This window comes from Electrophorus electricus, chromosome 3, assembly GCF_041902795.1.
Source record: "Electrophorus electricus isolate QZ-2024a chromosome 3, ASM4190279v1, whole genome shotgun sequence".
Classification (NCBI taxonomy): domain Eukaryota; kingdom Metazoa; phylum Chordata; class Actinopteri; order Gymnotiformes; family Gymnotidae; genus Electrophorus; species Electrophorus electricus.
This window is the reverse complement of record NC_137499.1, coordinates 39,442,656-39,502,834: the sequence shown is the minus strand read 5'-3', so window position 1 is coordinate 39,502,834 and position 60,179 is coordinate 39,442,656. Positions and strand designations below refer to the sequence as shown.

Here is a 60,179-nt window from a genome sequence, read left to right as displayed (position 1 = left end):
AACAAAGAGTGGAAACAGCAGCAACTCGAGTCACTATGACTGCAACCCTGTGTCAACTGCAGTAAGTCTCTCGCATGCACAGAAACGAATGATGCATCCTGTATGTGTCCCATACCCTGATAGTTTTATCAACACACTGTCATTACATGTGCTAGTTATTTTCTTTTTTTGAACTGTGCCATGATGCAAGTTAATTGGCTTATTGTAAAGATGTGTTGGTATGCTTACAGACCTATTATTGTGTCTGTTCTGTCATATGCTATAATTCTTCTCTCTGTCTTCAGGCGGTCCTTCTGGCTGACATCATACCCACTCTACTAATCAAGCTAACAGCACTGTGTTTCTTACAAAAATGGTTTATGGGTACTGGCTACAAATATGTAGTATGAAAGGTCACAGTTTGAATTAGGAACACAAGTCTGACTGCCTAACATCAGTACCAGGGTGTAGATTTTCAGGGCCAAAAATGGGCCAAAAAAGATTTAACTGACTCTGAAAAGTCAAAAATTGCAAAAAGTGTTTCAGAGGGATGTAGCACTCTTAAAATTGCTAAGCTGTTGGGGCGTGATCACAGAACCCTCAAAGGTTTTGTTGCAAATAGTCAACAGGGTCGCAAGAAACGTGTTGAGAAAAAAAGACGGAAATTAACTGCCAAAGATTTGAGAAGAATCAAAAGTGCAGCGACCAGGAACCAATTATCCTCCAGTGCTGTCATATTCCAGAACTGCAACCTATCTGGAGTGCCCAGAAGTACAAGGTGTTCAGTACTCAGAGATATGGCCAAAGTAAGGAAGGCTGAAACCTGACCACCACTGAACAAGACATATAAGGTGAAATGTTCTTGTCATCACTGACAACCAGTTCTTGTCATCACTGACACATTTAAGAAGGCTAAATTAAAAGTCGTGGTGTTGTTCCAAATGCATAACTGCTTCCATACAGCAGAAACCACACATGCACATGCACCCCTGTAACTAGTCATTAGTAAATCATGACTCTTGTAGCACTGAAGAAGCATAAAGGCGGTCAATTAATTAAAAAAACAAACAAACAAACAAAAAAAACCATATATTTAATATGACGTGAGCTTCACATATACTGCTGCTGAGTATATGTGAAGAGAGGCAGGATTGGCGGGTGGGGATTGCCGGGTGGGGCTTGTCATAAATGATTTTGAGCTGTTTCATTCTAAATAGTTTAGAAGAGTGCAGATCTGCAAACTCCATCAGTTTGGGCATCTGAAAATTACATGGACCATAAATATTTTTTATATTGTAAATCTGTGTAGTTTTATCCATCTTGCAACTTTTATTTCACTGTTTATATTGTACTCAATTTGATCAGGTTTTATGTTCTATGATTTTATTATCCACTGCATTACCATTATGTTTGTACTGTTTTTTATCTTGTGTGTACTATTTTGTTCTGAAGTTTTGAAAAGCCCTATACAACTAAAGTTTACTTATTATTATTATTATTATTAGTAGTAGTAGTACTAGTAGTAGTAGTAGTACAATCAAACGGTTTAGTTTAATGGTTTAGTTGGCTTTATTGAAGCTTCATGTTTTAATTCAGGCCACATGATCATAGTGATCTGAGTGTAGTCCTCTTCCTCCTCTTCATCTGTGATGGGCACAGTGATGCCAATCTGTCCATCCTCATCTAATATGGATGAAAGTAGAGGATGGTTGCACAGTGTCCATTTTCATTTAGTCAAAGAAATAACCTGATAAGCTTGCCTGCATGGCATTAATGTTACTCTAATGCAGCATATTTACCTGGGGAACAGGACATCCTGCGTGACTGAGCTCAGCGATGGCAGGCTTGGGAGTTCCGCATGCAGGCAGGCAAGGAGGGAGAGAGGCTGGGGAGACAGGCAGGCAGGCAAGGAGGAAGGCTGGGGAGGCAGACAGACAGGCATGCAGGGAAAGAGGGAGGGAGGTAGGAATGGAGGGAGGAAGGCTGCAGAGGCAGGCAGGCATGCAAGCGGGGAGGGAGGGAGGGAGGGAGGGAAGCTGGGGAGGCAGGTAGGCAGGAACTGAGGGAGGCCGAGGAGGCACAGAGGGAGGCTAAAGAGGCATACAGGCAAGCAAGCAGGGGGGGGGAGGCCATCAGGGAGAGAGGGAGGGAAGCTGGGGAGGGAGGAAGGCTGGGAGGCAAGCATGTAGGGAGGGAGTGAGAGAGGCTGGGGTGGGAGTGCGGCAGGCAGGGAGGCCAGCAGGGAGAGAGGGAGGGAGACTGGGAAGCTGGCAGGGATAGAGGGAGGAAGGCTAGGGAGGCAGGGGAGGAAGGGAGGCCAGCAGGCAGGCAAGAAGGCAAGCAGGTAGGGAGGGAGTGAGAGAGGCTGGGGTGGGAGTGCGGCAGGCAGGCAGACAGGGTGGGAGGGAAGGCTGGGGTGGTAGGAAGAGAAGGATGCTGGGGATACATGCAGCCAGACAAGCAACATGTGACCCGTACTCCAGGGGAAGGCTGGGAATACATGCGGCTGGACAATTAGAATGGAGACCCAGACTCCGGGTGGAGGCCGGGTATAACCAGAGCTGGACGATTTGAATAGAGACCCAGACTCCAGGGAGAGACTGGGGATACATGCAGCTGGACAAGCAGCATGGAGTCCCAGACTCTGGGTGGAGGCTGGGGATACATACGGCCAGAAGGTTTGAATGGAGACCCAGACTCCAAGGAGACCCTGGGGATGCATGCGGCTGGATGAGCAGCATGGAGACCCATATTCCAGATGGAGGCTGGGGATACATACAGCCAGAGGATTTGAATTGAGACCCAGACTCCTGGTGGAGGCTGGGGACACCCGGAGCTGGAAGATTTGAATAGAGACCCAGACTCCAGGGAGACAGTGTCAATACATGCGACTGGACAAGCAGCATGGAGACACCGACTCCGCATGGAGCCTGGGGATACATATGGCCAGAGTATTTGAATAGACACACAGACTCTGGGGAGACTCTGTGGATACATGTGGCTGGACGAGCAGCATGGAGACCCAGACTCCGCGCGGAGGTTCATGATACATGCTGTTCATTTGGCCAAATCTAACCCCAGTCTTCCTCCCTTGCTCTTTCCCTACCCTCCCTCCCTCACTGCCTGCCTTTCTCCTTCACTCCCCAGCTCCCCTCCCTCCTTGCCTATCTGTCTGTATGCCTGCCTCCCCATACTTCCTCCCTCCCTCCCTTCCTGTCTCCTGCCTCCTTCCCTCCCTTTCTTTCTCTCTGCCTGCCTCCCTCCCTGCCTGCCTGACACAGTGAAGCATTCACCCTTGCCACGCTCACTCTCCATCGTTCTGCAGAAAACATGAGACGGAGCTTTCAGCTGGGGGCTGACGATGAGTCTTGAAGCTGGCTGGAGCAACAGTCTGTCCATCCTTGTCTAATATGGATGAAAGTAGAGGATGTTTGCACGGTGTTCATTTTCGTTTAGTCAGAGAAATAAGTTGATAAGCCTGCCTACATTGTGTTAATGTTACTCTAATGCAGCATATTTACCTGGGGAACGGGACGTCCTGCTTGACTGAGCTCAGCGATGGCAGGGTTTGGAGGTCCGTAACCAGGCAGGCAAGGAGGGAGAGAGGCTGGGGAGACAGGCAGGCAGGGAAGGAGGAAGGCGGGTGAGGCAGGCAGGCATGCATGCATGCATGGAGGGAGGGAGGGAGGCTGGGGAGGCAAGCAGGCAGGCAGGCAGGAAGTAAGTAAGGAAGGCCGAGGAGGCAGGGCAAGAGGGAGGGACGCAAGCAAGCAGGGATGGAGTGAGGGAGGCTAGGGACGAAGAGAGGCCAGCAGCGAGAGAGGGAGGGAGGCTGGGGACGCAAGCAGGCAGGCAAGAAGGCAAGCAGGTAGGGAGGGAGTGAGAGAGGCTGGGGCGGGAGTGAGGCAGGCAGGCAGACAGGGTGGGAGGGAAGGCTGGGGTGGTAGGAAGAGAGGGAGGCTGGGGATACATGCAGCCAGAGAAGCAACATGTGACCTATACTCCAGCGGATGGCTGGGAATACATGCGGCCAGACAATTGGAATGGAAACCCAGACTCCAGGGAGAGGCTGTGGATACATACAGCCAGAGGATTGGAATGGAGACCCAGACTCCAGGGAGACCCTGGTGATGCATGCGGCTGGATGAGCAGCATGGAGACGCAGACTCCAGATGGAGGCTGGGGATACATATGGCCAGAGGATATGAATGGAGACCCAGACTCCTGGTGGAGGCTGGGGACATGCGGAGCTGGAGGATTTCAATAGAGACCCAGACTCCAGGGAGACAGTGTCGATACATGCGGCTGGACAAGCAGCATGGAGACCCAGACTCCGGATGGAGGCTGGGGATACATACAGCCAGAGGATTTGAATGGAGACCCAGACTCCTGGTGGAGGCTGGGGACACCTGGAGCTGGAAGATTTGAATAGAGACCCAGACTCCAGGGAGACAGTGTCAATACATGTGACTGGACAAGTAGCATGGAGACCCAGACTCCGCGCGGAGGTTCATGATACATGCTGTTCATTTGGCCACATCTAACCCCAGTCTACCTCCCTTCCTCTTTCCCCACCCTCCCTCCCTCACTGCCTGCCTGCCTTTCTCCTTCACTCCCCAGCTCCCCTCCCTCCTTGCCTATCTGTCTGAATACCTGCCTCCCCATCCTTCCTCCCTCCATCCCTCCCTTCTTTCCTGTCTGCCTGCCTCCTTAGACTCCCTCCCTCATTTTCTGCCTGCCTCCCTCCCTGTCTGCCTGCCTGGCACATTGATGTGTTCGCCCTTGCCGCACGCTCACTCCCCGTTGTTGTGCAGCAAACATGAGACGGAGCTTTCAGCTTGGGGCTGACGATAAGTTTTGAAGCTGGCTGGAGCAACAGTCTGTCCATCTTCGTCTAATATGGATGAAAGTAAAGGATGTTTGACCCACTGTCAGAAAAGCATTGCTAAAAACAAGTGTTTATCTCGGCGTCGTATAATTGTGATGGATTGGACAATTTGGAACTGGTTCCCGATTCCCGTCACTTTGCTTCATGATTGAAAACGTTGATTGTGTGTTGAAAACAGATGGGGTTTTTTATATAAGTGGCTGTGAATAGATTTGCTTTTGCTATTAAAGTGTGTTCTTCCTAACATCATACCTTCTCAGATTCACTATTAATTTGAGTTGTCTCTTGTTTATAGTCTCAGACTGCTACTTATGTATCTTACACAAAATTGAATGTTTCCCATTGCAAAGCCAAGACTATTCTGACATATTAAAGGAAGCGTTATTAAAATGACTTCATTCTGGTTACCATGGTATTAAGACTGGAACGCTTTGAGAATACCAACTCCGGACAGATAAACAGAAAACCTATAGTAGAGATGATGCATAAAATGACTGCTTGATGAAAATAGATATTTACTCTCATGTGCAGGAGAAGCTGCCGCATCTCTCGCCTCCTTCAGTGTCTGCTGCTCCTCCCTCGTCTTCCTCGGCCACTTTCCCGGCGTCCCCTCATCCGCTGCCTTGTGGTGTCCCAGGTGGAAAAGGAATACTCACACTGCGATGTGGGGGGTTGGTGCCGATGTCTACTCTATACGTAAAAGGATGGATTCTGTTTCAACGAAAATCCGTGTCAGTTTAAAACCAGGGTAACATGGTAAACCACAAAGTTAGTTTTCAGCTCATGAGGCACAGCTTTGGAAATACCCGAGACAAATGCCAATAATTACCAATATCTGAGCTGCGTGATTTTATCCCCAACACTTCTTAAAATTGTATTAAGAAAATATAAGTATTTCCTTACAAGCTTGATTTCGCGTCAATTGTAACATATAATTCGATGAAGAAGTTGTTTTGGTCTATAAATCTAATCGCATTATCTTCTTAATGACAATCGGAACACGTTCGCGCTAATATTTTGTTGACACAATGACGAAATAATACACGCTTGTTTCACCAAGACCAGTCGCGATGCACGCGCCCATTTAACAGGCGTAATAATGACCGTTGCTAAGCAACCTGCGCTGCTACGTAGCAAAATTGCTACTCGTACTCACTGTGGCAAGATAGTTCGCTGTTTCCTACTAGATTACCAAGTATAGAGCAAAACAAAACCCACCGACAGTGAAATACATAAATCAATCGAATTACATAGTTCATATAAACCACACTGACCTCTAAACAAAGCAGTGTAACAACAACGGTTACCTCGGTTACCAATTTGCTCCTAAGTCTCTGAATCAGGCCTGCGTTGTTATAGCTAGACATCAGAAGAACTGCAACGATGTCTGCATCGCAGCCACCCTGCTATTGCAACGTTTAAAACTGTTCCCAAAGACGCTGCCTATGAAATCTGAACATACACCTGTTCCCGTCTAGGCGTAAATTTTACGGCCGGTCCTGTGGAAAATTTAGCTTGTGACCGGTGGATAAAACCTTACACTAGCAGTTAGCCAGTCGAAAAGATCAGATACGATCAGAACGGAGTCGGGCGGTTTGCCTTTATCGTGTGCTGTGTTGCTTTACGCCCTGTAATCTCCACCTCGCTGGGTGAACGGCTTATCCGTAAATAAGGTCAAGTAGCATACCGTCTATCCACAGATAAGAATTAATGGAAGAAATTAATTAGCTAACAGTATCTATGTAAATGTATGTATACACACCAACGGTGAAAGTTCCTGCCTCAAATCGGACACGTTTCAAAGCTTTAAAACTTGTCTCGTGAAATGACCGTATTTATACCTTTTTGTAGCCACATAGTGATGTCACAACGATGTGACGTCATAATGGACCGTGCCATTAGGCCTAGCGCTTTATTAGTAGGACTCTACTAATTTCAGAAGAAAATCAGTTAATTTCACTGACCTGTTTTATCAAAAATATTTCACGAATTTTAGGATACAAATTAATTTGCTACATTTCACGGAATGTATTAAATAACACTTCACAAGCTTCATGGTAGGATAGTCACTTAGTCTCACTAGGCCTGCCATCCTAAGATAATTGCCTTTGTCTGAGTGGTAAGCACTGAACATCAGGAGACGTTGTTGGGCTTCATTCCTTCTCACTGAGAATTCGTGGATAGGCAGCCCCGTACTGACTTTAGTTTAGCCTGGAACCGTAAATAACTTCCAAAACATAACAGCGATGTTTGTAAAGCAACGTTTTTTAAAACCAGAATCAGGAATGTTCATGAAAAAGAAACCCACATCAGCAATCAAAAGGAGAAATAGTGCAGGTCATTTCCCAGTTACTTTTGTTTTCTTTTACTCTGCTCTGTAGGCTTCAGCATAAATCCTTAGGAGGCCTCTTTGACAGGCCTCTAGGCGCCTCAGTCAAAGGCCTCTAGAGGACTCAGTCCTTGGTTCAAGGATGAACAGCCCGGCCAAGTGTTTGCTACCTGCTATTGTTGTTCTTGTGCCTTGGACTGTACTCGTGTTTTTTCACTTTTGACTCATACATTTGCCCCTGTTTCCTCTGCGTTCATTCTGGTTTTGACCCTGTTTTTGCCTTTGGACCTTGATTTTTGGCCGTACCCTGTTTTGTGCTCCTTTTGTTAAAACCCCTTACCTGCATATGGATCCTTCTCACCACTCTGAGCCTCATTTATTACATTAATATAAGCTGCTTGCTTTCATTTTAGTTGCTTTGTTTGATTTGCTAAGAACATGATGCTCAGATATCACCTCACATCACTTCTCTGTATGTTTTCTTAGACCTATTTAATTTCTGGCTTTTTTTGAACTATTTGTTTAGCATTGTCATTGTAGTGTTGAGTCTCCCAATACATGTAGGCTAGCTTACTAATACTAAGTTCCTCACTGCACCTAACACTTTCCTAATGATGATGAGACTAGAAAGAACTGAAATGGTCTTAGAATCATTAAGTCACATAGCCTATGTTTTGCTGTATACTAAAACATTTCTACTGACAATGAAGTATAATAGTTATTGTAACAGATCTTAGTGTAATAGTGTAACATTGGGTGCTAAGAGTTGTTTGTTGTTTGCATTATTCAAACAACTTGGCACACAAACATCTGGTGCATGCAAATGTCACCAACTGCTAGATGATTCCAGAAAGCACTAGAGAACAGTCTAATATACTGAGTGCTGTTCAAGAATCTGGAATGGCCGATGAACAGTTAATGGTTATAAAATGTTATAAACCCACTGATGAACAATTAATACTTATAAAATGTTATAAACCCACTGATGAACAATTAATGGTTATACATGTTATGTGTTCTGCAGATTAACAAAAAATGTCAAATGCTAATCAGAAATGCCTAGCACAACAAATTTCTATTATGAGAGAGACCAAAAGAGCATGTGGGCTCCCAGGAGACATAGTTCCTGTCTGAAAAGAGAATGAAGCCAATCTTCATGGACCCGGGGCCAGATCTTTAAAGGGAAGTCATCACCCCCCTTTTCCACAGTCTGCACCTGTGGACACAAACCCATGGGCACCCATGTGCTGGTACATGTAACAGCAAATGAAATCTAGAAATAACAACAAAATGTCTTACCCAAAAGAAGCCCCCAATGAAATATTTTTTGTTTAGGCATGCAGAATGTTCAGTGTAACCTATACCTGGTTTCTCTGACATAGGTTCCTTTTCCATCTTTTGTATGGTAAAGCATCAGTATCTCATCACTATTCACTGATCAAGCTCATCACTGCTGTCCTCCTCTTCATCTTCATCGGTGCCACCCCAACAGTCTCTCCTACTCAGAGCTCAAAGTAGGCCGGTACTCACTGGTACGCAGGACCGGCACGTCTACATTTTATTATTTGGCTTTTTTTTCTTTTTTTTGCGTAACAGCACTTCTCTAGCTGATGTTCATGTGTTCCTGTTCTCTCTACAATTCTATTACAGGACAAGTAACATTAATGCTGGACAAGAAACGGAACCTTAATGCTAGTCTACGTGATGTTAATGAGAAATAATGATGTTGGCTTGGCTCCAAAAGGGCACATACAGTCAGGCACTGACACAACAGAGCTTCAACCAGAACTAGTATTAAATATATGCGGGGACCTGGCCACCACCCTGGGCCAGCCAACCCACCCAGGCTCAGGCAAGGACCCAACCCAAACAAGGCCATTACTTTTTGGCTGTCTCTTCTTTTGTGTATCTCCACAGACTGCACACCAGTGTTGTTTATCTACAGTTCACATATCATCCCAGCCATTCAACAGATGATGCAATTGCTCCAACTCTTCCTCTGACCCTTATCCATCTGAACAAAAAGACACATACGTTAGAATGCTGTTCTGACTGGGAAATCCCCATCAGTCTGGATCAGGATCAATGTCTCCAGCACCACTACACTGAACACTGTTACCCATAGTGTTGTGTGCTCAGTCCACTGTTGTTCACTTTGCTGACCCAAAACTGCAGCGATGCACAGCTTGAACCACGTCATCAAGTTCACTGATGACAAGACTGTGGGGGGTCTCATCAGCGGGATGATGAGTCAGCATACAGAGAGGAAGTGCAGTGGCAAAGTCAAGAAACTGTCTCTGAATGTGGAAAAAACTAAAGAGATGGTGGATGACTTTAGGAAAGTACATGGTGATCAATCTCCAGTCAATATCAATATCCAGTCAATATCAATATCAGCTCCTTTGTGGAAATCATCACAAGCACCAAGTTCATTGGTGTCCACCTAGCAGAGAACCTCACCTGGACCCTCAAAACCAGCTCCATAGCCAAGAAAACCCAGCAGTAATTCCTACTTCTAGCTCATCCCCCTACCACTATCCTCACCATGTTCTACAATAGAGCGCATCCTGAGCAGCTGCTTCACTACCTGGTTTGGGAATTGCTCTGTCTCAGATGGCAAAACCCCGAGGAGAATAGAATGAACAGCCGAAAAGGTCCTCAGGGTCTCTCTCCCCTCCATCATGGACATTTACAACACACGCTGATTTCTCAATGCTACCAGCATTATAGATGAGCCCACACATCACTCATACAAACTCTGTTAGTCTCAGAATAGGTACAAAACATGTGGGTGTTTTCAGCCATACTGTGCAACAGTTTCTTCCCCCCTGCCATCAGAATTCTCAACTCCCAGAGACTTACAACAAATATTGGATTCCGTTTAACAATACTGTGTTCTGAAATGAGTGTATTGGCTGTTACCTCAGTGACTGCTGTATGCTGTACGCATATCTATTAAAATGCCATAGTATTGTGCACTGGTTGCTGTTGCCTATATGTTAACATTGGTATTGTATTTCATATTTATTGTTTACACTTATGTTCTCCTTTTGTACTGCACCACGGTCCTGGAAGAACATTATTTATATTTGTATGTTTATAGCTACTAAGACAATAAAAAGCGTCTTGACCTCTCTTTTGACCTCTTGATCTTTGTTTACCAGACTAGATCTTAAGTTATGGGCCACCCATTGTATTTCTTCTGTAACCAGGCCCCACCTTTGATCTTTATGCCCTTCTGAAGATCTGTCATTTTGCTGACTTCGAGTTGGCTTTATCTTGGTTTGAAGTTTCCGATTTCAAGGGGCACAGAGGAAGTGGCCTGTTGCTTGTATACTGTATCCTAGGATCTTGAGCATAACTATAGCAGTGGTATATACCAGTTTGTTGGTTTCAGTTATACAGGTTGTTGGTATTGTGCTTATTGCTGCATTTACATCTGCAAGCATACTGTCTGATGGTAGCTTACCACCAAGTTAGGTGAGCCTCAAGCAGTGGATGACAGTAGTTACCTTGGTCATGATCATCATCTGCATGGCCACAGTTGGACCACACAATGTCCACATTACAGTTTGGCTCTGGTGGATTCCAGGTGCAGTCTGCACTTTCTGTCTCAGATGCAATACGTGTTCTGTTTGGGCATCTTTACATTATTATTATACTTTACATACAAAATATAACAGAATCCAGTATTATTTATTATCTTTTATATACGGTGAATATAAAGTTTTTCCTTCTTTTTATATTGTATATTGTACAGCAGAAACCACACATACACATGCACCCCTGTAACTATAGTGATTAGTAAATCATGCCTTCTAGCACTGATGAAACAAAAAAGGGGTCAATTATGAAAAAAAAAAAAAGGTATATAATTTAATGTGATGTGAGCTTCACATATAGTGCTGCTGAGTATTTGTAGGACTAACACACCATTTCAGTTTAATTACATTTATTTAATTAGATTTCAGGAGCTCAAAAAGCTAAAAATGTTTTTTATGTTTCCTTAGTTTTTCTTCTTAATATATTTATTTTCATAAGAAAGATTACATTATGGACTGTCAAGACCACAAATTTAAGCCATTTTGTCCAGATCATTTTATTAACAATAAATATCAAAATATATTTAGATGAATATTTACAACACCGTAATATTTACCTTTTTGTAAAATGTTTCACTGGAAAAACATTGTAATGACAAATCTCACATATTGATAGTGTTACAAGGTTCTAAACGTTATTAATGCACTAGCAATGACAAAAGATGCTATTGTCCACATCAGCTAATTCTCCACATGCTGTGAAGCACAACTGAACAATACAGGCAACAACATTTTCTTCAGGAGAAACTAATTCAAAAAGAGCACTCTGAGTCCATACAAGAAGTTCACGTCCCTAATCGACCTCTTCAATAGTGGGCCCCTGGGTGCCGGCCCCTGAGCGGGCACGGGCCTGAGCTCCACAGCTTCCAGCTGGCATCCCTCCATGGTACAGTTTGGCGATGATGGGGTTGCACACCTTCTCCAGCTCCTTCAACTGATGTACGTACTCCTCCTTTTCAGCCAGCTGGTTGTTCTCCAGCCACATGATGGCTTGGTTGCACCTCTCAATGACTTTCTTCTTGTCATCCTCACTGATGTTGTTCTTCAAGTTCTCATCTTCCACACTGTTCTTCATGTTAAAGGCATAGGACTCCAGAGTGTTCTTAGCAGCAATCTTCTCTCTCTGCAGGTCATCCTCTGCCTTATATTTGTCTGCAACCTGCACCATCCTCTCAATCTCCTCCTTGCTCAGCCTGCCCTTATCGTTGGTGATGGTGATCTTGTTCACTTTGCCAGTGCTTTTGTCCACTGCCGACACATTCAAAATGCCATTGGCGTCAATGTCAAAGGTCACCTCAATCTGAGGGACTCCTCGAGGTGCAGGTGGGAGGCCCGTCAGCTCAAACTTCCCCAGCAGGTTGTTGTCTTTTGTCATGGCTCTTTCACCTTCGTAAACCTGGATCAGAACACCGGGCTGGTTGTCTGCATATGTGCTGAAGATCTGGGTCTGCTTGGTGGGGATGGTGGTGTTGCCATTGATGAGAGCGGTCATGACTCCACCTGCGGTCTCCATGCCCAGAGACAGCGGGGCCACATTCAGCAGCAACAGGTCCTGGACATTTCCAGATGTGTCGCCCATTAAGATGGCAGCCTGAACTGCGGCACCGGAAGCCACTGCCTCATCTGGATTGATGCTTTTGTTCAACTCTTTGCCGTTGAAGAAAGGCTGCAAAAGTTTCTGGATTTTGGGGATTCTCGTAGCACCTCCAACCAAGACAATGTCATGGATCTGGGATTTGTCCATTTTGGCATCTCTAAGGGCTTTCTCCACAGGATTCAGTGTTCCCCTGAACAGGTCAGAGCACAGCTCCTCAAAACGTGCTCTGGTAACAGAAGTGTAGAAGTCAATGCCCTCATACAGGGAGTCGATCTCGATGCTTGCCTGAGAGCTGGAGGACAGGGTTCTCTTGGCCCTCTCACAGGCTGTGCGCAATCTCCTCAGTGCACGCTTGTTCTGGCTGATGTCCTTCTTGCACTTCCTCTTAAACTCCTCCACAAAATGGTTGACCAGGCAGTTGTCAAAGTCCTCCCCACCCAGGTGTGTGTCTCCTGCTGTTGCTTTCACCTCAAAGATGCCATCTTCAATAGTCAGGATGGACACATCGAACGTACCCCCTCCTAAGTCAAAGATCAGCACATTGCGCTCTCCCTGCTTGCCTTTGTCCAGGCCGTAGGCGATCGCTGCAGCTGTGGGCTCATTGATTATCCTTAGGACGTTCAGCCCAGCAATCGCACCAGCAAATTTGGTTGCTTGCCTCTGAGAGTCATTGAAGTAGGCAGGTACAGTAATAACAGCGTTGGTTACCTTCTGACCCAGGTAGGCCTCTGCAGTTTCCTTCATTTTCACCAGGACCATGGAGGAGATCTCTTCAGGGTAAAAGGACTTCTTCTCTCCTTTGTACTCAACTTGCCCTGTTAAAGCCGTTGGTTTACTCCTCCTCGCTCGTGCGTTAGTTACCTGTCCGTGAACGCTGTGTCTTCCACGAGCTGCCGCTCGCGCTTTATATTCAAGCAGGTAACGCCCCCGTTCACCTCGCGACAGTTCTAGAGGTTTCTCCATTGCGCGAGCTCACCAACCGCGAGTCAGCCAGCGACGCCGCCAGTCCAACTGTAGACTACTGATGTCTCTGAGACCGAATTAGTCCGTAGAAATGAAACAAAGATCCAGGATGGTCTGAAAGGGGACAATACCAACAAATAACCAAACAAGTTGGAAAATGGGAAAGCGGAACCACATAGGCTATGTAAATGACTATAAATAAATGTTTTACTTTATCATAAAATTACTTCAGTCATTCCGGGCCAACGTAACGTTTCCTATTTCCCCACATTTAAGGACTGCTGTATATGTTATATTGTTCAATAAATCTGTATACAAAAGGTATTCATTAAACGTGTTTTTAATTAGATTAGTTTCAGTAGGACATTCGAGTAAAAGCAACAGAAAAAACGTGGTCCGTCCAGAACTTTCCCCCGCTGTGGTCTTGCGTCAGTGGTGGGCGTGGCCGCATCAGCTTGCTTTATTCTAATTGGTCTGATTCGCACGAGCGTTGGAGAAACAACGAGAAATGTCAGGAAGTGAAGGGAGAGCGGTGTGGCCGGGAAGTTCATAAAATCAGAGGATTAATAAAACTGCGAGAGGGAACATGTGGATGCAGTGATCGAATACTCTGGGTCATTAGAGAGGGAAACACATTCACATGGCAAGCAGGAGACAAAACCAAAACAAAGACACGTGGCCATGGCAACGCGAAGGGTTGGTCTTCAGCCCGCCCTTCGCCATGGCCCGCCACTCCCTACGCTGAAGATGGAAATCACTGGACTGTATAAATTCTTATTGATAAATATTTATTATTCAGTACAGACACTACCTGAGATTTTCAGATCATTCCAAGGGGTTCCTACTTTTGCTAGGCCACATGCGCTTGAATACCTGACATACGGAACTGTTATGAGTTGCTCATAACAGAAAGAGGAAGAATGAAAAGCAATTTTGCTTTTTGATTTTAAAGAAGCGAAACTATCCCTTAGCTTATTTTGACTCAGTAATATGCCATAATTACATATGTGAATTCGTCAAAGACGAATTATTTGGGTTTCTATGTGCTTATATAGTTGATATGCTCTGTACTTGTGAGGTAGACGGTGGGCAGTTTATCTCGTATGCTGATCCCGCTCTCGTTTTGGAACGGGAACAAGGCCCCTGAACGTCACTAACTTTGTGGACCTGGTGAGGAAAACAAATACTAATTGTGACTTTTTTCATTCCCAATTTTTGGGGAAAAAAGACCTAAAACACTGGCATACACCTACATGATCTTACCTGACCTCACTAACGAAACCTTTTCTCCTAAGGGGATTTGGCACGAAATGACCCAAAGTTACCTGCCTCAGATGTTGAAGGCTGCTCATTGTCCTCCTCGGGACTGCTTAGATATACATCTTCCGTCTCATGGAGCATGCCAGCATCTTACATATCTATGGCGTTAACCTTTACTGAATTCCTCAAAGAAATCAGAATTTCACATTAAGTAGCTTAGCTATTTCTTACCTATAACTAGGTTAGCTAGTTAGCAGTAGCTAGATATCAACACCGTCAGACGTGTCAGTTATCGGTTTTACAGCATTTGTCATGAACATATCAGAGAGTGTTGATGCTGATCCTGATACCGTTAGTGAGGGTAAGTAGCTAACATTAGCTATGTTTGGTAAGTTGATGTTTAGCCAAACAGTAGCAAGCTAGCTAACTGAACTGTCTGGTACGTGTCATGAGATTGATGATGTGTCCTTAGGTAGCAGATCTTGACACCGGTTGAGGAATCAAAGCCGATTTTGTTTAGTGTGTTCCACTAGTCAGATAACTAGCTAGCTAACTAAATGGATGAGGAAAGCAGTAATTTGTGTGAGGGAGTGTTGTTGGTTATGTGAACATTACTGATTATATTTGAGTAAACTCAACCCTTTACCTCTCTCTCTCTCTCTCTGTGTGTGTGTGTGTGTGTGTGTGTGTGGGCTACTGGGACTGTGTAATAACTTTGCCTACGTGGTTATGCTGAGTGCTGCCCAAGACATTTTAAAACAACAGGAATCTCAGAACACAACAGTGCGTGCAAATTATAGGTCTGTATATGCTTGTCTGCCTGTATTACAGTGTGCCTAGTTGCCTGCAGAAAAATGATCTTGTCACACAATTACAATAAATAATTTAATTTGCCAGAATAAAATTAATAAATGGCATCTAAAATTTCTCATACTGAATGCCTACCTCAGTGTGGCTATCTGTACAGGAAATGCACTGAAGCACTTTTGTAAGCTGTTCTGGAAAAGAGCCATCTGATAAATGCCATAAATGCTGATGAAGTTGCCTGGTAGCAGAGGGTACATGCTGAGTTGGCTGAGTGTGTTGCCCTGTGTATTTTGTAGACTCCAGCACCAGGTCTGCAGCAAACAAAGAGTGGAAACAGCAGCAACTCGAGTCGCTATGACTGCAACCCTGTGTCAACTGCAGTAAGTCTCTCGCATGCACAGAAACGAATGATGCATCCTGTATGTGTCCCATACCCTGATAGTTTTATCAACACACTGTCATTACATGTGCTAGTTATTTTCTTTTTTTGAACTGTGCCATGATGCAAGTTAATTGGCTTATTGTAAAGATGTGTTGGTATGCTTACAGACCTATTATTGTGTCTGTTCTGTCATATGCTATAATTCTTCTCTCTGTCTTCAGGCGGTCCTTCTGGCTGACATCATACCCACTCTACTAATCAAGCTAACAGCACTGTGTTTCTTACAAAAATGGTTTATGGGTACTGGCTACAAATATGTAGTATGAAAGGTCACAGTTTGAATTAGGAACACAAGTCTGACTGCCTAACATCAGTACCAGGGTGTAGATTTTCAGGGCCAAAAATGGGCCAAAAAAGATTTAACTGACTCTGAAAAGTCAAAAATTGCAAAAAGTGTTTCAGAGGGATGTAGCACTCTTAAAATTGCTAAGCTGTTGGGGCGTGATCACAGAACCCTCAAAGGTTTTGTTGCAAATAGTCAACAGGGTCGCAAGAAACGTGTTGAGAAAAAAAGACGGAAATTAACTGCCAAAGATTTGAGAAGAATCAAAAGTGCAGCGACCAGGAACCAATTATCCTCCAGTGCTGTCATATTCCAGAACTGCAACCTATCTGGAGTGCCCAGAAGTACAAGGTGTTCAGTACTCAGAGATATGGCCAAAGTAAGGAAGGCTGAAACCTGACCACCACTGAACAAGACATATAAGGTGAAATGTTCTTGTCATCACTGACAACCAGTTCTTGTCATCACTGACACATTTAAGAAGGCTAAATTAAAAGTCGTGGTGTTGTTCCAAATGCATAACTGCTTCCATACAGCAGAAACCACACATGCACATGCACCCCTGTAACTAGTCATTAGTAAATCATGACTCTTGTAGCACTGAAGAAGCATAAAGGCGGTCAATTAATTAAAAAAACAAACAAACAAACAAAAAAAAACATATATTTAATATGACGTGAGCTTCACATATACTGCTGCTGAGTATATGTGAAGAGAGGCAGGATTGGCGGGTGGGGATTGCCGGGTGGGGCTTGTCATAAATGATTTTGAGCTGTTTCATTCTAAATAGTTTAGAAGAGTGCAGATCTGCAAACTCCATCAGTTTGGGCATCTGAAAATTACATGGACCATAAATATTTTTTATATTGTAAATCTGTGTAGTTTTATCCATCTTGCAACTTTTATTTCACTGTTTATATTGTACTCAATTTGATCAGGTTTTATGTTCTATGATTTTATTATCCACTGCATTACCATTATGTTTGTACTGTTTTTTATCTTGTGTGTACTATTTTGTTCTGAAGTTTTGAAAAGCCCTATACAACTAAAGTTTACTTATTATTATTATTATTAGTAGTAGTAGTAGTACTAGTAGTAGTAGTAGTACAATCAAACGGTTTAGTTTAATGGTTTAGTTGGCTTTATTGAAGCTTCATGTTTTAATTCAGGCCACATGATCATAGTGATCTGAGTGTAGTCCTCTTCCTCCTCTTCATCTGTGATGGGCACAGTGATGCCAATCTGTCCATCCTCATCTAATATGGATGAAAGTAGAGGATGGTTGCACAGTGTCCATTTTCATTTAGTCAAAGAAATAACCTGATAAGCTTGCCTGCATGGCATTAATGTTACTCTAATGCAGCATATTTACCTGGGGAACAGGACATCCTGCGTGACTGAGCTCAGCGATGGCAGGCTTGGGAGTTCCGCATGCAGGCAGGCAAGGAGGGAGAGAGGCTGGGGAGACAGGCAGGCAGGCAAGGAGGAAGGCTGGGGAGGCAGACAGACAGGCATGCAGGGAAAGAGGGAGGGAGGTAGGAATGGAGGGAAGAAGGCTGCAGAGGCAGGCAGGCATGCAAGCGGGGAGGGAGGGAGGGAGGGAAGCTGGGGAGGCAGGTAGGCAGGAACTGAGGGAGGCCGAGGAGGCACAGAGGGAGGCTAAAGAGGCATACAGGCAAGCAAGCAGGGGGGGGGAGTGAGGGAGGCAGGGGAGGAAGGGAGGCCATCAGGGAGAGAGGGAGGGAAGCTGGGGAGGGAGGAAGGCTGGGAGGCAAGCATGTAGGGAGGGAGTGAGAGAGGCTGGGGTGGGAGTGCGGCAGGCAGGGAGGCCAGCAGGGAGAGAGGGAGGGAGACTGGGAAGCTGGCAGGGATAGAGGGAGGAAGGCTAGGGAGGCAGGGGAGGAAGGGAGGCCAGCAGGCAGGCAAGAAGGCAAGCAGGTAGGGAGGGAGTGAGAGAGGCTGGGGTGGGAGTGCGGCAGGCAGGCAGACAGGGTGGGAGGGAAGGCTGGGGTGGTAGGAAGAGAAGGATGCTGGGGATACATGCAGCCAGACAAGCAACATGTGACCCGTACTCCAGGGGAAGGCTGGGAATACATGCGGCTGGACAATTAGAATGGAGACCCAGACTCCGGGTGGAGGCCGGGTATAACCAGAGCTGGACGATTTGAATAGAGACCCAGACTCCAGGGAGAGACTGGGGATACATGCAGCTGGACAAGCAGCATGGAGTCCCAGACTCTGGGTGGAGGCTGGGGATACATACGGCCAGAAGGTTTGAATGGAGACCCAGACTCCAAGGAGACCCTGGGGATGCATGCGGCTGGATGAGCAGCATGGAGACCCATATTCCAGATGGAGGCTGGGGATACATACAGCCAGAGGATTTGAATTGAGACCCAGACTCCTGGTGGAGGCTGGGGACACCCGGAGCTGGAAGATTTGAATAGAGACCCAGACTCCAGGGAGACAGTGTCAATACATGCGACTGGACAAGCAGCATGGAGACACCGACTCCGCATGGAGCCTGGGGATACATATGGCCAGAGTATTTGAATAGACACACAGACTCTGGGGAGACTCTGTGGATACATGTGGCTGGACGAGCAGCATGGAGACCCAGACTCCGCGCGGAGGTTCATGATACATGCTGTTCATTTGGCCAAATCTAACCCCAGTCTTCCTCCCTTGCTCTTTCCCTACCCTCCCTCCCTCACTGCCTGCCTTTCTCCTTCACTCCCCAGCTCCCCTCCCTCCTTGCCTATCTGTCTGCATTCCTGCCTCCCCATACTTCCTCCCTCCCTCCCTTCCTGTCTCCTGCCTCCTTCCCTCCCTTTCTTTCTCTCTGCCTGCCTCCCTCCCTGCCTGCCTGACACAGTGAAGCATTCACCCTTGCCACGCTCACTCTCCATCGTTACGCAGAAAACATGACGAAGCTTTCAGCTGGGGGCTGACGATGAGTCTTGAAGCTGGCTGGAGCAACAGTCTGTCCATCCTTGTCTAAAATGGATGAAAGTAGAGGATGTTTGCACAATGTTTATTTTCATTTAGTCAGAGAAATAACTTGATAAGCCTGCCTACATTGTGTTAATGTTACTCTAATGCAGCATATTTACCTGGGGAACGGGACGTCCTGCGTGACTGAGCTCAGCGATGGCAGGCTTGGGAGGTCCGCATGCAGGCAGGCAAGGAGGGAGAGAGGCTGGGGAGGCAGGTAGGGATAGAGGGAGTGGGGCTGGGGAGGCAGACAGATAGGCAGGCAGGGAAAGAGGGAGGAAAGTTGGAATGGAGGGAGGAAGGCTGCAGAGGCAGGCAGGCATGCAAGCAGGCAGGTAGGCTGGAACTGAGGGAGGCCGAGGAGGCAGAGAGGGAGGCTAAAGAGGCATACAGGCAAGCAAGCAGGGGAGGAGTGAGGGAGGCAGGGGAGGAAGGGAGGCCATCAGAGAGAGAAGGAGGGAGGCTGGGGAGGCAAACAGGTAGGGAGGGAGGGAGAGAGGCTGGGGTGGGAGTGCGGCAAGCAGGGAGGACAGTAGGGAGAGAGGGAGGGAGGCTGAGGAGGGAGCAAGGGAGGCTGGGAAGCTGGCAGGGAAAGAGGGAGGAAGGCTGGGGAGGAAAGCAGGCAAGTAGGCAGGAACTGAGGGAGGCCGAGGAGGCAGAGAGGGAGGCTGGAGAGGCATACAGGCAAGCAAGCAGGGAGGGAGTGAGGGAGGCAGGGGAGGAAGGGAGGCCATCAGGGAGAGAAGGAGGGAGGCTGGGGAGGCAAGCAGGTAGGGAGGGAGTTAGAGAGGCTGGGGTGGGAGTGCGGCAAGCAGGGAGGCCAGTAGGGAGAGACGGAGGGAGGCTGAGGAGGGAGGGAGGGAGGCTGGGAAGCTGGCGTGGAAAGAGGGAGGAAGGCTGGGGAGGCAAGCAGGCAGGTAGGCAGGAACTGAGGGAGGCCGAGGAGGCAGAGAGGGAGGCTGGAGAGACATACAGGCAAGCAAGCAGGGAGGGAGTGAGGGAGGCAGGGGAGGAAGGGAGGCCAGCAGGCAGGCAAGAAGGCAAGCAGCTAGGGAGGGAGTGAGAGAGGCTGGGGTGGGAGTGCGGCAGGCAGGCAGACAGGGTGGGAGGGAAGGCTGGGGTGGTAGGAAGAGAAGGATGCTGGGGATACATGCAGCCAGACAAGCAACATGTGACCCGTACTCCAGGGGAAGGCTGGGAATACATGCGGCTGGACAATTAGAATGGAGACCCAGACTCCGGGTGGAGGCCGGGTATAACCAGAGCTGGACGATTTGAATAGAGACCCAGACTCCAGGGAGAGACTGGGGATACATGCAGCTGGACAAGCAGCATGGAGTCCCAGACTCTGGGTGGAGGCTGGGGATACATACGGCCAGAATGTTTGAATGGAGACCCAGACTCCAAGGAGACCCTGGGGATGCATGCGGCTGGATGAGCAGCATGGAGACCCAGATTCCAGATGGAGGCTGGGGATACATACAGCCAGAGGATGTGAATTGAGACCCAGACTCCTGGTGGAGGCTGGGGACACCCGGAGCTGGAAGATTTGAATAGAGACCCAGACTCCAGGGAGACAGTGTCAATACATGCAACTGGACAAGCAGCATGGAGACTCAGACTCCGGATGGAGCCTGGGGATACATACGGCCAGAGTATTTGAATAGACACCCAGACTCTGGGGAGCCTATGTGGATACATGCGGCCAGACGAGCAGCATGGAGACCCAGACTCCTCGCGGAGGTTCATGATACATGCTGTTCATCTGGCCACATCTAACCCCAGTCTACCTCCCTTCCTCTTTCCCCACCCTCCCTCCCTCACTGCCTGCCTGCCTTTCTCCTTCACTCCCCAGCTCCCCTCCCTCCTTGCCTATCTGTCTGCATGCCTGCCTCCCCATCCTTCCTCCCTCCCTCCCTCCGTTCCTCCCTGCCTGCCTGACACAGCGAAGCATTCACCCTTGCCACGCTCACTCTCCATCGTTCTGCAGAAAACATGAGACGGAGCTTTCAGCTGGGGGCTGACGATGAGTCTTGAAGCTGGCTGGAGCAACAGTCTGTCCATCCTTGTCTAATATGGATGAAAGTAGAGGATGTTTGCACGGTGTTCATTTTCGTTTAGTCAGAGAAATAAGTTGATAAGCCTGCCTACATTGTGTTAATGTTACTCTAATGCAGCATATTTACCTGGGGAACGGGACGTCCTGCTTGACTGAGCTCAGCGATGGCAGGGTTTGGAGGTCCTTAACCAGGCAGGCAAGGAGGGAGAGAGGCTGGGGAGACAGGCAGGCAGGGAAGGAGGAAGGCGGGTGAGGCAGGCAGGCATGCATGCATGCATGGAGGGAGGGAGGGAGGCTGGGGAGGCAAGCAGGCAGGCAGGCAGGAAGTAAGTAAGGAAGGCCGAGGAGGCAGGGCAAGAGGGAGGGACGCAAGCAAGCAGGGATGGAGTGAGGGAGGCTAGGGACGAAGAGAGGCCAGCAGCGAGAGAGGGAGGGAGGCTGGGGACGCAAGCAGGCAGGCAAGAAGGCAAGCAGGTAGGGAGGGAGTGAGAGAGGCTGGGGCGGGAGTGAGGCAGGCAGGCAGACAGGGTGGGAGGGAAGGCTGGGGTGGTAGGAAGAGAGGGAGGCTGGGGATACATGCAGCCAGAGAAGCAACATGTGACCTATACTCCAGCGGATGGCTGGGAATACATGCGGCCAGACAATTGGAATGGAAACCCAGACTCCAGGGAGAGGCTGTGGATACATACAGCCAGAGGATTGGAATGGAGACCCAGACTCCAGGGAGACCCTGGTGATGCATGCGGCTGGATGAGCAGCATGGAGACGCAGACTCCAGATGGAGGCTGGGGATACATATGGCCAGAGGATATGAATGGAGACCCAGACTCCTGGTGGAGGCTGGGGACATGCGGAGCTGGAGGATTTCAATAGAGACCCAGACTCCAGGGAGACAGTGTCGATACATGCGGCTGGACAAGCAGCATGGAGACCCAGACTCCGGATGGAGGCTGGGGATACATACAGCCAGAGGATTTGAATGGAGACCCAGACTCCTGGTGGAGGCTGGGGACACCTGGAGCTGGAAGATTTGAATAGAGACCCAGACTCCAGGGAGACAGTGTCAATACATGTGACTGGACAAGTAGCATGGAGACCCAGACTCCGCGCGGAGGTTCATGATACATGCTGTTCATTTGGCCACATCTAACCCCAGTCTACCTCCCTTCCTCTTTCCCCACCCTCCCTCCCTCACTGCCTGCCTGCCTTTCTCCTTCACTCCCCAGCTCCCCTCCCTCCTTGCCTATCTGTCTGAATACCTGCCTCCCCATCCTTCCTCCCTCCATCCCTCCCTTCTTTCCTGTCTGCCTGCCTCCTTAGACTCCCTCCCTCATTTTCTGCCTGCCTCCCTCCCTGTCTGCCTGCCTGGCACATTGATGTGTTCGCCCTTGCCGCACGCTCACTCCCCGTTGTTGTGCAGCAAACATGAGACGGAGCTTTCAGCTTGGGGCTGACGATAAGTTTTGAAGCTGGCTGGAGCAACAGTCTGTCCATCTTCGTCTAATATGGATGAAAGTAAAGGATGTTTGACCCACTGTCAGAAAAGCATTGCTAAAAACAAGTGTTTATCTCGGCGTCGTATAATTGTGATGGATTGGACAATTTGGAACTGGTTCCCGATTCCCGTCACTTTGCTTCATGATTGAAAACGTTGATTGTGTGTTGAAAACAGATGGGGTTTTTTATATAAGTGGCTGTGAATAGATTTGCTTTTGCTATTAAAGTGTGTTCTTCCTAACATCATACCTTCTCAGATTCACTATTAATTTGAGTTGTCTCTTGTTTATAGTCTCAGACTGCTACTTATGTATCTTACACAAAATTGAATGTTTCCCATTGCAAAGCCAAGACTATTCTGACATATTAAAGGAAGCGTTATTAAAATGACTTCATTCTGGTTACCATGGTATTAAGACTGGAACGCTTTGAGAATACCAACTCCGGACAGATAAACAGAAAACCTATAGTAGAGATGATGCATAAAATGACTGCTTGATGAAAATAGATATTTACTCTCATGTGCAGGAGAAGCTGCCGCATCTCTCGCCTCCTTCAGTGTCTGCTGCTCCTCCCTCGTCTTCCTCGGCCACTTTCCCGGCGTCCCCTCATCCGCTGCCTTGTGGTGTCCCAGGTGGAAAAGGAATACTCACACTGCGATGTGGGGGGTTGGTGCCGATGTCTACTCTATACGTAAAAGGATGGATTCTGTTTCAACGAAAATCCGTGTCAGTTTAAAACCAGGGTAACATGGTAAACCACAAAGTTAGTTTTCAGCTCATGAGGCACAGCTTTGGAAATACCCGAGACAAATGCCAATAATTACCAATATCTGAGCTGCGTGATTTTATCCCCAACACTTCTTAAAATTGTATTAAGAAAATATAAGTATTTCCTTACAAGCTTGATTTCGCGTCAATTGTAACATATAATTCGATGAAGAAGTTGTTTTGGTCTATAAATCTAATCGCATTATCTTCTTAATGACAATCGGAACACGTTCGCGCTAATATTTTGTTGACACAATGACGAAATAATACACGCTTGTTTCACCAAGACCAGTCGCGATGCACGCGCCCATTTAACAGGCGTAATAATGACCGTTGCTAAGCAACCTGCGCTGCTACGTAGCAAAATTGCTACTCGTACTCACTGTGGCAAGATAGTTCGCTGTTTCCTACTAGATTACCAAGTATAGAGCAAAACAAAACCCACCGACAGTGAAATACATAAATCAATCGAATTACATAGTTCATATAAACCACACTGACCTCTAAACAAAGCAGTGTAACAACAACGGTTACCTCGGTTACCAATTTGCTCCTAAGTCTCTGAATCAGGCCTGCGTTGTTATAGCTAGACATCAGAAGAACTGCAACGATGTCTGCATCGCAGCCACCCTGCTATCGCAACGTTTAAAACTGTTCCCAAAGACGCTGCCTATGAAATCTGAACATACACCTGTTCCCGTCTAGGCGTAAATTTTACGGCCGGTCCTGTGGAAAATTTAGCTTGTGACCGGTGGATAAAACCTTACACTAGCAGTTAGCCAGTCGAAAAGATCAGATACGATCAGAACGGAGTCGGGCGGTTTGCCTTTATCGTGTGCTGTGTTGCTTTACGCCCTGTAATCTCCACCTCGCTGGGTGAACGGCTTATCCGTAAATAAGGTCAAGTAGCATACCGTCTATCCACAGATAAGAATTAATGGAAGAAATTAATTAGCTAACAGTATCTATGTAAATGTATGTATACACACCAACGGTGAAAGTTCCTGCCTCAAATCGGACACGTTTCAAAGCTTTAAAACTTGTCTCGTGAAATGACCGTATTTATACCTTTTTGTAGCCACATAGTGATGTCACAACGATGTGACGTCATAATGGACCGTGCCATTAGGCCTAGCGCTTTATTAGTAGGACTCTACTAATTTCAGAAGAAAATCAGTTAATTTCACTGACCTGTTTTATCAAAAATATTTCACGAATTTTAGGATACAAATTAATTTGCTACATTTCACGGAATGTATTAAATAACACTTCACAAGCTTCATGGTAGGATAGTCACTTAGTCTCACTAGGCCTGCCATCCTAAGATAATTGCCTTTGTCTGAGTGGTAAGCACTGAACATCAGGAGACGTTGTTGGGCTTCATTCCTTCTCACTGAGAATTCGTGGATAGGCAGCCCCGTACTGACTTTAGTTTAGCCTGGAACCGTAAATAACTTCCAAAACATAACAGCGATGTTTGTAAAGCAACGTTTTTTAAAACCAGAATCAGGAATGTTCATGAAAAAGAAACCCACATCAGCAATCAAAAGGAGAAATAGTGCAGGTCATTTCCCAGTTACTTTTGTTTTCTTTTACTCTGCTCTGTAGGCTTCAGCATAAATCCTTAGGAGGCCTCTTTGACAGGCCTCTAGGCGCCTCAGTCAAAGGCCTCTAGAGGACTCAGTCCTTGGTTCAAGGATGAACAGCCCGGCCAAGTGTTTGCTACCTGCTATTGTTGTTCTTGTGCCTTGGACTGTACTCGTGTTTTTTCACTTTTGACTCATACATTTGCCCCTGTTTCCTCTGCGTTCATTCTGGTTTTGACCCTGTTTTTGCCTTTGGACCTTGATTTTTGGCCGTACCCTGTTTTGTGCTCCTTTTGTTAAAACCCCTTACCTGCATATGGATCCTTCTCACCACTCTGAGCCTCATTTATTACATTAATATAAGCTGCTTGCTTTCATTTTAGTTGCTTTGTTTGATTTGCTAAGAACATGATGCTCAGATATCACCTCACATCACTTCTCTGTATGTTTTCTTAGACCTATTTAATTTCTGGCTTTTTTTGAACTATTTGTTTAGCATTGTCATTGTAGTGTTGAGTCTCCCAATACATGTAGGCTAGCTTACTAATACTAAGTTCCTCACTGCACCTAACACTTTCCTAATGATGATGAGACTAGAAAGAACTGAAATGGTCTTAGAATCATTAAGTCACATAGCCTATGTTTTGCTGTATACTAAAACATTTCTACTGACAATGAAGTATAATAGTTATTGTAACAGATCTTAGTGTAATAGTGTAACATTGGGTGCTAAGAGTTGTTTGTTGTTTGCATTATTCAAACAACTTGGCACACAAACATCTGGTGCATGCAAATGTCACCAACTGCTAGATGATTCCAGAAAGCACTAGAGAACAGTCTAATATACTGAGTGCTGTTCAAGAATCTGGAATGGCCGATGAACAGTTAATGGTTATAAAATGTTATAAACCCACTGATGAACAATTAATACTTATAAAATGTTATAAACCCACTGATGAACAATTAATGGTTATACATGTTATGTGTTCTGCAGATTAACAAAAAATGTCAAATGCTAATCAGAAATGCCTAGCACAACAAATTTCTATTATGAGAGAGACCAAAAGAGCATGTGGGCTCCCAGGAGACATAGTTCCTGTCTGAAAAGAGAATGAAGCCAATCTTCATGGACCCGGGGCCAGCTCTTTAAAGGGAAGTCATCACCCCCCTTTTCCACAGTCTGCACCTGTGGACACAAACCCATGGGCACCCATGTGCTGGTACATGTAACAGCAAATGAAATCTAGAAATAACAACAAAATGTCTTACCCAAAAGAAGCCCCCAATGAAATATTTTTTGTTTAGGCATGCAGAATGTTCAGTGTAACCTATACCTGGTTTCTCTGACATAGGTTCCTTTTCCATCTTTTGTATGGTAAAGCATCAGTATCTCATCACTATTCACTGATCAAGCTCATCACTGTTGTCCTCCTCTTCATCTTCATCGGTGCCACCCCAACAGTCTCTCCTACTCAGAGCTCAAAGTAGGCCGGTACTCACTGGTACGCAGGACCGGCACGTCTACATTTTATTATTTGGCTTTTTTTTCTTTTTTTTGCGTAACAGCACTTCTCTAGCTGATGCTCATGTGTTCCTGTTCTCTCTACAATTCTATTACAGGACAAGTAACATTAATGCTGGACAAGAAACGGAACCTTAATGCTAGTCTACGTGATGTTAATGAGAAATAATGATGTTGGCTTGGCTCCAAAAGGGCACATACAGTCAGGCACTGACACAACAGAGCTTCAACCAGAACTAGTATTAAATATATGCGGGGACCTGGCCACCACCCTGGGCCAGCCAACCCACCCAGGCTCAGGCAAGGACCCAACCCAAACAAGGCCATTACTTTTTGGCTGTCTCTTCTTTTGTGTATCTCCACAGACTGCACACCAGTGTTGTTTATCTACAGTTCACATATCATCCCAGCCATTCAACAGATGATGCAATTGCTCCAACTCTTCCTCTGACCCTTATCCATCTGAACAAAAAGACACATACGTTAGAATGCTGTTCTGACTGGGAAATCCCCATCAGTCTGGATCAGGATCAATGTCTCCAGCACCACTACACTGAACACTGTTACCCGTAGTGTTGTGTGCTCAGTCCACTGTTGTTCACTTTGCTGACCCAAAACTGCAGCGATGCACAGCTTGAACCACGTCATCAAGTTCACTGATGACAAGACTGTGGGGGGTCTCATCAGCGGGATGATGAGTCAGCATACAGAGAGGAAGTGCAGTGGCAAAGTCAAGAAACTGTCTCTGAATGTGGAAAAAACTAAAGAGATGGTGGATGACTTTAGGAAAGTACATGGTGATCAATCTCCAGTCAATATCAATATCCAGTCAATATCAATATCAGCTCCTTTGTGGAAATCATCACAAGCACCAAGTTCATTGGTGTCCACCTAGCAGAGAACCTCACCTGGACCCTCAAAACCAGCTCCATAGCCAAGAAAACCCAGCAGTAATTCCTACTTCTAGCTCATCCCCCTACCACTATCCTCACCATGTTCTACAATAGAGCGCATCCTGAGCAGCTGCTTCACTACCTGGTTTGGGAATTGCTCTGTCTCAGATGGCAAAACCCCGAGGAGAATAGAATGAACAGCCGAAAAGGTCCTCAGGGTCTCTCTCCCCTCCATCATGGACATTTACAACACACGCTGATTTCTCAATGCTACCAGCATTATAGATGAGCCCACACATCACTCATACAAACTCTGTTAGTCTCAGAATAGGTACAAAACATGTGGGTGTTTTCAGCCATACTGTGCAACAGTTTCTTCCCCCCTGCCATCAGAATTCTCAACTCCCAGAGACTTACAACAAATATTGGATTCCGTTTAACAATACTGTGTTCTGAAATGAGTGTATTGGCTGTTACCTCAGTGACTGCTGTATGCTGTACGCATATCTATTAAAATGCCATAGTATTGTGCACTGGTTGCTGTTGCCTATATGTTAACATTGGTATTGTATTTCATATTTATTGTTTACACTTATGTTCTCCTTTTGTACTGCACCACGGTCCTGGAAGAACATTATTTATATTTGTATGTTTATAGCTACTAAGACAATAAAAAGCGTCTTGACCTCTCTTTTGACCTCTTGATCTTTGTTTACCAGACTAGATCTTAAGTTATGGGCCACCCATTGTATTTCTTCTGTAACCAGGCCCCACCTTTGATCTTTATGCCCTTCTGAAGATCTGTCATTTTGCTGACTTCGAGTTGGCTTTATCTTGGTTTGAAGTTTCCGATTTCAAGGGGCACAGAGGAAGTGGCCTGTTGCTTGTATACTGTATCCTAGGATCTTGAGCATAACTATAGCAGTGGTATATACCAGTTTGTTGGTTTCAGTTATACAGGTTGTTGGTATTGTGCTTATTGCTGCATTTACATCTGCAAGCATACTGTCTGATGGTAGCTTACCACCAAGTTAGGTGAGCCTCAAGCAGTGGATGACAGTAGTTACCTTGGTCATGATCATCATCTGCATGGCCACAGTTGGACCACACAATGTCCACATTACAGTTTGGCTCTGGTGGATTCCAGGTGCAGTCTGCACTTTCTGTCTCAGATGCAATACGTGTTCTGTTTGGGCATCTTTACATTATTATTATACTTTACATACAAAATATAACAGAATCCAGTATTATTTATTATCTTTTATATACGGTGAATATAAAGTTTTTCCTTCTTTTTATATTGTATATTGTACAGCAGAAACCACACATACACATGCACCCCTGTAACTATAGTGATTAGTAAATCATGCCTTCTAGCACTGATGAAACAAAAAAGGGGTCAATTATGAAAAAAAAAAAGGTATATAATTTAATGTGATGTGAGCTTCACATATAGTGCTGCTGAGTATTTGTAGGACTAACACACCATTTCAGTTTAATTACATTTATTTAATTAGATTTCAGGAGCTCAAAAAGCTAAAAATGTTTTTTATGTTTCCTTAGTTTTTCTTCTTAATATATTTATTTTCATAAGAAAGATTACATTATGGACTGTCAAGACCACAAATTTAAGCCATTTTGTCCAGATCATTTTATTAACAATAAATATCAAAATATATTTAGATGAATATTTACAACACCGTAATATTTACCTTTTTGTAAAATGTTTCACTGGAAAAACATTGTAATGACAAATCTCACATATTGATAGTGTTACAAGGTTCTAAACGTTATTAATGCACTAGCAATGACAAAAGATGCTATTGTCCACATCAGCTAATTCTCCACATGCTGTGAAGCACAACTGAACAATACAGGCAACAACATTTTCTTCAGGAGAAACTAATTCAAAAAGAGCACTCTGAGTCCATACAAGAAGTTCACGTCCCTAATCGACCTCTTCAATAGTGGGCCCCTGGGTGCCGGCCCCTGAGCGGGCACGGGCCTGAGCTCCACAGCTTCCAGCTGGCATCCCTCCATGGTACAGTTTGGCGATGATGGGGTTGCACACCTTCTCCAGCTCCTTCAACTGATGTACGTACTCCTCCTTTACAACCAGCTGGTTGTTCTCCAGCCACATGATGGCTTGGTTGCACCTCTCAATGACTTTCTTCTTGTCATCCTCACTGATGTTGTTCTTCAAGTTCTCATCTTCCACACTGTTCTTCATGTTAAAGGCATAGGACTCCAGAGTGTTCTTAGCAGCAATCTTCTCTCTCTGCAGGTCATCCTCTGCCTTATATTTGTCTGCAACCTGCACCATCCTCTCAATCTCCTCCTTGCTCAGCCTGCCCTTATCGTTGGTGATGGTGATCTTGTTCACTTTGCCAGTGCTTTTGTCCACTGCCGACACATTCAAAATGCCATTGGCGTCAATGTCAAAGGTCACCTCAATCTGAGGGACTCCTCGAGGTGCAGGTGGGAGGCCCGTCAGCTGAAACTTCCCCAGCAGGTTGTTGTCTTTTGTCATGGCTCTTTCACCTTCGTAAACCTGGATCAGAACACCGGGCTGGTTGTCTGCATATGTGCTGAAGATCTGGGTCTGCTTGGTGGGGATGGTGGTGTTGCCATTGATGAGAGCGGTCATGACTCCACCTGCGGTCTCCATGCCCAGAGACAGCGGGGCCACATTCAGCAGCAACAGGTCCTGGACATTTCCAGATGGCAGCCTGAACTGCGGCACCGGAAGCCACTGCCTCATCTGGATTGATGCTTTTGTTCAACTCTTTGCCGTTGAAGAAAGGCTGCAAAAGTTTCTGGATTTTGGGGATTCTCGTAGCACCTCCAACCAAGACAATGTCATGGATCTGGGATTTGTCCATTTTGGCATCTCTAAGGGCTTTCTCCACAGGATTCAGTGTTCCCCTGAACAGGTCAGAGCACAGCTCCTCAAAACGTGCTCTGGTAACAGAAGTGTAGAAGTCAATGCCCTCATACAGGGAGTCGATCTCGATGCTTGCCTGAGAGCTGGAGGACAGGGTTCTCTTGGCCCTCTCACAGGCTGTGCGCAATCTCCTCAGTGCACGCTTGTTCTGGCTGATGTCCTTCTTGCACTTCCTCTTAAACTCCTCCACAAAATGGTTGACCAGGCAGTTGTCAAAGTCCTCCCCACCCAGGTGTGTGTCTCCTGCTGTTGCTTTCACCTCAAAGATGCCATCTTCAATAGTCAGGATGGACACATCGAACGTACCCCCTCCTAAGTCAAAGATCAGCACATTGCGCTCTCCCTGCTTGCCTTTGTCCAGGCCGTAGGCGATCGCTGCAGCTGTGGGCTCATTGATTATCCTTAGGACGTTCAGCCCAGCAATCGCACCAGCAAATTTGGTTGCTTGCCTCTGAGAGTCATTGAAGTAGGCAGGTACAGTAATAACAGCGTTGGTTACCTTCTGACCCAGGTAGGCCTCTGCAGTTTCCTTCATTTTCACCAGGACCATGGAGGAGATCTCTTCAGGGTAAAAGGACTTCTTCTCTCCTTTGTACTCAACTTGCCCTGTTAAAGCCGTTGGTTTACTCCTCCTCGCTCGTGCGTTAGTTACCTGTCCGTGAACGCTGTGTCTTCCACGAGCTGCCGCTCGCGCTTTATATTCAAGCAGGTAACGCCCCCGTTCACCTCGCGACAGTTCTAGAGGTTTCTCCATTGCGCGAGCTCACCAACCGCGAGTCAGCCGGCGACGCCGCCAGTCCAACTGTAGACTACTGATGTCTCTGAGACCGAATTAGTCCGTAGAAATGAAACAAAGATCCAGGATGGTCTGAAAGGGGACAATACCAACAAATAACCAAACAAGTTGGAAAATGGGAAAGCGGAACCACATAGGCTATGTAAATGACTATAAATAAATGTTTTACTTTATCATAAAATTACTTCAGTCATTCCGGGCCAACGTAACGTTTCCTATTTCCCCACATTTAAGGACTGCTGTATATGTTATATTGTTCAATAAATCTGTATACAAAAGGTATTCATTAAACGTGTTTTTAATTAGATTAGTTTCAGTAGGACATTCGAGTAAAAGCAACAGAAAAAACGTGGTCCGTCCAGAACTTTCCCCCGCTGTGGTCTTGCGTCAGTGGTGGGCGTGGCCGCATCAGCTTGCTTTATTCTAATTGGTCTGATTCGCACGAGCGTTGGAGAAACAACGAGAAATGTCAGGAAGTGAAGGGAGAGCGGTGTGGCCGGGAAGTTCATAAAATCAGAGGATTAATAAAACTGCGAGAGGGAACATGTGGATGCAGTGATCGAATACTCTGGGTCATTAGAGAGGGAAACACATTCACATGGCAAGCAGGAGACAAAACCAAAACAAAGACACGTGGCCATGGCAACGCGAAGGGTTGGTCTTCAGCCCGCCCTTCGCCATGGCCCGCCACTCCCTACGCTGAAGATGGAAATCACTGGACTGTATAAATTCTTATTGATAAATATTTATTATTCAGTACAGACACTACCTGAGATTTTCAGATCATTCCAAGGGGTTCCTACTTTTGCTAGGCCACATGCGCTTGAATACCTGACATACGGAACTGTTATGAGTTGCTCATAACAGAAAGAGGAAGAATGAAAAGCAATTTTGCTTTTTGATTTTAAAGAAGCGAAACTATCCCTTAGCTTATTTTGACTCAGTAATATGCCATAATTACATATGTGAATTCGTCAAAGACGAATTATTTGGGTTTCTATGTGCTTATATAGTTGATATGCTCTGTACTTGTGAGGTAGACGGTGGGCAGTTTATCTCGTATGCTGATCCCGCTCTCGTTTTGGAACGGGAACAAGGCCCCTGAACGTCACTAACTTTGTGGACCTGGTGAGGAAAACAAATACTAATTGTGACTTTTTTCATTCCCAATTTTTGGGGAAAAAAGACCTAAAACACTGGCATACACCTACATGATCTTACCTGACCTCACTAACGAAACCTTTTCTCCTAAGGGGATTTGGCACGAAATGACCCAAAGTTACCTGCCTCAGATGTTGAAGGCTGCTCATTGTCCTCCTCGGGACTGCTTAGATATACATCTTCCGTCTCATGGAGCATGCCAGCATCTTACATATCTATGGCGTTAACCTTTACTGAATTCCTCAAAGAAATCAGAATTTCACATTAAGTAGCTTAGCTATTTCTTACCTATAACTAGGTTAGCTAGTTAGCAGTAGCTAGATATCAACACCGTCAGACGTGTCAGTTATCGGTTTTACAGCATTTGTCATGAACATATCAGAGAGTGTTGATGCTGATCCTGATACCGTTAGTGAGGGTAAGTAGCTAACATTAGCTATGTTTGGTAAGTTGATGTTTAGCCAAACAGTAGCAAGCTAGCTAACTGAACTGTCTGGTACGTGTCATGAGATTGATGATGTGTCCTTAGGTAGCAGATCTTGACACCGGTTGAGGAATCAAAGCCGATTTTGTTTAGTGTGTTCCACTAGTCAGATAACTAGCTAGCTAACTAAATGGATGAGGAAAGCAGTAATTTGTGTGAGGGAGTGTTGTTGGTTATGTGAACATTACTGATTATATTTGAGTAAACTCAACCCTTTACCTCTCTCTCTCTCTCTCTGTGTGTGTGTGTGTGTGTGTGTGTGTGGGCTACTGGGACTGTGTAATAACTTTGCCTACGTGGTTATGCTGAGTGCTGCCCAAGACATTTTAAAACAACAGGAATCTCAGAACACAACAGTGCGTGCAAATTATAGGTCTGTATATGCTTGTCTGCCTGTATTACAGTGTGCCTAGTTGCCTGCAGAAAAATGATCTTGTCACACAATTACAATAAATAATTTAATTTGCCAGAATAAAATTAATAAATGGCATCTAAAATTTCTCATACTGAATGCCTACCTCAGTGTGGCTATCTGTACAGGAAATGCACTGAAGCACTTTTGTAAGCTGTTCTGGAAAAGAGCCATCTGATAAATGCCATAAATGCTGATGAAGTTGCCTGGTAGCAGAGGGTACATGCTGAGTTGGCTGAGTGTGTTGCCCTGTGTATTTTGTAGACTCCAGCACCAGGTCTGCAGCAAACAAAGAGTGGAAACAGCAGCAACTCGAGTCGCTATGACTGCAACCGTGTCAACTGCAGTAAGTCTCTCGCATGCACAGAAACGAATGATGCATCCTGTATGTGTCCCATACCCTGATAGTTTTATCAACACACTGTCATTACATGTGCTAGTTATTTTCTTTTTTTGAACTGTGCCATGATGCAAGTTAATTGGCTTATTGTAAAGATGTGTTGGTATGCTTACAGACCTATTATTGTGTCTGTTCTGTCATATGCTATAATTCTTCTCTCTGTCTTCAGGCGGTCCTTCTGGCTGACATCATACCCACTCTACTAATCAAGCTAACAGCACTGTGTTTCTTACAAAAATGGTTTATGGGTACTGGCTACAAATATGTAGTATGAAAGGTCACAGTTTGAATTAGGAACACAAGTCTGACTGCCTAACATCAGTACCAGGGTGTAGATTTTCAGGGCCAAAAATGGGCCAAAAAAGATTTAACTGACTCTGAAAAGTCAAAAATTGCAAAAAGTGTTTCAGAGGGATGTAGCACTCTTAAAATTGCTAAGCTGTTGGGGCGTGATCACAGAACCCTCAAAGGTTTTGTTGCAAATAGTCAACAGGGTCGCAAGAAACGTGTTGAGAAAAAAAGACGGAAATTAACTGCCAAAGATTTGAGAAGAATCAAAAGTGCAGCGACCAGGAACCAATTATCCTCCAGTGCTGTCATATTCCAGAACTGCAACCTATCTGGAGTGCCCAGAAGTACAAGGTGTTCAGTACTCAGAGATATGGCCAAAGTAAGGAAGGCTGAAACCTGACCACCACTGAACAAGACATATAAGGTGAAATGTTCTTGTCATCACTGACAACCAGTTCTTGTCATCACTGACACATTTAAGAAGGCTAAATTAAAAGTCGTGGTGTTGTTCCAAATGCATAACTGCTTCCATACAGCAGAAACCACACATGCACATGCACCCCTGTAACTAGTCATTAGTAAATCATGACTCTTGTAGCACTGAAGAAGCATAAAGGCGGTCAATTAATTAAAAAAACAAACAAACAAACAAAAAAAACCATATATTTAATATGACGTGAGCTTCACATATACTGCTGCTGAGTATATGTGAAGAGAGGCAGGATTGGCGGGTGGGGATTGCCGGGTGGGGCTTGTCATAAATGATTTTGAGCTGTTTCATTCTAAATAGTTTAGAAGAGTGCAGATCTGCAAACTCCATCAGTTTGGGCATCTGAAAATTACATGGACCATAAATATTTTTTATATTGTAAATCTGTGTAGTTTTATCCATCTTGCAACTTTTATTTCACTGTTTATATTGTACTCAATTTGATCAGGTTTTATGTTCTATGATTTTATTATCCACTGCATTACCATTATGTTTGTACTGTTTTTTATCTTGTGTGTACTATTTTGTTCTGAAGTTTTGAAAAGCCCTATACAACTAAAGTTTACTTATTATTATTATTATTAGTAGTAGTAGTAGTACTAGTAGTAGTAGTAGTACAATCAAACGGTTTAGTTTAATGGTTTAGTTGGCTTTATTGAAGCTTCATGTTTTAATTCAGGCCACATGATCATAGTGATCTGAGTGTAGTCCTCTTCCTCCTCTTCATCTGTGATGGGCACAGTGATGCCAATCTGTCCATCCTCATCTAATATGGATGAAAGTAGAGGATGGTTGCACAGTGTCCATTTTCATTTAGTCAAAGAAATAACCTGATAAGCCTGCCTGCATGGCATTAATGTTACTCTAATGCAGCATATTTACCTGGGGAACAGGACATCCTGCGTGACTGAGCTCAGCGATGGCAGGCTTGGGAGTTCCGCATGCAGGCAGGCAAGGAGGGAGAGAGGCTGGGGAGACAGGCAGGCAGGCAAGGAGGAAGGCTGGGGAGGCAGACAGACAGGCATGCAGGGAAAGAGGGAGGGAGGTAGGAATGGAGGGAGGAAGGCTGCAGAGGCAGGCAGGCATGCAAGCGGGGAGGGAGGGAGGGAGGGAAGCTGGGGAGGCAGGTAGGCAGGAACTGAGGGAGGCCGAGGAGGCACAGAGGGAGGCTAAAGAGGCATACAGGCAAGCAAGCAGGGGGGGGGAGTGAGGGAGGCAGGGGAGGAAGGGAGGCCATCAGGGAGAGAGGGAGGGAAGCTGGGGAGGGAGGAAGGCTGGGAGGCAAGCATGTAGGGAGGGAGTGAGAGAGGCTGGGGTGGGAGTGCGGCAGGCAGGGAGGCCAGCAGGGAGAGAGGGAGGGAGACTGGGAAGCTGGCAGGGATAGAGGGAGGAAGGCTAGGGAGGCAGGGGAGGAAGGGAGGCCAGCAGGCAGGCAAGAAGGCAAGCAGGTAGGGAGGGAGTGAGAGAGGCTGGGGTGGGAGTGCGGCAGGCAGGCAGACAGGGTGGGAGGGAAGGCTGGGGTGGTAGGAAGAGAAGGATGCTGGGGATACATGCAGCCAGACAAGCAACATGTGACCCGTACTCCAGGGGAAGGCTGGGAATACATGCGGCTGGACAATTAGAATGGAGACCCAGACTCCGGGTGGAGGCCGGGTATAACCAGAGCTGGACGATTTGAATAGAGACCCAGACTCCAGGGAGAGACTGGGGATACATGCAGCTGGACAAGCAGCATGGAGTCCCAGACTCTGGGTGGAGGCTGGGGATACATACGGCCAGAAGGTTTGAATGGAGACCCAGACTCCAAGGAGACCCTGGGGATGCATGCGGCTGGATGAGCAGCATGGAGACCCATATTCCAGATGGAGGCTGGGGATACATACAGCCAGAGGATTTGAATTGAGACCCAGACTCCTGGTGGAGGCTGGGGACACCCGGAGCTGGAAGATTTGAATAGAGACCCAGACTCCAGGGAGACAGTGTCAATACATGCGACTGGACAAGCAGCATGGAGACACCGACTCCGCATGGAGCCTGGGGATACATATGGCCAGAGTATTTGAATAGACACACAGACTCTGGGGAGACTCTGTGGATACATGTGGCTGGACGAGCAGCATGGAGACCCAGACTCCGCGCGGAGGTTCATGATACATGCTGTTCATTTGGCCAAATCTAACCCCAGTCTTCCTCCCTTGCTCTTTCCCTACCCTCCCTCCCTCACTGCCTGCCTTTCTCCTTCACTCCCCAGCTCCCCTCCCTCCTTGCCTATCTGTCTGCATTCCTGCCTCCCCATACTTCCTCCCTCCCTCCCTTCCTGTCTCCTGCCTCCTTCCCTCCCTTTCTTTCTCTCTGCCTGCCTCCCTCCCTGCCTGCCTGACACAGTGAAGCATTCACCCTTGCCACGCTCACTCTCCATCGTTACGCAGAAAACATGACGAAGCTTTCAGCTGGGGGCTGACGATGAGTCTTGAAGCTGGCTGGAGCAACAGTCTGTCCATCCTTGTCTAAAATGGATGAAAGTAGAGGATGTTTGCACAATGTTTATTTTCATTTAGTCAGAGAAATAACTTGATAAGCCTGCCTACATTGTGTTAATGTTACTCTAATGCAGCATATTTACCTGGGGAACGGGACGTCCTGCGTGACTGAGCTCAGCGATGGCAGGCTTGGGAGGTCCGCATGCAGGCAGGCAAGGAGGGAGAGAGGCTGGGGAGGCAGGTAGGGATAGAGGGAGTGGGGCTGGGGAGGCAGACAGATAGGCAGGCAGGGAAAGAGGGAGGAAAGTTGGAATGGAGGGAGGAAGGCTGCAGAGGCAGGCAGGCATGCAAGCAGGCAGGTAGGCTGGAACTGAGGGAGGCCGAGGAGGCAGAGAGGGAGGCTAAAGAGGCATACAGGCAAGCAAGCAGGGGAGGAGTGAGGGAGGCAGGGGAGGAAGGGAGGCCATCAGAGAGAGAAGGAGGGAGGCTGGGGAGGCAAACAGGTAGGGAGGGAGGGAGAGAGGCTGGGGTGGGAGTGCGGCAAGCAGGGAGGACAGTAGGGAGAGAGGGAGGGAGGCTGAGGAGGGAGCAAGGGAGGCTGGGAAGCTGGCAGGGAAAGAGGGAGGAAGGCTGGGGAGGAAAGCAGGCAAGTAGGCAGGAACTGAGGGAGGCCGAGGAGGCAGAGAGGGAGGCTGGAGAGGCATACAGGCAAGCAAGCAGGGAGGGAGTGAGGGAGGCAGGGGAGGAAGGGAGGCCAGCAGGCAGGCAAGAAGGCAAGCAGCTAGGGAGGGAGTGAGAGAGGCTGGGGTGGGAGTGCGGCAGGCAGGCAGACAGGGTGGGAGGGAAGGCTGGGGTGGTAGGAAGAGAAGGATGCTGGGGATACATGCAGCCAGACAAGCAACATGTGACCCGTACTCCAGGGGAAGGCTGGGAATACATGCGGCTGGACAATTAGAATGGAGACCCAGACTCCGGGTGGAGGCCGGGTATAACCAGAGCTGGACGATTTGAATAGAGACCCAGACTCCAGGGAGAGACTGGGGATACATGCAGCTGGACAAGCAGCATGGAGTCCCAGACTCTGGGTGGAGGCTGGGGATACATACGGCCAGAATGTTTGAATGGAGACCCAGACTCCAAGGAGACCCTGGGGATGCATGCGGCTGGATGAGCAGCATGGAGACCCAGATTCCAGATGGAGGCTGGGGATACATACAGCCAGAGGATGTGAATTGAGACCCAGACTCCTGGTGGAGGCTGGGGACACCCGGAGCTGGAAGATTTGAATAGAGACCCAGACTCCAGGGAGACAGTGTCAATACATGCAACTGGACAAGCAGCATGGAGACTCAGACTCCGGATGGAGCCTGGGGATACATACGGCCAGAGTATTTGAATAGACACCCAGACTCTGGGGAGCCTATGTGGATACATGCGGCCAGACGAGCAGCATGGAGACCCAGACTCCTCGCGGAGGTTCATGATACATGCTGTTCATCTGGCCACATCTAACCCCAGTCTACCTCCCTTCCTCTTTCCCCACCCTCCCTCCCTCACTGCCTGCCTGCCTTTCTCCTTCACTCCCCAGCTCCCCTCCCTCCTTGCCTATCTGTCTGCATGCCTGCCTCCCCATCCTTCCTCCCTCCCTCCCTCCGTTCCTCCCTGCCTGCCTGACACAGCGAAGCATTCACCCTTGCCACGCTCACTCTCCATCGTTCTGCAGAAAACATGAGACGGAGCTTTCAGCTGGGGGCTGACGATGAGTCTTGAAGCTGGCTGGAGCAACAGTCTGTCCATCCTTGTCTAATATGGATGAAAGTAGAGGATGTTTGCACGGTGTTCATTTTCGTTTAGTCAGAGAAATAAGTTGATAAGCCTGCCTACATTGTGTTAATGTTACTCTAATGCAGCATATTTACCTGGGGAACGGGACGTCCTGCTTGACTGAGCTCAGCGATGGCAGGGTTTGGAGGTCCGTAACCAGGCAGGCAAGGAGGGAGAGAGGCTGGGGAGACAGGCAGGCAGGGAAGGAGGAAGGCGGGTGAGGCAGGCAGGCATGCATGCATGCATGGAGGGAGGGAGGGAGGCTGGGGAGGCAAGCAGGCAGGCAGGCAGGAAGTAAGTAAGGAAGGCCGAGGAGGCAGGGCAAGAGGGAGGGACGCAAGCAAGCAGGGATGGAGTGAGGGAGGCTAGGGACGAAGAGAGGCCAGCAGCGAGAGAGGGAGGGAGGCTGGGGACGCAAGCAGGCAGGCAAGAAGGCAAGCAGGTAGGGAGGGAGTGAGAGAGGCTGGGGCGGGAGTGAGGCAGGCAGGCAGACAGGGTGGGAGGGAAGGCTGGGGTGGTAGGAAGAGAGGGAGGCTGGGGATACATGCAGCCAGAGAAGCAACATGTGACCTATACTCCAGCGGATGGCTGGGAATACATGCGGCCAGACAATTGGAATGGAAACCCAGACTCCAGGGAGAGGCTGTGGATACATACAGCCAGAGGATTGGAATGGAGACCCAGACTCCAGGGAGACCCTGGTGATGCATGCGGCTGGATGAGCAGCATGGAGACGCAGACTCCAGATGGAGGCTGGGGATACATATGGCCAGAGGATATGAATGGAGACCCAGACTCCTGGTGGAGGCTGGGGACATGCGGAGCTGGAGGATTTCAATAGAGACCCAGACTCCAGGGAGACAGTGTCGATACATGCGGCTGGACAAGCAGCATGGAGACCCAGACTCCGGATGGAGGCTGGGGATACATACAGCCAGAGGATTTGAATGGAGACCCAGACTCCTGGTGGAGGCTGGGGACACCTGGAGCTGGAAGATTTGAATAGAGACCCAGACTCCAGGGAGACAGTGTCAATACATGTGACTGGACAAGTAGCATGGAGACCCAGACTCCGCGCGGAGGTTCATGATACATGCTGTTCATTTGGCCACATCTAACCCCAGTCTACCTCCCTTCCTCTTTCCCCACCCTCCCTCCCTCACTGCCTGCCTGCCTTTCTCCTTCACTCCCCAGCTCCCCTCCCTCCTTGCCTATCTGTCTGAATACCTGCCTCCCCATCCTTCCTCCCTCCATCCCTCCCTTCTTTCCTGTCTGCCTGCCTCCTTAGACTCCCTCCCTCATTTTCTGCCTGCCTCCCTCCCTGTCTGCCTGCCTGGCACATTGATGTGTTCGCCCTTGCCGCACGCTCACTCCCCGTTGTTGTGCAGCAAACATGAGACGGAGCTTTCAGCTTGGGGCTGACGATAAGTTTTGAAGCTGGCTGGAGCAACAGTCTGTCCATCTTCGTCTAATATGGATGAAAGTAAAGGATGTTTGACCCACTGTCAGAAAAGCATTGCTAAAAACAAGTGTTTATCTCGGCGTCGTATAATTGTGATGGATTGGACAATTTGGAACTGGTTCCCGATTCCCGTCACTTTGCTTCATGATTGAAAACGTTGATTGTGTGTTGAAAACAGATGGGGTTTTTTATATAAGTGGCTGTGAATAGATTTGCTTTTGCTATTAAAGTGTGTTCTTCCTAACATCATACCTTCTCAGATTCACTATTAATTTGAGTTGTCTCTTGTTTATAGTCTCAGACTGCTACTTATGTATCTTACACAAAATTGAATGTTTCCCATTGCAAAGCCAAGACTATTCTGACATATTAAAGGAAGCGTTATTAAAATGACTTCATTCTGGTTACCATGGTATTAAGACTGGAACGCTTTGAGAATACCAACTCCGGACAGATAAACAGAAAACCTATAGTAGAGATGATGCATAAAATGACTGCTTGATGAAAATAGATATTTACTCTCATGTGCAGGAGAAGCTGCCGCATCTCTCGCCTCCTTCAGTGTCTGCTGCTCCTCCCTCGTCTTCCTCGGCCACTTTCCCGGCGTCCCCTCATCCGCTGCCTTGTGGTGTCCCAGGTGGAAAAGGAATACTCACACTGCGATGTGGGGGGTTGGTGCCGATGTCTACTCTATACGTAAAAGGATGGATTCTGTTTCAACGAAAATCCGTGTCAGTTTAAAACCAGGGTAACATGGTAAACCACAAAGTTAGTTTTCAGCTCATGAGGCACAGCTTTGGAAATACCCGAGACAAATGCCAATAATTACCAATATCTGAGCTGCGTGATTTTATCCCCAACACTTCTTAAAATTGTATTAAGAAAATATAAGTATTTCCTTACAAGCTTGATTTCGCGTCAATTGTAACATATAATTCGATGAAGAAGTTGTTTTGGTCTATAAATCTAATCGCATTATCTTCTTAATGACAATCGGAACACGTTCGCGCTAATATTTTGTTGACACAATGACGAAATAATACACGCTTGTTTCACCAAGACCAGTCGCGATGCACGCGCCCATTTAACAGGCGTAATAATGACCGTTGCTAAGCAACCTGCGCTGCTACGTAGCAAAATTGCTACTCGTACTCACTGTGGCAAGATAGTTCGCTGTTTCCTACTAGATTACCAAGTATAGAGCAAAACAAAACCCACCGACAGTGAAATACATAAATCAATCGAATTACATAGTTCATATAAACCACACTGACCTCTAAACAAAGCAGTGTAACAACAACGGTTACCTCGGTTACCAATTTGCTCCTAAGTCTCTGAATCAGGCCTGCGTTGTTATAGCTAGACATCAGAAGAACTGCAACGATGTCTGCATCGCAGCCACCCTGCTATCGCAACGTTTAAAACTGTTCCCAAAGACGCTGCCTATGAAATCTGAACATACACCTGTTCCCGTCTAGGCGTAAATTTTACGGCCGGTCCTGTGGAAAATTTAGCTTGTGACCGGTGGATAAAACCTTACACTAGCAGTTAGCCAGTCGAAAAGATCAGATACGATCAGAACGGAGTCGGGCGGTTTGCCTTTATCGTGTGCTGTGTTGCTTTACGCCCTGTAATCTCCACCTCGCTGGGTGAACGGCTTATCCGTAAATAAGGTCAAGTAGCATACCGTCTATCCACAGATAAGAATTAATGGAAGAAATTAATTAGCTAACAGTATCTATGTAAATGTATGTATACACACCAACGGTGAAAGTTCCTGCCTCAAATCGGACACGTTTCAAAGCTTTAAAACTTGTCTCGTGAAATGACCGTATTTATACCTTTTTGTAGCCACATAGTGATGTCACAACGATGTGACGTCATAATGGACCGTGCCATTAGGCCTAGCGCTTTATTAGTAGGACTCTACTAATTTCAGAAGAAAATCAGTTAATTTCACTGACCTGTTTTATCAAAAATATTTCACGAATTTTAGGATACAAATTAATTTGCTACATTTCACGGAATGTATTAAATAACACTTCACAAGCTTCATGGTAGGATAGTCACTTAGTCTCACTAGGCCTGCCATCCTAAGATAATTGCCTTTGTCTGAGTGGTAAGCACTGAACATCAGGAGACGTTGTTGGGCTTCATTCCTTCTCACTGAGAATTCGTGGATAGGCAGCCCCGTACTGACTTTAGTTTAGCCTGGAACCGTAAATAACTTCCAAAACATAACAGCGATGTTTGTAAAGCAACGTTTTTTAAAACCAGAATCAGGAATGTTCATGAAAAAGAAACCCACATCAGCAATCAAAAGGAGAAATAGTGCAGGTCATTTCCCAGTTACTTTTGTTTTCTTTTACTCTGCTCTGTAGGCTTCAGCATAAATCCTTAGGAGGCCTCTTTGACAGGCCTCTAGGCGCCTCAGTCAAAGGCCTCTAGAGGACTCAGTCCTTGGTTCAAGGATGAACAGCCCGGCCAAGTGTTTGCTACCTGCTATTGTTGTTCTTGTGCCTTGGACTGTACTCGTGTTTTTTCACTTTTGACTCATACATTTGCCCCTTTTTCCTCTGCGTTCATTCTGGTTTTGACCCTGTTTTTGCCTTTGGACCTTGATTTTTGGCCGTACCCTGTTTTGTGCTCCTTTTGTTAAAACCCCTTACCTGCATATGGATCCTTCTCACCACTCTGAGCCTCATTTATTACATTAATATAAGCTGCTTGCTTTCATTTTAGTTGCTTTGTTTGATTTGCTAAGAACATGATGCTCAGATATCACCTCACATCACTTCTCTGTATGTTTTCTTAGACCTATTTAATTTCTGGCTTTTTTTGAACTATTTGTTTAGCATTGTCATTGTAGTGTTGAGTCTCCCAATACATGTAGGCTATCTTACTAATACTAAGTTCCTCACTGCACCTAACACTTTCCTAATGATGATGAGACTAGAAAGAACTGAAATGGTCTTAGAATCATTAAGTCACATAGCCTATGTTTTGCTGTATACTAAAACATTTCTACTGACAATGAAGTATAATAGTTATTGTAACAGATCTTAGTGTAATAGTGTAACATTGGGTGCTAAGAGTTGTTTGTTGTTTGCATTATTCAAACAACTTGGCACACAAACATCTGGTGCATGCAAATGTCACCAACTGCTAGATGATTCCAGAAAGCACTAGAGAACAGTCTAATATACTGAGTGCTGTTCAAGAATCTGGAATGGCCGATGAACAGTTAATGGTTATAAAATGTTATAAACCCACTGATGAACAATTAATACTTATAAAATGTTATAAACCCACTGGTGAACAATTAATGGTTATACATGTTATGTGTTCTGCAGATTAACAAAAAATGTCAAATGCTAATCAGAAATGCCTAGCACAACAAATTTCTATTATGAGAGAGACCAAAAGAGCATGTGGGCTCCCAGGAGACATAGTTCCTGTCTGAAAAGAGAATGAAGCCAATCTTCATGGACCCGGGGCCAGCTCTTTAAAGGGAAGTCATCATCCCCCTTTTCCACAATCTGCACCTGTGGACACAAACCCATGGGCACCCATGTGCTGGTACATGTAACAGCAAATGAAATCTAGAAATAACAACAAAATGTCTTACCCAAAAGAAGCCCCCAATGAAATATTTTTTGTTTAGGCATGCAGAATGTTCAGTGTAACCTATACCTGGTTTCTCTGACATAGGTTCCTTTTCCATCTTTTGTATGGTAAAGCATCAGTATCTCATCACTATTCACTGATCAAGCTCATCACTGCTGTCCTCCTCTTCATCTTCATCGGTGCCACCCCAACAGTCTCTCCTACTCAGAGCTCAAAGTAGGCCGGTACTCACTGGTACGCAGGACCGGCACGTCTACATTTTATTATTTGGCTTTTTTTTCTTTTTTTTGCGTAACAGCACTTCTCTAGCTGATGCTCATGTGTTCCTGTTCTCTCTACAATTCTATTACAGGACAAGTAACATTAATGCTGGACAAGAAACGGAACCTTAATGCTAGTCTACGTGATGTTAATGAGAAATAATGATGTTGGCTTGGCTCCAAAAGGGCACATACAGTCAGGCACTGACACAACAGAGCTTCAACCAGAACTAGTATTAAATATATGCGGGGACCTGGCCACCACCCTGGGCCAGCCAACCCACCCAGGCTCAGGCAAGGACCCAACCCAAACAAGGCCATTACTTTTTGGCTGTCTCTTCTTTTGTGTATCTCCACAGACTGCACACCAGTGTTGTTTATCTACAGTTCACATATCATCCCAGCCATTCAACAGATGATGCAATTGCTCCAACTCTTCCTCTGACCCTTATCCATCTGAACAAAAAGACACATACGTTAGAATGCTGTTCTGACTGGGAAATCCCCATCAGTCTGGATCAGGATCAATGTCTCCAGCACCACTACACTGAACACTGTTACCCATAGTGTTGTGTGCTCAGTCCACTGTTGTTCACTTTGCTGACCCAAAACTGCAGCGATGCACAGCTTGAACCACGTCATCAAGTTCACTGATGACAAGACTGTGGGGGGTCTCATCAGCGGGATGATGAGTCAGCATACAGAGAGGAAGTGCAGTGGCAAAGTCAAGAAACTGTCTCTGAATGTGGAAAAAACTAAAGAGATGGTGGATGACTTTAGGAAAGTACATGGTGATCAATCTCCAGTCAATATCAATATCCAGTCAATATCAATATCAGCTCCTTTGTGGAAATCATCACAAGCACCAAGTTCATTGGTGTCCACCTAGCAGAGAACCTCACCTGGACCCTCAAAACCAGCTCCATAGCCAAGAAAACCCAGCAGTAATTCCTACTTCTAGCTCATCCCCCTACCACTATCCTCACCATGTTCTACAATAGAGCGCATCCTGAGCAGCTGCTTCACTACCTGGTTTGGGAATTGCTCTGTCTCAGATGGCAAAACCCCGAGGAGAATAGAATGAACAGCCAAAAAGGTCCTCAGGGTCTCTCTCCCCACGGTCCTGGAAGAACATTATTTATATTTGTATGTTTATAGCTACTAAGACAATAAAAAGCGTCTTGACCTCTCTTTTGACCTCTTGATCTTTGTTTACCAGACTAGATCTTAAGTTATGGGCCACCCATTGTATTTCTTCTGTAACCAGGCCCCACCTTTGATCTTTATGCCCTTCTGAAGATCTGTCATTTTGCTGACTTCGAGTTGGCTTTATCTTGGTTTGAAGTTTCCGATTTCAAGGGGCACAGAGGAAGTGGCCTGTTGCTTGTATACTGTATCCTAGGATCTTGAGCATAACTATAGCAGTGGTATATACCAGTTTGTTGGTTTCAGTTATACAGGTTGTTGGTATTGTGCTTATTGCTGCATTTACATCTGCAAGCATACTGTCTGATGGTAGCTTACCACCAAGTTAGGTGAGCCTCAAGCAGTGGATGACAGTAGTTACCTTGGTCATGATCATCATCTGCATGGCCACAGTTGGACCACACAATGTCCACATTACAGTTTGGCTCTGGTGGATTCCAGGTGCAGTCTGCACTTTCTGTCTCAGATGCAATACGTGTTCTGTTTGGGCATCTTTACATTATTATTATACTTTACATACAAAATATAACAGAATCCAGTATTATTTATTATCTTTTATATACGGTGAATATAAAGTTTTTCCTTCTTTTTATATTGTATATTGTACAGCAGAAACCACACATACACATGCACCCCTGTAACTATAGTGATTAGTAAATCATGCCTTCTAGCACTGATGAAACAAAAAAGGGGTCAATTATGAAAAAAAAAAAAAGGTATATAATTTAATGTGATGTGAGCTTCACATATAGTGCTGCTGAGTATTTGTAGGACTAACACACCATTTCAGTTTAATTACATTTATTTAATTAGATTTCAGGAGCTCAAAAAGCTAAAAATGTTTTTTATGTTTCCTTAGTTTTTCTTCTTAATATATTTATTTTCATAAGAAAGATTACATTATGGACTGTCAAGACCACAAATTTAAGCCATTTTGTCCAGATCATTTTATTAACAATAAATATCAAAATATATTTAGATGAATATTTACAACACCGTAATATTTACCTTTTTGTAAAATGTTTCACTGGAAAAACATTGTAATGACAAATCTCACATATTGATAGTGTTACAAGGTTCTAAACGTTATTAATGCACTAGCAATGACAAAAGATGCTATTGTCCACATCAGCTAATTCTCCACATGCTGTGAAGCACAACTGAACAATACAGGCAACAACATTTTCTTCAGGAGAAACTAATTCAAAAAGAGCACTCTGAGTCCATACAAGAAGTTCACGTCCCTAATCGACCTCTTCAATAGTGGGCCCCTGGGTGCCGGCCCCTGAGCGGGCACGGGCCTGAGCTCCACAGCTTCCAGCTGGCATCCCTCCATGGTACAGTTTGGCGATGATGGGGTTGCACACCTTCTCCAGCTCCTTCAACTGATGTACGTACTCCTCCTTTTCAGCCAGCTGGTTGTTCTCCAGCCACATGATGGCTTGGTTGCACCTCTCAATGACTTTCTTCTTGTCATCCTCACTGATGTTGTTCTTCAAGTTCTCATCTTCCACACTGTTCTTCATGTTAAAGGCATAGGACTCCAGAGTGTTCTTAGCAGCAATCTTCTCTCTCTGCAGGTCATCCTCTGCCTTATATTTGTCTGCAACCTGCACCATCCTCTCAATCTCCTCCTTGCTCAGCCTGCCCTTATCGTTGGTGATGGTGATCTTGTTCACTTTGCCAGTGCTTTTGTCCACTGCCGACACATTCAAAATGCCATTGGCGTCAATGTCAAAGGTCACCTCAATCTGAGGGACTCCTCGAGGTGCAGGTGGGAGGCCCGTCAGCTCAAACTTCCCCAGCAGGTTGTTGTCTTTTGTCATGGCTCTTTCACCTTCGTAAACCTGGATCAGAACACCGGGCTGGTTGTCTGCATATGTGCTGAAGATCTGGGTCTGCTTGGTGGGGATGGTGGTGTTGCCATTGATGAGAGCGGTCATGACTCCACCTGCGGTCTCCATGCCCAGAGACAGCGGGGCCACATTCAGCAGCAACAGGTCCTGGACATTTCCAGATGTGTCGCCCATTAAGATGGCAGCCTGAACTGCGGCACCGGAAGCCACTGCCTCATCTGGATTGATGCTTTTGTTCAACTCTTTGCCGTTGAAGAAAGGCTGCAAAAGTTTCTGGATTTTGGGGATTCTCGTAGCACCTCCAACCAAGACAATGTCATGGATCTGGGATTTGTCCATTTTGGCATCTCTAAGGGCTTTCTCCACAGGATTCAGTGTTCCCCTGAACAGGTCAGAGCACAGCTCCTCAAAACGTGCTCTGGTAACAGAAGTGTAGAAGTCAATGCCCTCATACAGGGAGTCGATCTCGATGCTTGCCTGAGAGCTGGAGGACAGGGTTCTCTTGGCCCTCTCACAGGCTGTGCGCAATCTCCTCAGTGCACGCTTGTTCTGGCTGATGTCCTTCTTGCACTTCCTCTTAAACTCCTCCACAAAATGGTTGACCAGGCAGTTGTCAAAGTCCTCCCCACCCAGGTGTGTGTCTCCTGCTGTTGCTTTCACCTCAAAGATGCCATCTTCAATAGTCAGGATGGACACATCGAACGTACCCCCTCCTAAGTCAAAGATCAGCACATTGCGCTCTCCCTGCTTGCCTTTGTCCAGGCCGTAGGCGATCGCTGCAGCTGTGGGCTCATTGATTATCCTTAGGACGTTCAGCCCAGCAATCGCACCAGCAAATTTGGTTGCTTGCCTCTGAGAGTCATTGAAGTAGGCAGGTACAGTAATAACAGCGTTGGTTACCTTCTGACCCAGGTAGGCCTCTGCAGTTTCCTTCATTTTCACCAGGACCATGGAGGAGATCTCTTCAGGGTAAAAGGACTTCTTCTCTCCTTTGTACTCAACTTGCCCTGTTAAAGCCGTTGGTTTACTCCTCCTCGCTCGTGCGTTAGTTACCTGTCCGTGAACGCTGTGTCTTCCACGAGCTGCCGCTCGCGCTTTATATTCAAGCAGGTAACGCCCCCGTTCACCTCGCGACAGTTCTAGAGGTTTCTCCATTGCGCGAGCTCACCAACCGCGAGTCAGCCGGCGACGCCGCCAGTCCAACTGTAGACTACTGATGTCTCTGAGACCGAATTAGTCCGTAGAAATGAAACAAAGATCCAGGATGGTCTGAAAGGGGACAATACCAACAAATAACCAAACAAGTTGGAAAATGGGAAAGCGGAACCACATAGGCTATGTAAATGACTATAAATAAATGTTTTACTTTATCATAAAATTACTTCAGTCATTCCGGGCCAACGTAACGTTTCCTATTTCCCCACATTTAAGGACTGCTGTATATGTTATATTGTTCAATAAATCTGTATACAAAAGGTATTCATTAAACGTGTTTTTAATTAGATTAGTTTCAGTAGGACATTCGAGTAAAAGCAACAGAAAAAACGTGGTCCGTCCAGAACTTTCCCCCGCTGTGGTCTTGCGTCAGTGGTGGGCGTGGCCGCATCAGCTTGCTTTATTCTAATTGGTCTGATTCGCACGAGCGTTGGAGAAACAACGAGAAATGTCAGGAAGTGAAGGGAGAGCGGTGTGGCCGGGAAGTTCATAAAATCAGAGGATTAATAAAACTGCGAGAGGGAACATGTGGATGCAGTGATCGAATACTCTGGGTCATTAGAGAGGGAAACACATTCACATGGCAAGCAGGAGACAAAACCAAAACAAAGACACGTGGCCATGGCAACGCGAAGGGTTGGTCTTCAGCCCGCCCTTCGCCATGGCCCGCCACTCCCTACGCTGAAGATGGAAATCACTGGACTGTATAAATTCTTATTGATAAATATTTATTATTCAGTACAGACACTACCTGAGATTTTCAGATCATTCCAAGGGGTTCCTACTTTTGCTAGGCCACATGCGCTTGAATACCTGACATACGGAACTGTTATGAGTTGCTCATAACAGAAAGAGGAAGAATGAAAAGCAATTTTGCTTTTTGATTTTAAAGAAGCGAAACTATCCCTTAGCTTATTTTGACTCAGTAATATGCCATAATTACATATGTGAATTCGTCAAAGACGAATTATTTGGGTTTCTATGTGCTTATATAGTTGATATGCTCTGTACTTGTGAGGTAGACGGTGGGCAGTTTATCTCGTATGCTGATCCCGCTCTCGTTTTGGAACGGGAACAAGGCCCCTGAACGTCACTAACTTTGTGGACCTGGTGAGGAAAACAAATACTAATTGTGACTTTTTTCATTCCCAATTTTTGGGGAAAAAAGACCTAAAACACTGGCATACACCTACATGATCTTACCTGACCTCACTAACGAAACCTTTTCTCCTAAGGGGATTTGGCACGAAATGACCCAAAGTTACCTGCCTCAGATGTTGAAGGCTGCTCATTGTCCTCCTCGGGACTGCTTAGATATACATCTTCCGTCTCATGGAGCATGCCAGCATCTTACATATCTATGGCGTTAACCTTTACTGAATTCCTCAAAGAAATCAGAATTTCACATTAAGTAGCTTAGCTATTTCTTACCTATAACTAGGTTAGCTAGTTAGCAGTAGCTAGATATCAACACCGTCAGACGTGTCAGTTATCGGTTTTACAGCATTTGTCATGAACATATCAGAGAGTGTTGATGCTGATCCTGATACCGTTAGTGAGGGTAAGTAGCTAACATTAGCTATGTTTGGTAAGTTGATGTTTAGCCAAACAGTAGCAAGCTAGCTAACTGAACTGTCTGGTACGTGTCATGAGATTGATGATGTGTCCTTAGGTAGCAGATCTTGACACCGGTTGAGGAATCAAAGCCGATTTTGTTTAGTGTGTTCCACTAGTCAGATAACTAGCTAGCTAACTAAATGGATGAGGAAAGCAGTAATTTGTGTGAGGGAGTGTTGTTGGTTATGTGAACATTACTGATTATATTTGAGTAAACTCAACCCTTTACCTCTCTCTCTCTCTCTGTGTGTGTGTGTGTGTGTGTGTGGGCTACTGGGACTGTGTAATAACTTTGCCTACGTGGTTATGCTGAGTGCTGCCCAAGACATTTTAAAACAACAGGAATCTCAGAACACAACAGTGCGTGCAAATTATAGGTCTGTATATGCTTGTCTGCCTGTATTACAGTGTGCCTAGTTGCCTGCAGAAAAATGATCTTGTCACACAATTACAATAAATAATTTAATTTGCCAGAATAAAATTAATAAATGGCATCTAAAATTTCTCATACTGAATGCCTACCTCAGTGTGGCTATCTGTACAGGAAATGCACTGAAGCACTTTTGTAAGCTGTTCTGGAAAAGAGCCATCTGATAAATGCCATAAATGCTGATGAAGTTGCCTGGTAGCAGAGGGTACATGCTGAGTTGGCTGAGTGTGTTGCCCTGTGTATTTTGTAGACTCCAGCACCAGGTCTGCAGCAAACAAAGAGTGGAAACAGCAGCAACTCGAGTCGCTATGACTGCAACCCTGTGTCAACTGCAGTAAGTCTCTCGCATGCACAGAAACGAATGATGCATCCTGTATGTGTCCCATACCCTGATAGTTTTATCAACACACTGTCATTACATGTGCTAGTTATTTTCTTTTTTTGAACTGTGCCATGATGCAAGTTAATTGGCTTATTGTAAAGATGTGTTGGTATGCTTACAGACCTATTATTGTGTCTGTTCTGTCATATGCTATAATTCTTCTCTCTGTCTTCAGGCGGTCCTTCTGGCTGACATCATACCCACTCTACTAATCAAGCTAACAGCACTGTGTTTCTTACAAAAATGGTTTATGGGTACTGGCTACAAATATGTAGTATGAAAGGTCACAGTTTGAATTAGGAACACAAGTCTGACTGCCTAACATCAGTACCAGGGTGTAGATTTTCAGGGCCAAAAATGGGCCAAAAAAGATTTAACTGACTCTGAAAAGTCAAAAATTGCAAAAAGTGTTTCAGAGGGATGTAGCACTCTTAAAATTGCTAAGCTGTTGGGGCGTGATCACAGAACCCTCAAAGGTTTTGTTGCAAATAGTCAACAGGGTCGCAAGAAACGTGTTGAGAAAAAAAGACGGAAATTAACTGCCAAAGATTTGAGAAGAATCAAAAGTGCAGCGACCAGGAACCAATTATCCTCCAGTGCTGTCATATTCCAGAACTGCAACCTATCTGGAGTGCCCAGAAGTACAAGGTGTTCAGTACTCAGAGATATGGCCAAAGTAAGGAAGGCTGAAACCTGACCACCACTGAACAAGACATATAAGGTGAAATGTTCTTGTCATCACTGACAACCAGTTCTTGTCATCACTGACACATTTAAGAAGGCTAAATTAAAAGTCGTGGTGTTGTTCCAAATGCATAACTGCTTCCATACAGCAGAAACCACACATGCACATGCACCCCTGTAACTAGTCATTAGTAAATCATGACTCTTGTAGCACTGAAGAAGCATAAAGGCGGTCAATTAATTAAAAAAACAAACAAACAAACAAAAAAAACATATATTTAATATGACGTGAGCTTCACATATACTGCTGCTGAGTATATGTGAAGAGAGGCAGGATTGGCGGGTGGGGATTGCCGGGTGGGGCTTGTCATAAATGATTTTGAGCTGTTTCATTCTAAATAGTTTAGAAGAGTGCAGATCTGCAAACTCCATCAGTTTGGGCATCTGAAAATTACATGGACCATAAATATTTTTTATATTGTAAATCTGTGTAGTTTTATCCATCTTGCAACTTTTATTTCACTGTTTATATTGTACTCAATTTGATCAGGTTTTATGTTCTATGATTTTATTATCCACTGCATTACCATTATGTTTGTACTGTTTTTTATCTTGTGTGTACTATTTTGTTCTGAAGTTTTGAAAAGCCCTATACAACTAAAGTTTACTTATTATTATTATTATTATTATTATTATTATTAATAGTAGTAGTAGTACTAGTAGTAGTAGTAGTACAATCAAACGGTTTAGTTTAATGGTTTAGTTGGCTTTATTGAAGCTTCATGTTTTAATTCAGGCCACATGATCATAGTGATCTGAGTGTAGTCCTCTTCCTCCTCTTCATCTGTGATGGGCACAGTGATGCCAATCTGTCCATCCTCATCTAATATGGATGAAAGTAGAGGATGGTTGCACAGCGTCCATTTTCATTTAGTCAAAGAAATAACCTGATAAGCCTGCCTGCATGGCATTAATGTTACTCTAATGCAGCATATTTACCTGGGGAACAGGACATCCTGCGTGACTGAGCTCAGCGATGGCAGGCTTGGGAGTTCCGCAAGCAGGCAGGCAAGGAGGGAGAGAGGCTGGGGAGACAGGCAGGCAGGCAAGGAGGAAGGCTGGGGAGGCAGACAGACAGGCATGCAGGGAAAGAGGGAGGGAGGTAGGAATGGAGGGAGGAAGGCTGCAGAGGCAGGCAGGCATGCAAGCGGGGAGGGAGGGAGGGAGGGAAGCTGGGGAGGCAGGTAGGCAGGAACTGAGGGAGGCCGAGGAGGCACAGAGGGAGGCTAAAGAGGCATACAGGCAAGCAAGCAGGGGGGGGGAGTGAGGGAGGCAGGGGAGGAAGGGAGGCCATCAGGGAGAGAGGGAGGGAAGCTGGGGAGGGAGGAAGGCTGGGAGGCAAGCATGTAGGGAGGGAGTGAGAGAGGCTGGGGTGGGAGTGCGGCAGGCAGGGAGGCCAGCAGGGAGAGAGGGAGGGAGACTGGGAAGCTGGCAGGGATAGAGGGAGGAAGGCTAGGGAGGCAGGGGAGGAAGGGAGGCCAGCAGGCAGGCAAGAAGGCAAGCAGGTAGGGAGGGAGTGAGAGAGGCTGGGGTGGGAGTGCGGCAGGCAGGCAGACAGGGTGGGAGGGAAGGCTGGGGTGGTAGGAAGAGAAGGATGCTGGGGATACATGCAGCCAGACAAGCAACATGTGACCCGTACTCCAGGGGAAGGCTGGGAATACATGCGGCTGGACAATTAGAATGGAGACCCAGACTCCGGGTGGAGGCCGGGTATAACCAGAGCTGGACGATTTGAATAGAGACCCAGACTCCAGGGAGAGACTGGGGATACATGCAGCTGGACAAGCAGCATGGACTCCCAGACTCTGGGTGGAGGCTGGGGATACATACGGCCAGAATGTTTGAATGGAGACCCAGACTCCAAGGAGACCCTGGGGATGCATGCGGCTGAATGAGCAGCATGGAGACCCAGATTCCAGATGGAGGCTGGGGATACATACAGCCAGAGGATTTGAATTGAGACCCAGACTCCTGGTGGAGGCTGGGGACACCCGGAGCTGGAAGATTTGAATAGAGACCCAGACTCCAGGAAGACAGTGTCAATACATGCGACTGGACAAGCAGCATGGAGACACCGACTCCGCATGGAGCCTGGGGATACATACGGCCAGAGTATTTGAATAGACACCCAGACTCTGGGGAGCCTATGTGGATACATGCGGCCAGACGAGCAGCATGGAGACCCAGACTCCTCGCGGAGGTTCATGATACATGCTGTTCATCTGGCCACATCTAACCCCAGTCTACCTCCCTTCCTCTTTCCCCACCCTCCCTCCCTCACTGCCTGCCTGCCTTTCTCCTTCACTCCCCAGCTCCCCTCCCTCCTTGCCTATCTGTCTGCATGCCTGCCTCCCCATCCTTCCTCCCTCCCTCCCTCCGTTCCTCCCTGCCTGCCTGACACAGCGAAGCATTCACCCTTGCCACGCTCACTCTCCATCGTTCTGCAGAAAACATGAGACGGAGCTTTCAGCTGGGGGCTGACGATGAGTCTTGAAGCTGGCTGGAGCAACAGTCTGTCCATCCTTGTCTAATATGGATGAAAGTAGAGGATGTTTGCACGGTGTTCATTTTCGTTTAGTCAGAGAAATAAGTTGATAAGCCTGCCTACATTGTGTTAATGTTACTCTAATGCAGCATATTTACCTGGGGAACGGGACGTCCTGCTTGACTGAGCTCAGCGATGGCAGGGTTTGGAGGTCCGTAACCAGGCAGGCAAGGAGGGAGAGAGGCTGGGGAGACAGGCAGGCAGGGAAGGAGGAAGGCGGGTGAGGCAGGCAGGCATGCATGCATGCATGGAGGGAGGGAGGGAGGCTGGGGAGGCAAGCAGGCAGGCAGGCAGGAAGTAAGTAAGGAAGGCCGAGGAGGCAGGGCAAGAGGGAGGGACGCAAGCAAGCAGGGATGGAGTGAGGGAGGCTAGGGACGAAGAGAGGCCAGCAGCGAGAGAGGGAGGGAGGCTGGGGACGCAAGCAGGCAGGCAAGAAGGCAAGCAGGTAGGGAGGGAGTGAGAGAGGCTGGGGCGGGAGTGAGGCAGGCAGGCAGACAGGGTGGGAGGGAAGGCTGGGGTGGTAGGAAGAGAGGGAGGCTGGGGATACATGCAGCCAGAGAAGCAACATGTGACCTATACTCCAGCGGATGGCTGGGAATACATGCGGCCAGACAATTGGAATGGAAACCCAGACTCCAGGGAGAGGCTGTGGATACATACAGCCAGAGGATTGGAATGGAGACCCAGACTCCAGGGAGACCCTGGTGATGCATGCGGCTGGATGAGCAGCATGGAGACGCAGACTCCAGATGGAGGCTGGGGATACATATGGCCAGAGGATATGAATGGAGACCCAGACTCCTGGTGGAGGCTGGGGACATGCGGAGCTGGAGGATTTCAATAGAGACCCAGACTCCAGGGAGACAGTGTCGATACATGCGGCTGGACAAGCAGCATGGAGACCCAGACTCCGGATGGAGGCTGGGGATACATACAGCCAGAGGATTTGAATGGAGACCCAGACTCCTGGTGGAGGCTGGGGACACCTGGAGCTGGAAGATTTGAATAGAGACCCAGACTCCAGGGAGACAGTGTCAATACATGTGACTGGACAAGTAGCATGGAGACCCAGACTCCGCGCGGAGGTTCATGATACATGCTGTTCATTTGGCCACATCTAACCCCAGTCTACCTCCCTTCCTCTTTCCCCACCCTCCCTCCCTCACTGCCTGCCTGCCTTTCTCCTTCACTCCCCAGCTCCCCTCCCTCCTTGCCTATCTGTCTGAATACCTGCCTTCCCATCCTTCCTCCCTCCATCCCTCCCTTCTTTCCTGTCTGCCTGCCTCCTTAGACTCCCTCCCTCATTTTCTGCCTGCCTCCCTCCCTGTCTGCCTGCCTGGCACATTGATGTGTTCGCCCTTGCCGCACGCTCACTCCCCGTTGTTGTGCAGCAAACATGAGACGGAGCTTTCAGCTTGGGGCTGACGATAAGTTTTGAAGCTGGCTGGAGCAACAGTCTGTCCATCTTCGTCTAATATGGATGAAAGTAAAGGATGTTTGACCCACTGTCAGAAAAGCATTGCTAAAAACAAGTGTTTATCTCGGCGTCGTATAATTGTGATGGATTGGACAATTTGGAACTGGTTCCCGATTCCCGTCACTTTGCTTCATGATTGAAAACGTTGATTGTGTGTTGAAAACAGATGGGGTTTTTTATATAAGTGGCTGTGAATAGATTTGCTTTTGCTATTAAAGTGTGTTCTTCCTAACATCATACCTTCTCAGATTCACTATTAATTTGAGTTGTCTCTTGTTTATAGTCTCAGACTGCTACTTATGTATCTTACACAAAATTGAATGTTTCCCATTGCAAAGCCAAGACTATTCTGACATATTAAAGGAAGCGTTATTAAAATGACTTCATTCTGGTTACCATGGTATTAAGACTGGAACGCTTTGAGAATACCAACTCCGGACAGATAAACAGAAAACCTATAGTAGAGATGATGCATAAAATGACTGCTTGATGAAAATAGATATTTACTCTCATGTGCAGGAGAAGCTGCCGCATCTCTCGCCTCCTTCAGTGTCTGCTGCTCCTCCCTCGTCTTCCTCGGCCACTTTCCCGGCGTCCCCTCATCCGCTGCCTTGTGGTGTCCCAGGTGGAAAAGGAATACTCACACTGCGATGTGCGGGGTTGGTGCCGATGTCTACTCTATACGTAAAAGGATGGATTCTGTTTCAACGAAAATCCGTGTCAGTTTAAAACCAGGGTAACATGGTAAACCACAAAGTTAGTTTTCAGCTCATGAGGCACAGCTTTGGAAATACCCGAGACAAATGCCAATAATTACCAATATCTGAGCTGCGTGATTTTATCCCCAACACTTCTTAAAATTGTATTAAGAAAATATAACTATTTCCTTACAAGCTTGATTTCGCGTCAATTGTAACATATAATTCGATGAAGAAGTTGTTTTGGTCTATAAATCTAATCGCATTATCTTCTTAATGACAATCGGAACACGTTCGCGCTAATATTTTGTTGACACAATGACGAAATAATACACGCTTGTTTCACCAAGACCAGTCGCGATGCACGCGCCCATTTAACAGGCGTAATAATGACCGTTGCTAAGCAACCTGCGCTGCTACGTAGCAAAATTGCTACTCGTACTCACTGTGGCAAGATAGTTCGCTGTTTCCTACTAGATTACCAAGTATAGAGCAAAACAAAACCCACCGACAGTGAAATACATAAATCAATCGAATTACATAGTTCATATAAACCACACTGACCTCTAAACAAAGCAGTGTAACAACAACGGTTACCTCGGTTACCAATTTGCTCCTAAGTCTCTGAATCAGGCCTGCGTTGTTATAGCTAGACATCAGAAGAACTGCAACGATGTCTGCATCGCAGCCACCCTGCTATTGCAACGTTTAAAACTGTTCCCAAAGACGCTGCCTATGAAATCTGAACATACACCTGTTCCCGTCTAGGCGTAAATTTTACGGCCGGTCCTGTGGAAAATTTAGCTTGTGACCGGTGGATAAAACCTTACACTAGCAGTTAGCCAGTCGAAAAGATCAGATACGATCAGAACGGAGTCGGGCGGTTTGCCTTTATCGTGTGCTGTGTTGCTTTACGCCCTGTAATCTCCACCTCGCTGGGTGAACGGCTTATCCGTAAATAAGGTCAAGTAGCATACCGTCTATCCACAGATAAGAATTAATGGAAGAAATTAATTAGCTAACAGTATCTATGTAAATGTATGTATACACACCAACGGTGAAAGTTCCTGCCTCAAATCGGACACGTTTCAAAGCTTTAAAACTTGTCTCGTGAAATGACCGTATTTATACCTTTTTGTAGCCACATAGTGATGTCACAACGATGTGACGTCATAATGGACCGTGCCATTAGGCCTAGCGCTTTATTAGTAGGACTCTACTAATTTCAGAAGAAAATCAGTTAATTTCACTGACCTGTTTTATCAAAAATATTTCACGAATTTTAGGATACAAATTAATTTGCTACATTTCACGGAATGTATTAAATAACACTTCACAAGCTTCATGGTAGGATAGTCACTTAGTCTCACTAGGCCTGCCATCCTAAGATAATTGCCTTTGTCTGAGTGGTAAGCACTGAACATCAGGAGACGTTGTTGGGCTTCATTCCTTCTCACTGAGAATTCGTGGATAGGCAGCCCCGTACTGACTTTAGTTTAGCCTGGAACCGTAAATAACTTCCAAAACATAACAGCGATGTTTGTAAAGCAACGTTTTTTAAAACCAGAATCAGGAATGTTCATGAAAAAGAAACCCACATCAGCAATCAAAAGGAGAAATAGTGCAGGTCATTTCCCAGTTACTTTTGTTTTCTTTTACTCTGCTCTGTAGGCTTCAGCATAAATCCTTAGGAGGCCTCTTTGACAGGCCTCTAGGCGCCTCAGTCAAAGGCCTCTAGAGGACTCAGTCCTTGGTTCAAGGATGAACAGCCCGGCCAAGTGTTTGCTACCTGCTATTGTTGTTCTTGTGCCTTGGACTGTACTCGTGTTTTTTCACTTTTGACTCATACATTTGCCCCTGTTTCCTCTGCGTTCATTCTGGTTTTGACCCTGTTTTTGCCTTTGGACCTTGATTTTTGGCCGTACCCTGTTTTGTGCTCCTTTTGTTAAAACCCCTTACCTGCATATGGATCCTTCTCACCACTCTGAGCCTCATTTATTACATTAATATAAGCTGCTTGCTTTCATTTTAGTTGCTTTGTTTGATTTGCTAAGAACATGATGCTCAGATATCACCTCACATCACTTCTCTGTATGTTTTCTTAGACCTATTTAATTTCTGGCTTTTTTTGAACTATTTGTTTAGCATTGTCATTGTAGTGTTGAGTCTCCCAATACATGTAGGCTAGCTTACTAATACTAAGTTCCTCACTGCACCTAACACTTTCCTAATGATGATGAGACTAGAAAGAACTGAAATGGTCTTAGAATCATTAAGTCACATAGCCTATGTTTTGCTGTATACTAAAACATTTCTACTGACAATGAAGTATAATAGTTATTGTAACAGATCTTAGTGTAATAGTGTAACATTGGGTGCTAAGAGTTGTTTGTTGTTTGCATTATTCAAACAACTTGGCACACAAACATCTGGTGCATGCAAATGTCACCAACTGCTAGATGATTCCAGAAAGCACTAGAGAACAGTCTAATATACTGAGTGCTGTTCAAGAATCTGGAATGGCCGATGAACAGTTAATGGTTATAAAATGTTATAAACCCACTGATGAACAATTAATACTTATAAAATGTTATAAACCCACTGATGAACAATTAATGGTTATACATGTTATGTGTTCTGCAGATTAACAAAAAATGTCAAATGCTAATCAGAAATGCCTAGCACAACAAATTTCTATTATGAGAGAGACCAAAAGAGCATGTGGGCTCCCAGGAGACATAGTTCCTGTCTGAAAAGAGAATGAAGCCAATCTTCATGGACCCGGGGCCAGATCTTTAAAGGGAAGTCATCACCCCCCTTTTCCACAGTCTGCACCTGTGGACACAAACCCATGGGCACCCATGTGCTGGTACATGTAACAGCAAATGAAATCTAGAAATAACAACAAAATGTCTTACCCAAAAGAAGCCCCCAATGAAATATTTTTTGTTTAGGCATGCAGAATGTTCAGTGTAACCTATACCTGGTTTCTCTGACATAGGTTCCTTTTCCATCTTTTGTATGGTAAAGCATCAGTATCTCATCACTATTCACTGATCAAGCTCATCACTGCTGTCCTCCTCTTCATCTTCATCGGTGCCACCCCAACAGTCTCTCCTACTCAGAGCTCAAAGTAGGCCGGTACTCACTGGTACGCAGGACCGGCACGTCTACATTTTATTATTTGGCTTTTTTTTCTTTTTTTTGCGTAACAGCACTTCTCTAGCTGATGTTCATGTGTTCCTGTTCTCTCTACAATTCTATTACAGGACAAGTAACATTAATGCTGGACAAGAAACGGAACCTTAATGCTAGTCTACGTGATGTTAATGAGAAATAATGATGTTGGCTTGGCTCCAAAAGGGCACATACAGTCAGGCACTGACACAACAGAGCTTCAACCAGAACTAGTATTAAATATATGCGGGGACCTGGCCACCACCCTGGGCCAGCCAACCCACCCAGGCTCAGGCAAGGACCCAACCCAAACAAGGCCATTACTTTTTGGCTGTCTCTTCTTTTGTGTATCTCCACAGACTGCACACCAGTGTTGTTTATCTACAGTTCACATATCATCCCAGCCATTCAACAGATGATGCAATTGCTCCAACTCTTCCTCTGACCCTTATCCATCTGAACAAAAAGACACATACGTTAGAATGCTGTTCTGACTGGGAAATCCCCATCAGTCTGGATCAGGATCAATGTCTCCAGCACCACTACACTGAACACTGTTACCCATAGTGTTGTGTGCTCAGTCCACTGTTGTTCACTTTGCTGACCCAAAACTGCAGCGATGCACAGCTTGAACCACGTCATCAAGTTCACTGATGACAAGACTGTGGGGGGTCTCATCAGCGGGATGATGAGTCAGCATACAGAGAGGAAGTGCAGTGGCAAAGTCAAG

At 46.1% G+C, this 60,179-nt stretch overlaps 2 protein-coding genes and 1 pseudogene across 2 annotated transcripts; all 3 read right to left on the bottom strand.

The window, feature by feature from the left end:
* Positions 1-11,449: 11,449 nt before the first annotated feature.
* LOC145653828 (heat shock 70 kDa protein-like) lies at positions 11,450-13,202 on the bottom strand. The gene has a single exon (XM_081708178.1). The coding sequence runs from the start codon at positions 13,152-13,154 to the stop codon at positions 11,592-11,594; it is 1,563 nt and encodes a 520-aa protein (XP_081564304.1). The 5' UTR covers positions 13,155-13,202; the 3' UTR covers positions 11,450-11,591.
* Positions 13,203-29,419: 16,217 nt separating this feature from the next.
* Positions 29,420-31,013, bottom strand: LOC145653859 (heat shock 70 kDa protein-like; annotated as a pseudogene).
* Positions 31,014-46,410: 15,397 nt separating this feature from the next.
* LOC118241026 (heat shock 70 kDa protein-like) lies at positions 46,411-48,163 on the bottom strand. Its single transcript, XM_035524036.2, has one exon. It carries the CDS (start codon positions 48,113-48,115, stop codon positions 46,553-46,555), a length of 1,563 nt encoding a protein of 520 aa, XP_035379929.2. The 5' UTR covers positions 48,116-48,163; the 3' UTR covers positions 46,411-46,552.
* Positions 48,164-60,179: the final 12,016 nt, after the last annotated feature.

Coding starts and splice junctions, on each gene's coding strand:
- LOC118241026 (XM_035524036.2), bottom strand. CDS start 48,115: ATGGTCCTGGTGAAAATGAAGGAAACTGCAGAGGCCTACCTGGGTCAG.
- LOC145653828 (XM_081708178.1), bottom strand. CDS start 13,154: ATGGTCCTGGTGAAAATGAAGGAAACTGCAGAGGCCTACCTGGGTCAG.